At 33.7% G+C, this 72,089-nt stretch overlaps 1 protein-coding gene across 1 annotated transcript; it reads right to left on the reverse strand.

Annotated features, from left to right (window-relative positions):
- Positions 1-598: 598 nt before the first annotated feature.
- LOC133335677 (microtubule-associated protein tau-like) lies at positions 599-37,294 on the reverse strand. The gene is made up of 9 exons (XM_061543988.1): positions 37,254-37,294; positions 30,484-31,291; positions 30,312-30,355; positions 19,506-19,692; positions 14,606-14,808; positions 13,221-13,406; positions 9,122-9,145; positions 8,346-8,504; positions 599-726 (listed from the first exon to the last, which is right to left on the reverse strand). Exons 1-9 carry the CDS (start codon positions 37,269-37,271, stop codon positions 628-630), a joined length of 1,728 nt encoding a protein of 575 aa, XP_061399972.1. The 5' UTR covers positions 37,272-37,294; the 3' UTR covers positions 599-627.
- Positions 37,295-72,089: the final 34,795 nt, after the last annotated feature.

Raw genomic sequence — 72,089 nt, forward strand, 5'->3', positions numbered from 1 at the left:
GCAAATATTTAAAGCTTTGAGTTTTAAAAATTGAATATATAAAATAAAAGTTAAAAATAAAAATTTCATTTTAAAATTTGGCTTTAGCATTTGTTTTTAATAAAATATATATTTATATACGTTTATTTTTTTTTATCAATTTCAATAAAATACAACAATTTAATAACAATTATTTATTATTTTATTGTTGTTGTTAAATAAAGTACAAGATTTATGAGGTTTACGTTTTGTTTTGTAGTAAATAGGATTATTTAAATATAATAAATATACGTAAATATATAATTTAATATTTTATTTTATTAAATAAAGGTTGTTTTGTTATTATTATCCGTTTAGTTTAAAACTAGGTACTTTTCGAAATGTTTAAAAGAGGTGTTCTTTTTTTTCAGTTTTTGTTTGTAAAAGTGTTTTGACGAGATAGGCTGGTTAAATTTGGCCATTTTGGTTTTTAGCAGGCTTTTGTTTAGTAACTTAAAAATTATAATTAAAAAATCAAATTTTTTGATTGTTTTTGAATTGTGTGTAGGGCTGTTCTTTTGGGTTTGGGTGGGTGTGTGGCTTTGAGCTTTAATTTTTAAAATTGTAAGACTTGTTTTTTTTTGTTTCATTTGGCTTTTGCTACGGCATCTATTTAAAAAGCGAACGAAATACTTCGGTACACACACAATCTTTGGTACAGAGACCGAATTCAAGATGTATTGTCGCTATTAAGCGGCCTTGTGAGCTCTATTTCATTGTTATGTATTTGTTTTTTATTGTTGGTAGTTTTTTTTATTCGTGTGTTTTTTTTTTGGAAAAAAAGAATGGGAAGAAAAAAGAAAGAAAAATTAAGAATAACATTGGTATGTCATCATAGTTAATGTTATAATTGTTTCACTTCTAATTAATTTGTTTATTAGAGAGAGACAGGTATATAGAGAGAGAGGACACAATAATATTAGAATTACAAATCGTTTGGAAATTTATTCTGAGAATTTTAATTCGAATTTTGGGGGAGTAGAAATTCATTTTCTTTACTTTGTTTTAGAAGGGATACAAAATAAATGTAATTAAAAGGAAAAATAACATATAGAGAAAAGAAATAAGGAATATAAACAAATTAAAACCATATAATAAAATGTATATGCCAATTAATTATTTATTTATTTGTTGTAAATCATAAAATTTAGATATTAATATGAGCAGACGATTTATAACATTTTTATATCATCTACCAAAATGTGGAGTGTATATTCTCCTGAGACCCCAAAAAGTATATATATTTTTGATCAGAATAAAATTATATATCGATATGACCAAGTCCCTCTATTGAAATCACGATAGAGCTTTAAAAGTTAGTGAAAATAGGATATATCGGTATATATTAAGTAGTAGTAAATCTTTCTATTAAAAATTATCAATGTTGGTCCACTTGTTTTGGCATTTTGGAGTATTATATGGAAGAAGTGCAAAATATGATCAAAAGAGAAAATTTAGTGTATATACCCAAAAATAGACACAATTTTTCACATATAAATTTCGAGTTTACAAAAACCTGTTCTTTTGTAACCAATAATGAAATTCCATGTAGAATAATTTGGTCTTTAACGTAATGCTCCTAAGATGCAGTCTTGTTGAAGATTTTGACACATTTCTGCAAGGTGTTTAATTAACACGTACTGAATTCGAAAAATAATTTGTTGCCAATATTGTTAATTTTATACTTTAAATTTCTAAAAAACGATAGAATTTAAATATATACAAAAATATTCCTCACATTTATATCAGTAATATTGCCAAAGACGCCATATACTTCTACTTTTCACCCCTCTATCATTATTTTTTTGGGATTTACCGATAATTATTGTTTGTGTTGCACAGTCTTGCAAAAATTGGTCCACCTGTTTCAGTACTTTGGGGAGTTTGGCTATGTTTTTCAACCGAATTGTATTCTATTCTATGGGATTCTATTTTATATTGGCTTAAGTTTCCTACCAGTTTCCTAACGATACCGACCCATTTTCGTATTTTGAAAAATTTAGCTGCATGCTTCCACCAATGAGGCTGTAATTTGGTATAAGGGTTTTTGAAGACCAATTTTATCAATATAGGTGCATGGAAATATTCCCTATAAAAGGGTAGCGCCCATTGCTAGTATTTTGAAGGTTTTTCCCCCGCATTTTGAGCTTTGTAATTAGTCTGTAGCTAGTCATAGATATTGCAGAGTATAACACATTTTTATCTTAATTTTGACAAAGGTCCATCCCCATTTTCTGATTTTTAGGATTTTAACAGCATTTCCCCACGGAAGGTCATGATATTTTGACGGTTTAGGTCTGAAGATGCAGTAATTTAGCAATCCGGGTTTTTGGAGAGACGGAAAAATATTTTTAGACAATTTTCCATTTTGGATTGTTAACCAAACGCATTGCAAATTTGACTATCATTTGGTTTCCAGTCTTCTATGCTCTATGTTTCTACGGATATACATTCCGAGCCTGGGCAATATTTCTCGATATTTGCACACCCTTGACCGATTAGAGGTCAACAGCTCCTTTGTGGCATATTTTCCGAATCATGATTTCCCGGAATATAATCTTATCATCATCGAAAATTATAGGCGTCTCCATATAGCCATCAGAGACATATTTATAACCTCTAATGTGGTAATGGTATTACTAAAAATATCAGAATACGTAGAGACATGTACGTATTTAGACTAGATAGAAAAATATAATTAACAGGTCAACCACTCCTCTTGGATATGCTCTCTATACACGCTAGAGAATACAATTTGTGTAATTTTTCATACAAAAGTCTGGGTCCATTTGACCACCTATGGTCAGAACCCTTTCTCTGTGTAGAATTTTGTGATGTTTGGCTCCCAATTATGGCCTCTAGAGCGATCAGAAAAACAGACAAAAAATAATGTTTTGGCTCATTTCATCCCCTTAATATTAACCGATCATTACGAAAAATAATACTGGTCTTCTTTGGCCAGAACCCGTCCTACATCCAAAGTTTCGTGATGATTGGTCCATAACTGTATCGTGTTTACAAATTATAATGGACAGACGAACGGACACACATGTCTAGATCTCATCTCGACTAGATGAGTAGTCGAGATATGACGATTGGTACATTCAAAGGGGGGTTGGGCCAATATTTCGTTACAGACACTGGGGCCAAAAAAGCTATAACACCTTGACAACATAGTTCTTGTATGACAGGGATGTCTCTTTCCCTTCATCGCAAAAAGTTGGATTAATGACTGTCTTTTTTTTTTGCTTAACAGATTCTTATAGTATAAAATATTTTCTCAAAGAACGATATGGTTCCATTGTCCCGCCTCATTTTTTGTACTTTAAAGTGTTTAGTCGCGTTTTCCAATGAAAGTAATTTGGGGTTTCCGCTCTTCAAATGAGCGGAAACGCCTGACTGGCTTAATATTCTAAGGTAATATATATCGGGTTTCCACTTGCCAGAAAATTAGTAATCCAAAGGAAGAAGTAATTCTGAAGATCTTTCTAAAAGAAAATGTTCAGAATAGAAAATAAAAGGGCCAACAGATATTTATCCTGACTTTTGTATGCTATGGTGATTTGCGGAGGTCTACGGAATCAATATCTAGTGTATGGGTTTAGCGATTTTGTGCAGCGGGTAACAAAAATGCTGAGTTTGGCTATAAACGATAGTTGCATTAAAACTAGGTATAGTATAAATATTCTGTCAAGTTTAGACTACACAGGATTCATTATTCCCAACAAATCAAATCGCATCCACTATTCCCTTTATATGATCAAATTGGTGAATCTATTAATGTGTTATGTTTTTTTTCATTTTGTGAGGGAGGTACAAGAAGGGGAGGAGCGACGAGCCAAATCTTCGACTTTATCTAGGTTTGGTTAAAGTATAACGAGTTTTGATCAAACCGAAAACTCCATTCGTTTCATATTGAATTTTGAGATTTGTGGACAAGGTACCAGAAGGATGGACCGAGGGGTCCCATCTTTGAACTTACAAAACTTTTAACGTTTCGATCACATTATTCCTTTAATATTGACTTTTCAAAACTTGAAAATTTGGAATATTTAGATGGAGGTACTAAAGCGAGTAAACCGATAATCTGAAGGTCCTAGAATTTTTTCAAACTAAAGTGACTGTAAATTGATATTTTAGGTTCTTAGAAGGTAAAACCATGTCGTTTGTCCATGTTTTGGTATAGACCCTACACCTAATTTGTTAGTTAGTATTCTTACAGGGAAACACAACTTATCGAAATAATTAATCTAAGTCCACTTTCTTGGGCATTTAAAACTGAAAGCACTACATTTTAACATTTTGGTATGCCCGGGTTGAGATAAGTTTTTGCTTGTATTTATTAACAAAAATATATATTTTATGATTTACAACAAATTAAAGTTATTTCTGTTTTACATTTTCTAATTAATTGATTTTTAGTATATTATTTAACTGTTGTTGTGTTATACAAAATTTAATCTAACACCTAAGTCCAAATATTCAATTTGTTTTCAGTAATTGTTATCAAAATTAAAATAACTTTGTTTTATTTTCTTAATAAAAATCTAGTTTCAATTATTATTATTTTTTTATTAATTTAAAATGTTTTATGTTATGATTTAAGTTTTAAAATGTATGTGTCGTATGTTGTGTCATGTGTAATGAGTGTTTGTGAGATGGTGTAAAAGTTACAATTTTGTGGTTTTCAATTTCCCATTTTTTAGAAATTGGAAATATTTCAAAAAAATACATTTCACAGTGTTAGTAATATGTGATCCAAATTGATTTAAAAAATGAAATTTAATGCTCGAAAAATAAACTATGAAATAGAGTTCAATTGTTTTGTTTATATATAGTACGCTTGTGATTATACAATTTGTATATTTTTTATTTCAACGATTACCAAAGCATTTTACAGTTTGTTACTGGTTTGTTGTTGGATTTTCGATTTTATTTTTGTGATTGAGGTTTTACTTTTGTTTTAACGTTTGTGTGCCACAGAACATTGAATACGATTGATGTTCTAAGTGCAGTGCTTTTAATACGGAATTTTGATTTCAATTAAAACCAAAGGAAAAGTTAAAAAAACTGCAAAAACAAAACTGATAATAAGTAATAAAATGATAAATACATAAACAAATAGATATAGATGTATAAGAAATATTTAATATTGTATTGGGTTTAGTAGAAATTACTTTAAATTTCGTTTATGTAATAAAATCATGCATTAATTTTTTTAGTAAAAGTCTACACCCGATTTTTAGCTAATAATGTAATCCTTGTTTTCTAAAATGTAGAAATTTCTTCGAATTCGAATTTAAAGCAATAACTTGAATTGCATGGGGTTTAGACAAGTTCCAATGGGGTTCTGGAATTGGTGGCATAGGTATCAGATGAAAATGAACGAATCCTTGATAGAATATCAGAAAACTATACCCTAGGAGGCTCAGTTTTTGGTTTGGAATATACAATCAGTATATTCCAAACCAAAAACTGAGGTATATTAAGAAAACAAAATGTATAATCTATATAACTATATTACAAATCTGAGATTTAAAAGATCCGGATAGTCAACTTCAAAATGTTTCCACGATATATAAAAAACATGGCATTTTTAAAATCTTTGCATTACATCTTGAAGCTTTAATCATCAAAATTGTTGGTTCAGTAGACCCGTATTGCCGAATCTTTGAAATTTTTATACACAATGTGTAGTGTATAAAGGAATCGAGTTATATCCATAGTTACTTCCTAAGATATACATAGATTCGCCTTCTGCAAATCTTCTGTCAATATAATTTGTTCATGTTTCGTAGTGTAACGTTAGGCTGAACATATGGGTGGTTTAATCTAGAACATATCCGGCAGTTATGAAATATACACATAAGCCTGTCAAGAAAGAAATATTTTGGAAGAAACTAGCACAATCACTTTTGTGATGGTTCGAAGAGTTTGCTTTTTTACACTGTGGTACAGGGTATTATGTCTTATGCATATGTTTGTAACAGGCAAAAGGAAACGAGATGGACCAATGGTTCCTTTTGAGAATATGCATAGAGCCACTTTCTGAGTCGATTTATGCATGTTCGTCTGTCCGTCCGTCTGTCCATGTTAAATTGTAAACAAAGTGCAGGTCGCATTTATTATCCGAATGAGATGAAATTTGGCACAGATCATTTATTTGGCCCTGGGACGAATCCTATTGAAATTGGGGAAATCGGTTCAGATGTAGATATAGCTCCCATATATATTTTCGTTCGATTTTTAGCAAATGGTGCACCAAAGAGCCAAATTTAAGCGGATTGGCACGACATTTTGCACAACGCACTGAAGTTAGGACAGACTAACGTATGCCATGTTTTATTGAAATCGGTTCAGATTTAGATATAGCTCCCATATATATGTTCGTCCGATTTTAAGCAAATGGTGCACCAAAAAGTCAAATTTAGTCAAATTTGTGCCCAGTTTTATTGAAATCGGTTCAGATTTAGATATAGCTCCCATATATATGTTCGTCCGACTTTTCGCAAATGATGCACTAAAGATTTAAAGGGTGTTCGATTGGCACAACATTACGCGGAACGTATCGAAATGGGTCTGGGATAACCGTTAAAAAGTGGACCGATATTAATAATTTTTAATGGAGACATTTGGTACGTGGTCCGACAAAGCTCATCTTCGGACCTGCAGACAAGAGAAAACTTTATGCAAAATTTTGGTGATATATCTCAATTCGTTTAGACGATAGAGTGATTACAATAGAAAGATGGACCTGCATAGTTTACGGTTCAATAAATAAGGACAATGAAGACGTACAAGGACTCCAGATAGAAGAAGGATATGTTTTACAAAAATATTCCTCATTTATCCTAATATGCAATCCTTCTGACTGTCCATTATAAATTGTAGACACGATATAGGCCACAGTTATGAACCAATTGTCACGAAATTTTTCATGTAGAACGGGTTCTGACCTTTTATTTTTGGACGCTCTGTAGTACACAATTATGACCTGAACATTACGAATTTTTATAGAGCGAAAGGAGACTGACCACGCAACAAGTAGGGCTGTTTTGATGAAGATCTGTTAATCTTCAGCGGGTTAAATTGGATAAAGGCCTTTGTGAGAAAAATGACAAAATTTGCATTCTATGGCGTATATTTTTACTCCTGAAGGACATAGAACCGAGAAGTTGATAGTATAACCAAAATGAGTGGCTGACATTTAAATTGATACCAATTATATTTGTGTATGTCCTCGGAGGTGAGAGTTATACGTCAATTTTTAAGGGGTTCTACATATTCTGATATAGTTGAGTATTATTATTACCACATTAGGTTGCGGAAATGTAGCTCTGGTGGCTAGGATATTCTGTATTAGGTTGAGGTTATGGTCAAGGACTAAGCCTATAATTTTCGATGATGATCGGGTGATAGTTCGAGGATGAAATAGATAACAGTATGTTTTGTAGTCGCTCTAAGCGCCACAATTATATCCGAATATTACAAATTTTCCATGGGAAAGACGACTAATTCGAATGGCTGTCATGATAATGAAGGTCAATAATTAACAGCTCAAATGATGCCGCAGAAGATCTGTTGAGATCTAATCGGTTAAAAGAGTGCAAATATAGAGAAATATTACCCAGGCTCGGCATATAAATCCGCAGACACTGAACGCTTAGTTTTAGTTGTGTAGGGTATCATCTTGTGATAATTGGAGTCCGGTTCAATAATTTAAGGACGAAAAAGAACCCTCAAGGTAACCAGTTAGAAGGATTAAATATTCTACAAAAAAATCCTCATTCAATTTTAGTAGCGATACGATTTGATACTGATTTGATGCGATTTGTGATGAATAGAACTGTAAAAATTTTTCATTTTCGGTTTTTTTCAAAGTTTCTTAAAAATACTTTTAATTTTGGACACATATTTACAATATTAAATATTTCTTATTAAAATGAATTTCTTACTTAATTTGAATTTTTGGGAAAGGGATTAAAATGGCGATACACAAGGAAATGTCAAATAACCAAAAACTGGAGGAAATCAAAACGAAAAAATCAAAACAACAAAAAACTGAAGGAAAACTAAAAATGTAGTTCGAAACGTATGTAAACAATTCAAAACCAACTGGTGAAATAATGAAAAAACAACAAAATTAAATAAACCAAAATTTCAAAGTGGAATTGGATTGATGGAAAAGATACAACAACGAAAAAACGGCGGCGGGGTGGTGAAAATAATAACAACAACAAGAACTAAAAAAGCTTGAAATTACAGTATGGATGAGGAGCATAATTGGTCAAGAAGCATTTATTGAAGCATTTTAACATTTAGTTTACCTGAGACGGTGGTGTGGTCAAGGGTACGCCGTGTTCAATATTTTTCAAATAATCCTTGTCATCGAAAATTTTCTTATCGCCGCCACCTGGCTTGTGCTTGACATTATCCAAAGAACCGATTTTGCTTTGTGCCTTTATTTCGATTTTTTGTGATTGTATCTAAAAATCGGGAACGTAGGAGGAGAAGGCAACACAGGGGACGATTGCATTTCCACCAACGAAAAAAAGGGCAAAAGAGCAATAGGGAAGAAGAAGAAAATAATTTTAAGAATATATTAAACCTTTATTAAAATGGGTGGGATTTTTATTTCTTTTTTTAAATCAAAAAAACGACACTGACAATTGTTATTTCAATAAAACCAATTTTGTGGAGTTGACTAAATATATATACAAGTCATAAAAAACGAATATTAAAAAAATATATGAAACGTATTTTTAAAATTTAGTGTAAAGTATTAAAAAAAGAAATAATACAAAATTCTAGAAAATATCAAAAAGCTCTTTAACAAATTTACAGCCTTTGTGCCTTATGTGTTAAAATGAGAATTTATTTTGAGACGAGTTTTTTTTTGGGCAGGGCTAGGCTAAGCAACTTAAGGGTTCATGGTTGAGGTGTTTTTTGGTAAAGTACAAAAGTTGCATTTGCTTTCAAAAGAGATGGTAAATAAAAAAGTAAAATGAAAAATAATTTCTAAAAAGATCACTAATAAAAAATGACGAAATTTTTCAAATATTTTTTAATGTGTTAATGTGTGAGTGTCTACTAAACTACTTACATCCTTAGGTTGATCATTGGATTCCTGAATTTGTTATTTTTATTTTTTTTTGTAATGGTAGTGTGAGTTATGTTGTTGTTTTTTTATAAACAATCATCAAAATTTGTTATTGTTTAACATTGATTGTGGTAGTTGTTGGTTTTTTATTTTGTTTTTTTTTTTTTTTTTTGGTTAGGTTAGAAAGAAACAAGAAGAGTAAATTAAACATAAAAATCATTCAGAGGCAAAGTGAAGTTTCAATCAACTAAAGATACACATTTTACAAAGTACATCGATATAATTTTATAATTTTGAATTATGTATTGATATATGCTGATACATGTTTTTGAAATGATAATATGTTTATATAGACTTATGGTAATAAATAATGAAAATAATATGACTTATTTTATAGTATTGTACTATTCGAACGCCATGAATTGTTTTGAAATACACATTTTATTGGAATTGGGTCTTTAACGCTTATGGCTGATCTTGAAAAACGTATGAAAATTGTGAAACAGAGGGGTTTTTGTTTAGTGGAGTTATAAATAACCCCTTGGAAGAATATTCCAAGCAAAATGGAGGATAACTTGTAACGAACCGAAACTATAACCTTTTTTGCCTTTTCCAAAAATAAAAATAATTGTTAAACAATTTCTTGAAGAATACGTTATAAATACCCCAATCATATAATTTTTTGTTCACGGGTTGCTGTTCTGTTGAAAAAAAAAAATGGACCAGTGGACCAATGGATTCCATCTTCAAACTTCATCTACATTTTGTTAAAATGTATGATTGCTTGGATCAAATGGGATGCTCCATTCACTTAAAGCGAATTGAATAACCGATTTGATTAAACTTAAATCCGAAACCTCTTTGATAAATGCATATACCTTATATAAAACGAGTTATAAAACATGTGTGTAACTCTGAAGACCTCCACAAACAATAGGCTAGGGGTATATATCTGTAGGCAATATCGACTGACACTTTTTTACTTGTTTAAAATAGAATTGCAGCAAATGTTGACCAATTTGTGGGGTCCAGGAACCCAAATTTTTTTTTTGCAAAATCTAGGGGACGTAGAGTTTAACATCAGCAATATTTTATAAAATTGTGGGTCACGGTTTACAAATGACATGAGGTCAAAATCAAAATATATGTGTGAAATATATATATGTTATATAACATTGACATGTGACAAAATATTAACATGAAATTATACATATCGGTCATTTGCTGCAAGAGAGGCATAACTCAAAACAAAAAAAAAAAAAACGATTTTGCAGAAAATGTGTTTTAAGTTTTCAACATGAGGTCTATTATTGCGAACAATCGTGCATCATTAACTCGAAAATGAAGTTTTTTGAGTTATGCCTGTCTTGCAGCAAATGATCGATTGTATCCGGTGTTTATAACGAATGTGAATATACTTATTATTAGGTTGGGGGACCATAAATAAATTTTTTATATGAACTATAGAACTTATTTTAACATGCATCGGGATGTCCAATTTGGGCCAAATATGCACTGTTTTGTTGTAGCCATTTCAAAGGTAACTTTATAATGCCTCTCTCATAGAAGTCCTGCTATCTATTTGCAAAAAAAACTCTAGTAGTCGATTTAAAGAAATTTTACAATGCAAGAGAAAGATGATAATCGCTTGGTGCCAAGTCTGGACTGTATGGCGGATGCATTAAAACTTCCCAACCAAGCTCCCTGGCTAGTCACTGTAGATGTGTGTGGCCTAGCGTTGTTCTGGTGTAACACGACACTTCTCCTGTTGGTCAATTCTGGCCGTTTCTGGTCAATTGATATCTTCAAACGTTAGAGTTGTTCACAGTAGAGATCAGAATTTAACGTTTGGCCATATGGAAGCAACTCATAATAAATAATCCCATTTCAGTCCACCTATACATTTGGTGGCCTGTTGCTGCCAATTCTGGCCGTTTCTGGTCAATTGCTATCTTCAAACGTTATAGTCCTTGACATTAGAGATCAGAATTTTGCGTTTGGCCATATGGAAACAAGTCATAATAAATAATCCCATTCCAGTCCCACTTATGCATTTGGAGGCCTGACCGTTAGTCCTGGTCCTCTTTGACCACGATCGTTTTCGCACAGGATTATCTTATGTGATCAATTTCTCATCTCCAGTCACCATCCGTTTAAGAAATGGATCTATCTCATTCCGTTTGGCCAAGGCTTCGCAGATGAAAATTCGATTCATCCTATTGTTTTCTGTTAATAAGTGTGGCACCCAAACATCGAGCTTCTTTTTGAATCGGAGCTTCTTTTGAATCCGAAAAATCCGAATCGATTTTAACTCCTGGTCGATGTTACGACTGCTAACATGCCGGTCAACTGCAATAATTTCTCTGATTTTATCGACATTTTCGACGACCGGCCAAATGGATTTTCCCCCAACCTAATAATTTGAAGATAATCTTCAAACACATTGTATTTAGAACTCCAAACTATGATTTTTTTTTAAATTTCGATTTTCAGGTCCTAGTACCAAAGTATATTTTTATAGAGCCAATTAAGTTTATGAGACCGTTCATAAACTTAAGATTTATTGGCTGGTTCAATATGAAAATTATCATTGCAGAATAAAATTGTAGGTCCCTGGAGGCCTAAAGCGGGACCAGTATTATATACATCGTTTAGGAATTACCAAATATTTGGTGTTACCATTATATGATGCTATGCCTAATTGAGGACTGATATAGCTCAATTTGGAACAGAACATTATTGCATTACAATATATTTATGGTTGAAGGCATAAAAATTAAAATTGACTTTTACTAACATAGAATGCTGATGATAAAATGGAAGACATTAGTCCCACCTTCAACCAAATATACTGTAATTTGGCATTTTGGGTTTGCATTGTGTGCCACATATTCTTATCAAAAATTATCAATTTTGGTACACTATTTAGGAAAGCCCCATATAACGATATCCCCTAATTTCGTTTTTTAGTATTTTATACCAAAAACTATAAATATTTACTGAGGCTCCATATTAACGGATCCCTCCCATTATTCGGTATTTTGTGGATTTTGAGCACATTTTTCTAAACTAAATCAACTAAATCGGCTATATTTCAAATTGAATTAGATTAATAATCATAATACATTAAAACGATTTCATGATATTTTAATATTAAATTCTACTAAGAAATGAAATATTTTATTATTACTTATGTTTGATCGATCAGCCATTTTTGGTCGATTTTAATTCAAAATCTGATTTCATATTTGTAATCAGTGATAAACTCAATTTTGTAAAAAATTGACCGCTATTCTTGATCCTCCCTAACAAAGAAGAAAATTTACGAAGACATATTACGACTCGGACCGACGGACATTTGGAAATGTACCCCGAATTGTCTGAAACAGGTTTGGTTCTGAGGATATAGATATCTACGTTTTGAATGAGAGATTCCTGGCGCAACTCTTTTTTGTAGTACAAAATATTTGAAACTTCAGTGAAATTATTTTTAAAGATTATTTTAATGTATAATTACCTAAAATTACAATGTAACGTGGCGCCCGAATAATTTATAATACTTAAAAGTATTTGTTTTGAATTGGCTTTATAATAATTTTGATTGGTAACATCTGATTATTTTTGTTTATGGCCCTAAATGTTATAATATTTAATAAATGTTATAATATGTAATGTTTTTTATGAATAATATATGAAATGATCTCCAATTCAATACGATGTACATTAATAATATAAAAACAAACATTTTGTTGTAATAATTAAAAGATATTATATAATTCTTAATAATTTAAATTAATAAAAATAAACTTTAACAAATGACATGCATTTTTTCTAACAACATGCTTAAAAAACATGCGTGTATATAACATTATATTTTTAAATTATTTTTATTGTTTTAATATTTTTTCATTCCATTTCATTTTATAATTTTTAACATGTCTTTAATTTATTTAAAACATGCTTAATGAGAAATTTTTGTTTTAATATATTTTTTTTATCGATTTTTAATTTTATTTTCTATTTCGAACATAAATGCTTAGATGATAGATAGATGTCTTATGACTGTATTTCTAGCTATCTAACGTGGAAGTTCAGAACTCACCTTTATGTCACCGCCACCGGCTACATGCTTAACATTATCCTTGGAACCAACTTTTGGCTTGGCCTTCTCCTTGAAATCCGGTTTAATTGTTTCGATTTTCTTATCACCGCCACCGGGCTTGTGATTGGCATTTTCTAGTGAACCAATTTTCGATTTGGCATTCCATTGTAATTTTGTTGAAATTATCTGTTGGGATCATGGATGGTGCGAATTTGTGTTGGAGTGTTTATTTTTTTAATAGAAAATAAATATAATAATAAAAATATAGATTTTAATTAAGTCTTTAGTCTTTATGATGACTATAATTAATAAGAGTTGCTGACAAGTATCACGACATAGAGGCACAGAAGAAGAATACCGATGCAAGGGTTTTCTATCAAAATAAAGGTCTTATATACATAGAAGACAACTTGATGAATGGTCTTCTATACATAGAATACCACTCAAGGGTATTCTAATAATATCACTAGAGAGAGTTTTCCATACATATAAGTCCATTTGAAGGGTCTTCTATATATAAAAGGGTATTCAATCTATGAGAGAACCCTTGATTGATATAAATTCGTCTGTCATAGAAAGAATACCAAATGAAGGGAGTTCTATCCTTACAAGGCCCTTTAAATGGCGTTGTATCTATAGAAGATACAACATTTCGGATACTTCAAAATAACACCTCTTATTGGGGAAACCTGTATATCTCAATTTTTTGTTCTCTGTTATCAGTATTTTTTCCTTACAAATAAATTTTTAACTCTCAATTACAATATCGAATAATTTTGTTTTTATGATGATCTTAATGTCATCATCATCCATCTGATCAGTTCCCTCCTTAATAATAAAATTATTTTAAAGAAGAGAACAATGTTTTTTTTTTTTTTAAATTTCTATTAACAAGAGTTCGTGATATATCCAATAATACAAAGAAAATTAAAAAAAGAAGCAACCAAAAAGAGAGGAAGCTACAAAAATTTATTGTCTCAAATTCTAATCAACCGTGAAATTGAAAATCACAAAATCATCAAAAACTACGAATTGGTTTTACGTTATTTTCAAAAAAAAAAAAAAAAAGGCGGTGCTATCTTGACGCTGTTCGCAATTAAGAACAAAAATAAATACAGGGTCAGTAAAAGCTCAATACTCTGCAACAATGTTTCATACAATGTGATACTACAAAAAACTTTTTTCTTTTTCATGGCAAATGTTTTCAATTGACATCAGGCATTTCCAATTACGGTTTAGAGGAACAAAAAATATTGTTTATTATCTTGAGATAATTTTATTTTTATCTCAAAGACAACAATCAAATATTCTTTCCTCTAAATATTGGAAATGAGTGTTTTAATAAGAAATATTAAACGTTTTTGTTTTTAGTTTGGTCATATTACCTTCTTTTCACCACCCCTTGGCGTGTATTTATCATTTTTAGCTTCAATTTTGGGTGCTGCCTTAATTTCAATTTTCTTCGTTTCGATTTTAACATTGCCGCCACCTGGTTTGTAGCTGGCATTTTCTAGAGATCCAATTTTGGAGCGTACGGCCTTCAAGTTAGGTGAAGGAGCGTGTCCAACTTGAATTTTATTCATTGGAACTGCAAAAGAAAAAAAAATGGAAAAAATGGGAATTAATATTTTTAAGCTACATAGAATAAAATGGCATAATAACATTTTAAACGAGTGAGTGGAGCAATATAGTCGGACGTGGTCGACCATATGATACCCTACACAACTTCCACGAAAATCTAACTTTGTGTGGTTCTATATTCTGATCTTGGGCAATATTTGTACTCTTTTGACCTTCAACGTGCGTTGTGTTGTTATGTTCGGCTTTCGATTGTGGCTTATAGGTCGACTCGAAAAAACACAAAATATCAAGTTTTCGGTCCACTTTATCCCAATATTATTATCTGATCAGCACTGAAAATTATAGTCGTTGCCCTTGACCATAACTGGGACCTCATGGAACATTTCAAAGCGATCATAGCTATATTTCCGCCCTCCAATGCGGTAATGGGTTACTAAATAATATCTGAATACGTTAGCACCTGTAAATATTTAAGTGTAACTCCCACATCCGAGTACATACGACAATGTAATTCGTATCAATTTGAAGGCCAACCACTCCTCTTGGATATGTTGTCAACTTCTAGGGTCTATGTAAATATATACGCTATAGAATACAAATTTTGTCATTTTCACACAGAAGTCAGTGTCCATTTGCCCCGCTAAATATTGACCGATCGTTATCAAAACTGGCATTCTTTGGCCCGATTCCTTTCTCCATGTAAAAATTCGCGATGTTCGGGCCATAATTAAGGCCTATGGAGCGATCAGAAAATCAGAAAGAAATTAAGTTTTTGGTCAATTTCACCACCTAAATATTAACCCTTCTTTACCCAAAACAATAGGGGTCTTCATTGGCCAGAACCCATCCTACATGCAAAATTTTGTGAAGATTGCTCCATAACTGTGGTCTGTATAATGTTTACAAATTATAATGGACAGTCGGACGAACGGACACTTTTCTAGATTACCTAGTCGATATATGACTTAAAGGTGGGTCTAGGACCAATATTTCGAGGCCTTACAAACTCTTGGGGCTGCACAAAGCTATAATACAACATAGTTGTGTAGGGTATAAACATTAATGAAAATGTATCAAATTTATATTTCAATCGCTTTCACACCTCAATTCCTTCCTTGTGTGCCAAACTTCACTACTACAAATTATCAAGAAAATATCCCATCAAAAGTACCCTCCGTTATCCGGTATTTTGGGGATTATGAACGCGTTTTTCTACCAAATTGTCTGTAATTTGGTATTTTGGGTAGGAAACACATCTTCCTACCGAAAATTATCAATATTGGTTCTACTTTGGGATAGTCCTCATATTCCCAAATTTCGATATATTGTGAATTATGAATTAATTTTTATCTGAATTGGCTGTAGTTTTTTATGCCTTTCACCACACTGTGGTACAGGGTATTATGTGTTTGTGCATATGTTTGTAACAGGAAAAAGGAAACGAGAATGACTCATTGTTCCTTTTGGGAATATGCATAGAATCACTTTCTGAGTCGATTTATGCATGTCCGTCCGTCCGTCTGTTGATATTAAATTGTAAACAAAGTAAACAAATTGTAAACAAAGTGGATGACATTTGGTGCAGATTATTTATTTGGGACGAACCCTATTGAAATTGGTGAAAATCGGTTCAGATTTAGATATAACTCCCATAAATATTTTCGTCTGATTTAATGTAAATGGTGCACTAATGTCCCTATATATCTTTCGATTTGCAAGAAGTTTGGCATAGCGTACTGAATTGAGTCTAGATATATGTGTGCTAAGTTTCGTGAAAATCGGTTGAAATTTAGATATAGTTCCCATATATATTTTCGTCCGATTTTATGTAAATGGTGCACCAAACTCCCTATATATTTTTCCATTTGCACGATATTTGGAATCGCGTACTGAATTGAGTCTAGAATGACGTGCGTTAAGTTTCCAGAAAATCGGATCAGATTTAGATATAGCTGTCATATATATTTTCGACAGACGTTATGTTAATGCAGCACCAAAGTCACTATATATCTTTCGATTTGCACGGATTTTGGCATAGCGTACTACATTAGGTATAGACTGATGTGCGCTATTTTCATCTGATTTAATGTAAATTGCGCACTAAAGAACCACAATTTTGTACAATGTATATAAGTTAGTATAACCTTAAGTGTCCCAAGTTTTCTTGAAATCGATTCAGATTTACATATATCACCTATATATATATTTTCGTCCGATTTCAAGTAAGTGGTGCACTAGTGGTCCATAGCTAGGCCTATTGACCCAATGTACTGAAATTAATATAAATTAATCTCGGGCTAGTTTCCTGGAAATCGGTTCAAATTAGATATATCATAGCTTCCACATATAATTTCGACATATTCATGGTAATTGTACACCAAATAATCAAAGGGTGTCTGATTTAGATTAAATTTTAAGTAGGACATCACATCGAACAGCGTGTATCAAGTTTGCTTAAATTCGATTTTAAAAAAATTAGCATAGTTTGCAGGAATTGATGTCAGTCGGTTTACATATAGATAAATATTACATATTTAAGTTCGTTCAATTTTATGTCAATGTTCCTTCGAAAGGGCGACGTCTGTTAGGATACATATGTAGAGTATACCAAAAGTGGTGAAGGGTATCATAATGTCGGCTCAGTCCGACTTTACTACTTTCCTTACTGGTTTTTGAATAGAATAGTTCATTAAATTACAGTGAAACTAAAAATTTTAAACTAATATTTCGGATGAATTTTCAAACACTCTACTTCGCCGGTTAATTGAAAATCTGTATAAGAGAAGGACTTTTTTGTTGCAAAAATACAATTAAATATGAAACGAGCACCGTTTAAGAGAAAAAAATTCATTTTTGTAAATTTTAGTTTTTTTTTTAAATTTTTATGTGCAACCCTAAAATTATGTTGCAAATTTTTCCAACCATCCAAGAAAATGTCAACGAAAAAATAAGTTCTTACTCAATTCATTTCATAATATGATTTATAAATTTCACGATTTTTCAGAAATTGATTGAAAACTTCGTTTAAGCGCAATGAGTTTCGATTATCCGAAGTTCTTTTAATTGAAAATTCTGCTTAAGAGAAAATTTTTTTCTGAAATTAGGCGTTTTCGCTTAACTGAATTCAACTGTACAAAGATAAGACAAAAATCTTGAAAATATGTTGAGACAATGTTTCACCCGTTTTGTTTGCGGCGCTCTTCTGTATATTCACCCTCGGTTACTTTGTTGCAGAATGTACTGAAGAAACGATTGAGACCTGGGACGAACCATAGACATTTCTAAATTTCACAATATATTAGGTGGTTATGATTTGTAAGATTTCGAAATATACTTGTCCAACTATCTATTGGAGCGAAGTGAAAATCCCCTGACAGACAATAGTTTATGACGTTTCCAGTCTTAACGGTATCATGCGAGTTTCGTTATTTTAAAGTTCCTATTCGCCCGATATCGCCCGATTTTCGTACTTATAATAGAAATTTTATGAACACTTATTTCATATTCCAAAAGTAATGTAGGGTATCGTATTATCAGTCCCTCAAGACTTTGGCATTTTGGGAAAGAAAGGAATGTTTTTAACCGAATTAACTATAAATTGATTGATTCTAATAAAGTGTCCAATCTTCCCACTAAAAAGCTTATTATCGGTAGCTATGCTATGTTGAAGGTTATGGCCACATTTCCCACCAAAGAAGCTGTTATTTCACATAGAGGGGTTTTGGAGGCTGTCATATATGCAGATAATTATATCACGGTATGCACATAGCCCTAATAAAAAAGTACCGCCCTATTTTCAATTTTTTGAAGGTTTTAGCAGCAGTCATTAGGATCTTTAAGGTAAAACATATTTACGAGTACAATTTCCTACGTAGGTCTACGTTTGAGCATACCACCATATAAATTGTCCGTCCTATTTGCGTACTTTTAAGGTTTTGGAATCGTATCCCCATCGAAGTGGCTGTAATTTAAAAAGCAAACAATACCACAGTTACCCTATGATAGTTCAGGGTATAAAATTCGGCCTATTGTCAACAATATTAGTTTTATTTCAGCATACTAGAATTTTCGGTATTTTAAAATCCAAAACTCTAAAATCTTTTCTTCTTTGCTTAACATTCATTTTTAATTGTTTGATCTTCGTTGGTTACGAAGTTCCAAGTGACGGCAAAGCATTCCATTCCTCTACGATATTGCATGTGAAAAGAATTTTATGTGTACATATTAAGCTACAGAAATAAAACCCAATATGCTAAGGGTCGCAGTGAGGACTGAAGGAAAATTTGATTTATTATACTATGATGTACAGATGTAAATATATCTCCCATATATAATTCGCCCTTTCATGTGAAATTTTCAAAATGGAATTTTGGATATAAAACGTAATATCGTGAGCCAATCAAACTAAACATGTACAAAAGTATTCTTGTTTGGTTCTGATGTGGATATTGCGTTACAATACAAATTTCATGTTGGTCATATTCTCTGAATTAGTGGCTATTTCATATTTCCAAACCAAAAATAATACTCGGCTTAGAGATTCTATTCAATTTTGAAAAAAGGTCAAAATATGGGAAAATTTTGCTGGAATTTAAGTCTACTGAAATTATATTATTAATAATTAAAAACTTAAAAAACTTTTGTATACGAATTTTCCCCCAAAATCCCGATATACTTTTGTTAAAAAAAAAAACTTTTTCATACCTTTTTTAACTGGTTCCGGTTCTGGAGTCTTCAATGCAATGCGATTTCGTGAAGTACTGCGAGATTTTGATGATTTATTGGATGGTGTAGTGCTGGGTGGGCGTGATGTGGCCGACTTTTCGGGCTTAGAAGATACCGAAGTTGGAGTTTTGGCTGGGGAACTGGGAGTTCCAGGGCCGTTGCGTTCCTATAAAAACAATCGATAAGAAATAAATTCGATTAGCCATTAGCAATTTCAAATCAATAAAAAAAGTTAAGTATTACTAAAAGTAAATTTGTATCAGCTGTAATAATTAATTGCATGATGATTCTATGGCACGCTATTTTTCCGTTTTTACTCGTATTTTCCACTAATTATATAATTTCTTTTTTTTCTCTTGTGTTAATAAATCCGAAATCTATGTTGAAGAATTTAATTACTGCGATGCGTTTCGTTTGTCGTTTCCTTTGCAATTGAGTTGTGCCCGAAAAATATATCACTTCGTTCGCCTTCAACATTTTGTTTTTTTGCAAAAGTTCTACTTCAGAAGAATTATATTGCCTGATAAGTTTGTTGGTGGTGCTGTTGTTGTTTATGAATTTGTTCACAAAGGAAAATTATTCTTAATTTTTTGTTGTTTTGTTTTTGTTATTAGTATAATATACAAATTCATGTTTGTTGTTGTAGTAATTTTCATATTGTTTTATCGATGGCATTACGGATGGCATGCATGATGGTCCTCCCAACTATCTGCCTGTTTGTCTGTCTTCGGAGCCTTTGTATTGTTGGTACTGTTCAAGTCAAAATGATAAGTTGTCTCCCTCACCCCATATAATTTCACTTTTCGCCATCGACATAAACATAAATGTAAATATACATATATATGTATGTAGGTATTTACTATCTATATAATACACATGTATATTTATAATTTTGTTTATTTTTTTCTTTCTTTTTTTTTTTTTTTGGAGGTAACAAAAAAAATAACTTCTAAATGATAAATTACCTTTATCTACCCGAAAAAAAGAGTAGAAAAAACATACTCGCGAAGAAACCCATAAAAAAGTTTCGAATGAAAAAGAATTGAATGGAATTTCAACGATTTCTTCTTTCCGATATGACAGCGCAAGGATACGTTTTTGGTCGTTTGTTTATTGTTCGTATAGCTACACACATATATGTATGTGAGTATTTTGAGTGGGTTAAATGTAGCAGGAAACACACACGAAAAAATATATTTGTTAAATCGTAAATGTCGGGTTCGAAGTATACCTATAAGTCTTCGAATATCATTACGTTTAGGGAAGAAATAGTTTTTCATTAAGAAAAATATTTATTCAAAGGACAATTCAAAATTGGACGAAACCTTAACATAAAAGTGTGCTACTACATACAATTCGAATCGATGTATTTCTTCCTCTCCGATTGAAAACCCCGAAAACATTGCATTTGATCGATTTAACAGCATCCTCTGGTGATGAAAGCCAATGATCACACATTTGTTATATCCACCACAATAAAATTTGTCCTCTCGTTTGCAACACTTCCAAATCTCGTGGATGTCCCTATTATTTGGATCTGAATAAAATTCTTTGTCGATTTATCCAAGTTCCTCTGCCTGTTAAAATCCCGATAGAGAACCCTATATTTAACAAAAATCCTCGGATGTATAGTGTTACATCGGGTTATTTCGGTCCAAGTTTTGGTCTAGTCCCCATGTTTTGACGGTTTTAGCCACATTTTTCAACAGTATGAGCTACATTTTGACATTCTGGGTTTGTGAAGGCTGACATACAGTAGCGGGCCATAAAAATGCAACGCTTTGGTCATATGATATGTAATTACATTTGTTTTACAATAACGGCAACTAATATATGTATTTTCTTTTGCTGTTTATTATTTCAATTATAAGTTTTCAAACTAACCATAGTTCTTTCCAAATTCGGTTTACAAAAGTTAAGTGATTTTTTTATAAAGGTAAAAATAAGTTTAAAATTACCACACATTAACATAATTTCACTCCCCGTTGAATTTTTATGGCTAGCCACTGTATATCTATGAAGATAATGCTTTATAAAGGTACATATTTTTACATAGCCCTCATATAAAGCTCCCGCCATATTTCCGACATTTTGAAGGTTTTTGCCGAATTTTCCCACCAAAGTGGCTGTAGTTTGGCCAATTTTTTTAATATACGTCCATGTTTTGGCATAGCCCCCATATAAAGTACCCAACCTATTTGCAGTATTTTGAAGGTTTTAGTCACAATTTCCCACCAAAGTGCCTGTAATTTGAGATCATAGAGGGTATATTTTCAATGTAAGTTCATATATCCCACACATAAAGGTCCCACCCAATTTACGTTCTTTTAAAGGTTTTAGCCGCATTTTTCCACAGAAATAGCTACAATTCGGCACTACGGATTACCTAGTGACAACTTAGCTCGTTCCCATGTTTTTACATATCACCTATACAAACACCCCACATATTTTCAGAACGTTTAAGTTTCTTGTTCAATTTACAAAGGCATAGCCCCATACAAAGTTCCCGACACATTTAGGGAAATTTTAATGCAGAACTTAACGGCGTTTTATTGGTGTGCGGGGAAAAAATAAGTCAATGGATTTCAAGGACTTTACGGAGGATGGACAACCAATTCCGGGTTTTGACCGGTCAAAACAAAGCTGGCCTGAGCCGATGTGTGAGATCTCGTATTGTCGTAATCCGTCTTGTCTGGTACTTTTTTAAATTAGCCGAAGAACTTAGGCAAAGAATATTTGGTTGCTTAAGCGGACCAACACCTGGTTTCTTTCTCGAACTTCTTTAGATTGGATTAGAAACATCTTCGAAAACTCTCAAGAGCTAGTTCTTTTACAAAGTTCCCAACCGATTAAAGGAAATTAATGAAATGCTGCACAATAGGTCCGTTTTGCACATTTTTTAATTTATCCATAGATTTCTGTCCAAAAAATATTGATACACCACTGAGAATTACCGTCCTACGTTCCTCAAGTGTATCAGTAGCCATATGACCAGTTGTTATTAAGAAAAAGATAACAATTTGCTCCAAAGTATTTCTTTCGCAAATAATCCCAACAAAAAACTAAGGTAACTGATGAGGATCACTGGCGAGATCCGAAACTATAGTCTTTCCTGCCTTACCCGTCGGTGGACAATGCCATACATTCCCCACCAGGGATGGTCCGTGTGACGAATTTTTAGATTTTCGACTGTAAAAAAGGTGTAAACGTCGAAAACGTCATATACCTGTATAAAATGTAATAAATGTAGTAAACGTCATTTATTTGAATATTATTACCATATACTGTTATTTTCAAGAATATGTATTATTTTTCCATATACATATCTGACTATTCCTCACTAGAACTGATAAAAAATTCTAATCTTTTTGGAGAAGAAATTTTTGAAATATGATATGAATTTGAGTGAAGCATACCTAATTTCCAAATTGATTAATGGAAATAACTATTTTGTCAAAAACCTAATGATTTTGGGTGGGTTTCCGACGTTTCTGACGTATGTATTATACGTCGGAAATGTATCTCATTTACGTCACTATTTCTGATGGACCATCTCTGTTCCCCACTAATAAATAGTTGTTTTTTATAAAAACAACAAACTGGGATTCAGACTGACTATTTTGCAAACACAAAACGCAAATAACTTCAGTTCATCGACTGCAAGAAAACTTATCTCACCATCAGATTAACGTAAGATAGATTGGAAACATATAAGGAACATGTAAAAAAGTGTCAGTCGGCTTTCGAATGGTTACGGAATAAAACGCAGGTTTTATTATTATAAACTTATATTAGGTATATGTTTATATGAAAGAGTTGAGGTACCAGAAGATTTTAGGAAAGGTACTAGCAGAGGTTACCCTATAAACAGCAACTTAGGATTTAATGTAAGTTTGGAAAAATATTACAATTTATAAATTTCAGATCAAATTAGATATTCCCTTATCTTGATATTACATTAAAACAGGTACGAGAAGGTGTGAACCAACTAGCCCAATCTTCAAGCTTGCTCAATGAAAGGTAAATACATTACCATATGCAAAGTGTGGATATTCTGTTCGCTCCATATGAGCTTACAAGTTTTCAAAATGTTGACCATTTGTGGTGGAGGTACTAGAAGGATTAAACCGAAAAATCCTATCTTCCAACATTATACAGGCACGATTAAAATATTAGGTTGAGAAAAGTTTGAACTATACTCGGATAAAATGAATTTTCAAAAAAACTTCAAATATTATGTGTGGGAGGTACCAGAAGGAGTGAACCAATCAATCCCATTTTCCAACTTATATTATGTTTAAAAGAAATATTACGATGTGCATATTCGTCATCAAACCGGGCATTCCATACCATTGTTATTGGATTTACAAATTTTCAAAATTTTGACAATGGGTCCCATTTTCGTACTTCAAATCGCATAGTCCGTTCGCATGATATCATAAAAACAATTTTTACCAGTTCCGATATTCCCCATTTTCGAACTTAAAGTAAGTTTGGAAGAAATATTACGATGTGGAATCGGTTACTCCCTTCGCCGGACATTTGTAAATCGGATTTGGTCCAAAGATACAGGGGGTCTTAATCTATATTTCGATGAGGCACATTTTTGCCGTAGCAAAGTGTATATTTCCTCATTCCACATATATTTTAGTACAACATTTTGATATAAAGTTCCAAATGTTAACATTGGCCCCATTATACGACACATAGGTATGGGGTATTAAGGTTTTGAGCATGTGTATGTAGCATCCACACTATGGGCCAGGAATCCAATTTTTTTTTGACAAAAAGTCCATTTAAGGTAGATGGGACAAAATGTTATATATTTCAAATCTGGGGACTTTGAACTTTACGCCAGTAAAATTTTAGAAATGACATGAGGTCAAAGTCAAAATTTCATATTTTTGTGAATATAATTTGTATTTGAATAATGTTATATGGCATTGACATGTCAAAATATTAACATGAAATGGCGGTCAATTAAACAGATGGACCAGATGGTTAGAATAGGAACTTATTAGTAAATTGATGATAATCATCAACAATTTCGTATATATAGCTCAAAAAATGATATTCTGACCGAAAGACTATCAATATTGACCTAAGTATCAAGGTATACCCAATATAAGAACACCCTGCATTATTCTGTATTTTGGAGATCTTGAACACGTTTTTGAACCAAATCGACTACATTTCAAATTTAATTAAGGTATGTCATAGTTTTATGTCCATAATACATAAATAAATTAAATATTTAATTTTTTCTTATGTTCCATCCATTTTGCATTCATTTTATTTGATTTTACAAATCTGATTTCGCATTTGTAATGTAATGTCCATTACCCTAAATAAACGTGTTCAAACACTATTTGATTAATTTAATAAAAAAAAACACATTAACCGCCATTTTCGATGCTCCCTATTGATCTTGTACATTTTTTCTAGCAGAACCGTAATCAGCGTCGCAGAAAAATATATGTTGATATTTATTTATTTCATAAATCCACTGCCCTAAATATGGGCAATACATGGGATAACTGGCCCATAGTGCAACGTGTTCCATTCCGACTTTGGTCCTTTTCTTACTGGATATTCAATATAAAACACAATATAGATTGTTCACTACATCATCAAAATTTCTTTGAAATATGTCATAAAATGTAACTCTTATTCCATGATTTTTATTGCTTACTTATTCTTTTGTTTATAGAATAAAAACTCTTCACTATATTCCACAAAAATACAAACTTATTTTTTTATTTTTTTATTTAATAATATTTTTTTATTTATATGAGGTATATTCGCTAAGAACGGGGATATCTGAACTCTTCTGTGGTTGTTTGTACTTTGAGAGGTGTTTGAAAACTTCATGTTTTCTTGAGCTATGGTTTTTGGGATGTTTATTTGAGCGTAACATGTAACGACATTTTTATGGCATTTATCATCGATCATCAATGTGGTGGCACAACTACACGCACACAAATAAATGGCCGATAAAATGTAGAACGACTTATGTAATAAAGTGTAGTAAATTTTAAATGCACCGAGTGTATACATGTAAGAATACATTTAGAAAAGCTAGTTTTATTATATGAGGACCGTAGCAATATTAGGATTGTTTTTGCAGCTATAAAAATAAAATAATCAAATATTCCCCAAAACCCATTAGCCAATGTTTGTGAATATAATTGTATTTGAGAAAGGTACTAATTAGAATTTCCCCAACTTTTGCGACCTATTTCAGATAATTATAAATACCTATCTCTATAATTCGTAATAATCGTTAATTTTAAGGAATTATGAAGTTCGGCATGGTTTTCATGTTTTCCTGATATCTCTAAAACTAAACGTAAAAAGTTGAAAAACACAGAAGTTGTTCTTTATTTAAGAGTAAAAATTGAATATACCACCCCAATACAAATTCATGCACTTATCAATCATCTGTAACAAGCTGAAAATTTACGTCTAGTTATGATTCTTTTGGATGGTCAATTAAATTTGTCTGACTTAAATTACCTTGCGTGGGTAACTTCACATATTTCCAAAGATTACTCACGCATTTCATTTTGGGAAGTTCTTTAAGTTTTTCCTATTTCCAATTAAGTTCTTAATTGATTTTGTATTAACTACCATGACAATGTCTAGCCATATGTGTGTGTGTGTGTGCATTCAGTTTTATTGATTTGGGAAAGCGATTTTCTTATGCTTCAATTGTCATGAGATCTAATTAATTTCGTTAAATGATGAAGAATCTCCGTTAGTATGTCGGTAGTCTAATGGATTTAAGAGTCAATAAATTGAGAATTAAACAGTATTTTATAAAACTGTTTCAGAAATTGTTATTGAAAAATTTCCTACCATTTCTCGATATTTCCCGAAACACACTTCAGAAATGTATTAGTGTATATTTTTATAACCTTCACCAAAAGGTAGAGTATATATTAAAATTCTCATTCCGTTTTCAACACCTTGAAATATTCTTGAACAGAATAGAATACTGTGTCGATTTGGCCATGTCCGTCTGTTGAAATCAGGATAGAGCTTACAATATGTAAGATAAAGCTGTTGCACATACATTGCTAATACTTCTAGGATGTTTGGTGTTGAAAATTGGATATATCGTTTATTTAGGGTAGCCTCCATATAACGGTGCCCCTTATATTCTGTATTTTGACATTTTTCAACATAATTTGGTACTTTGGGTTGCATGTTCCTATTAATAATAATCAAAATGTGTCTAATATTTAGGTTAATACCAAATATTCGGTATTTTAATTATATTTTTGTAATCCTCGGATTTCCTTTGGTGAGAAAATTTAAAAATGATCAATATAGGTACACTTGTTAGGGTGGTCCCACATAACGCAAGATCCCAAATTTAGTTTTTTTTAGAACAAAAGTCCTCCATTTCCCTGGAGAAAGCCCAGCCTCCATTCAAACTAGCGAGTGCTGCGGGTGACAGACACCAAGGAAGATTATTGGTTGGAAAATCGCCTATTTTCGACCAAAAACCAACTTGAAATTTTAAAGGGACATTCTTGAAATAATGCATGATGGAATTACATAGAACATTTCGATCATATTCTGACGAGATTTCAGCTATTTTGGTAGAAAAATTCGGATAAAATAAAATATGAGCATTGGACGGGACCTTTATATGAAAGCTTTGTCAAAACAATGATCAATATAGAAAATATATTTGTATGTCAGCCTTCAAAGTTCTATCTAAAATACTTATTCGACATAGAATTATACCAACCAATTAAATAAATACTCCACCTAATAACTTTTCTGGAAATCTAAAATTTCTGTGGGAACAAGTCTAGATTAGGGCCACCTCGCGTAGAGTTTTGAAATTTTTACCACATGAAGTCTTTGGGTATATTTTTTGTGGAAATCGGTATTTTCAGAGATATGGGCCTCCATGGTGCCGTTGGGACCCTTGTATTTTCTAATGATTTTTTAAATTAATATGGGTTTCAATATAAAGCGTTTGAAGCTCTGATTACAATAATTTAATATTCTTATGAAATAAGTCCATACTTATCTTCAAAATTACGCAGGACCCTTCTTCAATTCTGAAAAACAATATGGGTGTTTGTGGAAAGCCGGCCTTCGCCGGGGTAACTACGGTAACGCCATCGAATCTCTTTTTAATTAGAATACTGTTTGAGAATAGCCGGCCTTCGGTCCTCAATCTGTGATTTTTCATAAATCGACCTAAAAGAGTGGGACCTACAGAAACCATCCTCCAAACGAATAGGGCGTAAGTTCCGACAAGAGGATAGTATTTTTCTTTCCCAGAGCCTTACCCTTTGCATATCAGACATAAGAAAAATATGCAATTATAGATCAAGAGACAAAGAAGGAAAAAATACTCATCATCCGCAAAACCCTCTTGTATCCGAGGTAAACACCTTTGGCCCCATTAAGGTGGTAGTCTACATGACGAACAAAATCGAAATTATCCTAAAATTCAACCCCAAGTATTTCAGCTTTGCAAAAACAGATATCTTATCATAGAAGGTGGAAACCTCCCAAAATTAGTATAAACTACCCCTTCAGTTAGAGGTGCCGGAATATCTAACGAAAAAATGTGGTACAACCCGGGCAGAGGACCCTAATGAACTCCAGCAAATGTCTTGAAAGTCCTAAAGACATGAGCTCTAAAGACCAAACCACTGACATTTATATAAAATACTATGATGCCGAATTGAATCAAAAGCTTTGGCAATATCGAACGACACTGTAATTATTCCGTATTTCCTATCGAAACTACCAAAAGACGTTAAGGCATTGACTGTAGCCTAAAACCAAAAGTCAAAATATCGGTGTTAGACCCCCAACCTTGTGCGAAAAATAATTCTCGAAGGGAGTGACCAATTTCATCCAAACATTTCACGTGTTTATATTGTATAAGTGCAAATATTGGGACTATCGGGTCCCAGAAAAATGGCAAAATTTTTCTGGTCCACTCTTTCTAGTACCTCTCGCACAAAGAGATAAAAATTTGAATATGTACAAAACTTATATAAAGTGAACGGAATATCCTTTGGGATATCATCTGCTCATCGTAAAATTTTACCCAATACAGAATAAAATACAATATAAAGCGAATTGAACTTCCGCTTTGATCAAACTTTGCACATCGTAATATTGTTACTAAACCTAAATGAGGTATAAATATGTGGACATTAAACTTTATACCCTGCACCACACTGTGGTACAGAGTATTATGTCCTTTTGACAGACAAAAGAAATTAATTTACATTCTGAGATATATGAGTGTCCGTCCGTGTGTCCGTAAAGGTCGCATTTATCATCCGAATTGGATAAAATTTGAAATAAACAAGCTGTAGCTTATTTATTTGACCCAAGTGAGACCCTATTGAAATTGTTGATATAGCTATAGATAGAGCTCCCATACATAGTTTATTCCGATTTTACATTGTTGTCCTAATGTTTGTCCGCTTAAGACACAAATTCGTACAGGTTTCCAAATTGAGGGTATAATAACGGGTATAAAGTTTTGTCGAAATCGTTTCAGATTATAATGAAAATATGATACAACACCCACAGTTTGCTAAATGTGTTTTTATACCATCCACCATAAGGTGGAGTGTATATTAAATCGGCCATTCCGTTTGCAACACCTCGAAATATTCAGCGAAGACCCCACAAAGTATACTCTATGTTGATTTACACATGTCCGTCTCTTAAAGTCACAATACCTATTGCAACATTAAAGATAGAGCTTTGAAATTTTGCACATCGGTCCACGTTTTGGTGTAGCCCCCCAAATAGATGTGCTACCAAATATTCGGTATTTTAGACACGTTTTCCAACCGAATTGACTGTAATTTGGGACTTTGGGTTTTCATGGTACAGCACATCTCCGTACCAAAACTTAATATTGACCCATATAACGGTAATCCTCATTCTCGATATTTTGGGGGTTTTAGACAGGTTTTCCGACCGAATTGATTGTAATTTGGTATTTTGGGTTCGCATTGAATAACACATATCCATACCAAATATTATGAATATTAACCCACGTTTCAGGGTACCCCCCATATAACGATATCTATCAGCATTCTACATTCTAGGGATTTCGGACACGTTTTTCCACCGAATTGGCTGTAATTTGGTATGTTGGCTACTAATTGTATAGCACATTTCCGTACTAAAAATTGTTAATATTGACATACGTTTAAGAGTAGCCTCCATAATATGGCACCCCCAATATTGGGAATTTTGATGTTCTCATCTCCGCTCTAAAAATTATTAATATTGCCTAAAGTCGCTATTCTTAGAATTTTGGACGCAGTTTACAACCGAATTGGCTGTAATTTGGTATTTTGTATTTTCATTGCCTGTCAAATTTCACTACAAAAAGTATCAATATTGATCTCCGTTTTATTATAGCCCCATATAACGGTAGTCCCACTTTTAGATATTTTGAGAATTTCATCCATCTTTTTCGGTATGATCAAGGTCCTGTCGCAACAAGAGTTTTCTCCGAATACCTTGAGTCAAGTTTGCTTTAAATCATTCGATATGTATAAGGGGCATGGATTGATGGAAGCCGGTTCACAGATACAGAAACATATTTAATGGATTTCGATTGGTTATATATACCCAAAGTGGTGAAGGATATCATATAGTCCGCCCTATCCGACATTTATACTTTCCTTTCGGGGTTTTTATAGTCAAGTGTTTAAAGAGTACAGCGTGTATTCTCATCAAATATTTGTTTTAAAAATTATTTAATCAACCATAACTTACCTTCTCTTGAGTAGATTCATCGACGCCACTGTCATTGTCACCCTCTGTAAAACGAAATAATAAAATTATTTAAACAATTTCAAATAAAATTACATTTTTTTTAATATGCAAATTTGTAAGAAATGGCTTTAGATTTTCTTTATATACATATATGACTAATTTACAATCTTACTCGATATAGAACCTGTCACTTCACCACTTATGGACTTGGAAATACTGCTATCATTCATTAAGGAATCGGGTGAGACTAATGACAAATCACTGGTCTTAACCATGGAGGCTGGAGAATCATCTTTGTAGGCAGCATCTTCATCGGCTTCATTTAACGCCGGACCCATGGGATCATTTTTGAGTTGAACTGTTTTTTGGGGCGTGACAGCTTGGCCCATTATCACATCATCGTCGTCATTGTTCGATAGAGAGGAAGGTGGTCTTTGTGGTTGTTGCTGCTGTTGTTGTTGTGGTTGTGATTGAGGTGATTGCTGCTGTTGTTGGGGTGCCGGAGGTCTTGTTTGAGGTGGTTGTTGCTGTTGTGATTGTGGTGGACCACCTGGTGCTCCTGGTGGACGATTAAATGGCGGTCGTGTAGCTGCCTGATTACCGGGGTATGGATTTGGTGGTCTTACAGCTGACTGTTGTTGCTGTTGCCCAGGCACCTGGGGTGGCCATGGAAACGCACCTTGTGGTCGTGGCCCACCCTGACCCGTTGGACTCTGTGGACCTCCACTATTTAGTGGTGGCGGCGGTCTTTGTTGTGGGTTCTGTGGTGGGCCACCTGGTCGTTGCGGTGATGGTACACCGGGATTTCCCATTAATAGGTTTCCTCGGCTATCCATTGTACGTAAGGGTGGTGGAGCACCCGGACGCACACCGGCACCTGGGCCTCCTGCCATAGGTGGACCGCCTGGTCGTGGGCCACCCATTGGTCTGGGTGGCATTCCTCCGGGGAAGGGTGGTCGTGGTGGTCCGGCTGGCCTCATCTGTGTATAAAGAGGTGGTCTGGTATTATTTTTATCCATATTTTCCAAGTGGCGACTCTTAGCCGACTGGTGCAAGTGATTGCAGTTTTGTGTGTGCCAGCAGTATGCCTTAGCGTGGCATCTAATAAAGGTGCAGCAGTAACTTAAAAAGGGTGCATGTAAACCGAAACTCTAGGCATTTTATGCAGATTAATTTGCAACTTAATGGACATTTTTATGGTTGTCAAATAAAATTATTAATTTGAATAGGCGAAGAAGAGAAAACGATATTGTTTTCTATTGATAACAAATAATAAAGGAAACAGTCAAACGTGGAGATAATGAACAACATTGACCTTAAAATCAAATAAATATGCTCATATTATTTTTATTTATTTCTTCTCAGCGAGTTACCAATAACTAGGTTCTACTGTATTCTTGAAATCCGTATCATATCCTTTTACGATTAAGGCATATTTGTCATGAAATACAGTTTACCATTGTAACATGACCTGAATTGTCATAAAGATTTGTTTAGTCGTTGTTGTTGTTTTTTGTAATTCTCCTTGTTGTTGTTTTATTGTCCCGCAAAATGAAATATAATTTGCACTGCCAATAAATTATTGATTCAACAAAATTTACTCCCAATGTATGGCTATGGCATATTTATTTATTTTGCTTTTTTGGCTCAACCCCTTTATTCGGTTGTGGTTATTGCCATCTACCATCAAATTTGAACCACAAACTTTACCAATAAAATGTTGTGATATTTGTTGTTTATGACAGAAAATATTAGATTCCAAAAACAATAAAAAATCACAAAAAAGGGTTAGACTCATTCGGTGCTTGGTAAGAACTGTACTGACTTTGCAGAGCGAATATTTATTTGTAACGGGGGCATTGGAATATAAAAAGTGGTGTATATGCTTGTTTCGAAAATAAATACTTTTGCAGAACTATATTAATTTTGGGAATAAAAAGTGTTTTTGATAATAAAAATCTGTGAGGAAAGAGCAAAAGTAGGACAGGCCCGACTAAAAGGTAACATACGCCACTTCGAGTATATTCAAGAAATACGCCTAATTCTTATTGAAACCTACCGATTTATATCAAGCTTTACAAGTTTTTTTCTCTTATGATTTTTTGTTGTATATATCCTTTCGATGGGAGGAAGATGGCATCTTTGGTCGAAAGTTTACACGAAATTTAATATATATTTTAATTTATAAATATATATAAACGCACTTTAATCAATACATCGTATGTCATTGGGCAATCTATGTAAAATGTGATGTATGAATTTGCATGAATTCGAACACAAAATATAAAGAGATTCAGCTATAATCTGGACCAATTTCAATAAAAATCAGTGCACTATATTCTAGGCACAATTTGGCTCGTTTTGAATAACAGATTGCAATCGGGGAAACGTAAAGCATTGGTGCACCATTTAGATAAAATGGGGCTGAAAATATATATGAGAGCTACCTAAATCTAAACTTATTTTAATAAAACTTAGAACAAGTAATTCAATAATTTCGATTTAATAGGGTCTTTGGTGCACCATTTACCTAAAACCGATCGAAAATATATAAGAGCTATATCCTAACCTGAACCGATAACAATAAAACATAACACACGTCATTATAGGCACGCTGTGTGAAATTAGATGTGAATCGGACTTACGGTGGATCTTTGATGCATAACCGTGGAATCTGATAAAACTATATATGGGAGCTTCATCTTAATCTCAACCCATAACAGACATATGATAAATTTCATTGCATTCGGATCATAAATGCGACATATACTTGTTTTACAATAATACATCAACAGACAGACTGGCATGTACAAGGCGACCTAAAAAGTGATTCTGTGCATATTCCTAAAAGTGACTTTGGGTCTTTTTTTGCTAATATATGCACACAGACATAATACTCCTTATCACAAAAAAACTAAAATACCAAGGTATGTGCTATTCTAGTTATATGGGGGCTACCCTAAACCAATATATGAGAAGAAGATTTGCTAATCAATTTGAAAACTCAAAACACCCAATTACTGCCAATTCGGTTGAAAACGTGAATTGATCATTATGATTTTGAACATTTTGTCTGGGAGGTACCAGAAGATGTGGTCCGGCTGGTCCGATCTTCTAACTTGAATTAAGTTCGAAGGAAATATTACGATATGCATATTGGACATCAAATAGGACATTCCACAACATAGTTATTGGATCAACAAATTTTGAAAATTTTGATCCATAGTGAGGGAGTTTCCTGAAGGAGTGAACCGATGGGTCCCATCTTTGGATTCGATTTAGGCTAGGTAAAAATATTACGATAAGCTAAGTTTGGATGCTATTTGTTTGTTTCATATACGATTTACAAAGGTCTAAAAGAGTTTTGATTCTTTGTGAGGGATATACTAAATGGAGTGGACCGATAAGTCCCATATCCCAACAATATACAGGGATGGTTAAAATATTAGATTGTGCAAAGTTTACTTTGAATCGAATGCATGATATTATAAAATGCATTTTCATTTTGTCCATTTTGTGGTGGAAGTGCCAAAAGGAGTGAACCAATTTTAACCATCTTTGAACTTTGGTTGAGTTTGAAAGAAATATTCCGATGTGTAAAGTTTGGACCAAAGCGGACATTCCACTTATATTGAATTTATAAATATAGACAAAATATACCCTTTGTGGGGAGGTGCCCGAGGTACACCGGTTCAGATTTAGATATAGCTCTCATAGATAGTTTCCTCCGAATTTATCATTACCATACTAACAATGTTTATCCCATTGAAACAAAATTTCGCATTGCGTATTTCCACGAAGTTTTGTTGAAATCGGTCCAGGAAGTTTTGTTGAAATCGGTTCAGATTTAGATATAGCTCGCATATATAGTTTCGTCCGATTTTATGTAAATGGTGCACCAAACTGGCAATATTTCTCCGATTGAGACAAAGTTTTGCACGGCGTACTGAATTAGGTCCAGGTTGATGTATGCGTTTTTTAAAATCGATTCAGATTTAGATATAGCTTCAATATATAGTTTCGACCGATTTTATGAAAATCGAGCACCACACTGCCAATACTTGTACGATTGACCAGATGGTGTAATCGGACCAGATGGTGCACCAGAGATCCTGGTCTATTTGCACGATATTTTGTGGCTGAAATTGGTTCAGATGTAAATATAGCTTTAATACATACAAATGATTGACATTAAATTTTTCCTAAATTTCAGAATGGTTGTGTATGGGTTGTCTTGATTTAGTTGAAATATCGATGTATTTCATACAGTTAATTTTGTCCGATTCCATTTCAATGGTCCTTTAAACATGTTATGCCTATTCTATCTACAAGATATTGTGCATATGAGCGTCTATTGAATGTATCCAAAGTGGTATCATATAGTCCAACTTTTGAACTTTCCTTACTGGTTTTTTAATTTTTTTTATCATTGATTAGAAAATCTCCCTACCAAAAATATTGGCCTAAGTTTCCGGGTAAGACTTATCTATTATTCCGTATTTCAGGCAACCGAATTGTCTCTAATTTTATTTTTCGGTCAATAAATGATCAATTTCCGTTTTATGTGTTGGTATATCCTCCAACATAATTTCGGCATTCTAAGGATTTAGCGGCTGTAAATTGAAGACTGTAATACGTTACATACGTATAATAGAGGACCCGCCTCATTTTCGTATTTTTTCAGGTTTTAGCATTATCTTCCCAAAAAAAGCTTTCGAAATAGGTTCTCGTATTGACTTTTTCCAGAAATTATTCACAAATGTCCCGATTTTCCAACCTGAGTGTCTGTAATTTTAAACATTATATTTTCAGCATGAACATACTACTGCCACGTAATGTAATAACATTTCCCCATATAGAGGTCCCGACCGAATTCATGAATTTTTAATACACTTGCTGGAAGGTATAGAAAGTATGACCCGCCTTAACGAGTTTTTCTTTTTTGTATTATTTATTTAATTAAAGTAATCCCACTTAAGATTTTCTTCCAATCCTCGAAACATTGCTGAAAAGCTTTTGGATAAGTTAACAGCTCCTATTTCGATTGACAGTCGAACATACACACCTTGCCCGGTGTGCATGTTGGTTGAAGCATGAGGCCAAAATTCACTCATCGATGTGTGGGCTGGTGCGTTATCATGGTGCAAAACCCATTTTTGGTCTATATTCTATTCGAATTGTTCCGCGCAAACAGTACATAACTTCAGGGTAGTTTTTGATCAAACCTCGTAAATATATTCTTGACCAAATTAAATTCTATGTTGATATAGCAATGTATGTCTATAGCTCTGTTGAAATCAATCAACCAGTATGTAAGACGAACCTCTAAATTGGTCACATATCATATTTTAGTATAGCCACCATATTTTGTAGGATTTTGAAGGGTTTTTAGAAAAGATCCACGTTGTGACATAAACTTAAATAATTTTCGTTTTTGATGTAATAAATACCTAACACGAGTTTCGCTTTTTATAAGATTCTAGGTCTCATTATGTGAATTGTCAAACATATGTGCAACATTCAATTAGTGTGATACAGTTTATATAAAATTTACGAATAACTTAAAAAGTGCATCTACTATATTATTTTATGTAAATACAGTATTTTTCGGTTAATTGCACATACAAATTTGCACAAGTTTTTGTTCAATTATCCGAGGAACCAATTATCCGATACCCGCTTAATTGAACTGTGTATTCAATTACAGAAATCACGCATAATTCGCCGAAATTAATATCTAATATTCTTGTCAAATACAAATTAAACTATTACGCTTTCTCACGGCTTTTCCTTACCAATAAACATATGTTTTTAATTAGTAGAGATGTACCATCGAGTTTTTGATACCCTTCACCATTTTGGTGTATTGTACATATGTATCCTAATAGACGCCATTGGAAATTGGACGAACTTAAATATCGTTATCTATCTATATTTGTGAACCGACGAACATCAATCCATAGATATGTCATTCTACAACCTATGCTAAATTTTGGAAATTGGAAGTTTGGGACACCATTTACCTAAAATCGGACGAAAATATATATGTGAGCTATATATAAATATGAACCGATTTCAAAGAAACTTGTCAGAGAATCATTTATATTAACTTCCATACATGGTACAAATTGTGTGCCAATTGGACAAACTTTAGGTCTTTCGCACACAACTTACATAAAAACGGAAGAAAATATATGTATATGAGAGCTATATCTAGTTCTGAACCGATTTTCACGAGGCGTAGCACAAATCATTCTAGACTTAATTCAGTACGCTATGCAAAATTTCGCGCAAATCGAAACATATATAGGGACTATGGTGCACCATTTACGTAAAATCGGACGAAAAAATATATGGGACCTATATCTAAATCTGAACCGATTTTCACGAAATTTAGCACACAATATTCTAGTCATAATTCAGTATGCTATGCTAAATTTCGTAATCGAAAAATATATAGAGGCTTCGGTGCACCATTTATATAAAATCGGACGAAAATATATATGGGAGATATTTCTAGATTTGAACTGATTTTTCTCAATTTCAGTAGTCCTTGGGCCAAATAAATTTTTTGTACCAAATTTCATCTAAATCGGATTATTGATAAATCGGACGGGCATGGATAAATCGGCTCAGAATTAATTCTATGCATATTCTAAAATGGAACCAGGGGTCTATAAAAATGCCGATTTTTTTTAAATAAAAATGCAATTAACCGGTGAAAAATAAAAGGAAATTTATTTTTGATGACATGAATTTTGAACCAATTAAACGGGAAAGTCAATTAACAGGTTTTAATTATCCGAGGAAATTTACATGTTTTTTCGTATGCAATATTTTCTGCCCTATCATGTGGTTCAATTAAGCGGGGAAACCAATTAACCGTAGGTTCAATTAACCGAAAAATACTGTATATTGCTTTAAATTCAATTCACAACTTACCGCATCCGTATCACCCATTTTTCAATGTTGTTAACTTTAAACTGCAACTTAATAAAATACCGGCAACACAAATTCGTTGTTTATTATTCCGTAACCAAAATGTGTTGGGATTTTCCCAAACAGAATATTTACAACTTTAATTATTTGCCGAAATTTGTTTTTACTACAAAAACCAGAAAATTACTTAGTTTTCGTTTTCAATTGAATAACTTTTTAAAAGTTTCAAATAATGAGATGTTACGAAAAAAACAATTGCAGAGAAATCGATAAATTTCTTGAGTGCCGGTTATTGCATGAATTTTTCTTCACAAAAAAATCTACTGTAAATTTAAATTTAATAACTATTTCTTTAAATTTTAGTGACTACACACATTTTCAAAACACTCAATCATTTATATACGACACAAGTTCCATTATAATAATGTAAAATCACTTTTCACAATTGCGTTTTTCATTAAAGAAAATGTAAATCAAATAGTTTTGTTTTTTATTATTTTTTCTGTGTTTAACTTTGTTGAACGCCCAACCACGTGTGAAATGTTCCGCACGCCAGACTTACTTACAAAGTTGGCCGGCGAACAAACGGCGGCGACGGAAATCCAACTAAAGGAGCCAAACAACGCGAAGTCACTAACTTTTGTGTTTTTGGTGAGGTTTTCAACTGCAGTAATAAAATTCTACACCATTTCAAATGTAAAATTGGGGATTATTATTTAGGTTTTTTTATTTGAGAAAATAAAAAAACCTAAATTGATTTTGGAAATATGAAGATAAAAAACCTTTAATAACTAACCTCAGCCTTCGCCATAACCAACAGCAAGTTGAGGTGTTACTAGGAGAAGATGTCCTATTGACCATATATTTTGATTTAATTTAGATTCGTAGCAGAAGGAGTGTGCTGATGGCGTCTCATCTTCGAACTTTCTAGGTTTGGTAAAAGTGATATAATGTGCACAGTTTGAAAAAATTATATGAAAATGTTGACACTTTGTGGGGGGAGGCCCAAGAAGAAGTAGAAAGATGGGTCCCATTTTCGAAATTGAGAAAAATATTACGATGTGCAAAATTTTCAAATTTTTGACATCATGTAATAGAGGTACCAGAAGGATTGCAATTTTCGACTTTGTGGGGGAGGTGCAAACCGATAGTCCCTAGCACATCATAGGTTTGTTATACATATTAATGTTTGGGTCAAATCGGATGCTTCGTTGGCATGACATTATTAATTTATTTTTCAGCAAAGTGTTGACCTTTTTGTGGGGAAATACCAGAAGCAGTAAACCGATTTTCCTTATCATTGTTTTAAGTTTGAAAGAACAATGTTCAATGTTTGTTGCAAATAGGTTCCATCCTTCGAGAGTTATCGTGTGAAGCAGTCAGAAAGACCAACGGCCTGCCGGACATTTGTAACAGAAGTTCTTTCATCCTCTGAGAAAACAAAATACCAGGTTAAAAACTCAGCTAAGGTCCTCATCATAGAGAAACAACATTTAGTACGAATTTCAAAATCCGTTTCAGAAAATTTGGAGACGATTTACACATTTCCGTCAGTTGTCAGTCTGTCTGGCTGGTACACAACCTATAACCTTTACCAATCCTAGACCAAGTTTGGAGATGGCACCCATTGATCCACTTCTTCTGGTACCTTCTCCACAAAGGGTCAAATATTTCAATATTAATAAATCCAATATTAAGCGATCGAAATGTCCGATTTGAACCCAATTTTGCATAACCTATTCTATTAACCAAACGTAGATTAAGTTTGAAGATGGGACTCATGGGCCAGTCCTTCTGGTACCTCCCCCACAAAGGGTCAATATTTTTAATATTTATCAATCCAATATTTATGAATCTTTACCAAGCCCAGATTAAGTTTGAAGATGGGACCCATTGGTCCACTCCTTCTGGTACCTCCTTCACAAATGGTCATAATTTTCAATATTTATAAATCCAATATCAGGCGATAGGAATGTCCCATTTGAACCAAACTTTGCCCAACCTATATTTACCAGGAATATATCAAATCCGAAGATGTGATCCATTGGTCAACTTTGAAGATGGGACCCATTGACCCTTCCACACAAATGGTCAACATTTTCGGCCATTCCATTCACCTAATATTGGATTTATAAATATCCAATATTAGGTGAATGTAATCGCCGATTTGAAATAAATTTTGCTTAACCTATTATCTTTACCGAAGACCTTCTCCGCAAACCATAGGGTCGGCAACACCGACTGACACTTTTTTACTTGTTGAGAATAAGTTCTGTACCCCTTCCAGATCCTGTAATGCTAAATTATAGCCACTCCATTTTTATACCCTTCAACACACTGTGGTACAGGGTATTATGTCTTTGTGCGTATGTTTGTAACAGGCAAAAGGAAACGTGATAGACACATGGTTCCTTTTGGGAATATACATAGAATCACTTTCTAAGTCGATGTATGCATGTCCGTCCGTCCGTCTGTCCATGTTAAATTGTAAACAAAGTACAGGTCGCATTGGGAAAAATCGGTCGAGATTTTATGTAAATGGTGTACCAAAGCATTTATATATTCTTCGATTTGTACGAAATTTGGCATAGCCTACTGAATTGAGTATAGAATGATGTGTGCAATGTTTCGTGAAAATCGGTTCAGATTTAGATATAGCTCCCATATATATTTTCGTCCGATTTTATGTAAATGGTGCACCAATGTCCCTATATATCATTCGATTTGCACGAAATTCGGCATAGCGTACTGAATTGAGTCTAGAATGATGTGTGCAAGGTTTCGTGAAAATCGGTTCAGATTTCGATATAGCTCCCGTATATATTTTTGTCCGATTTGATGTAAATGTTGCACCAAAGACTCTATATATTCTTCGATTTGCAAGAAATTTGGCTTAGCATACTGAATTGAGTCTCGAATGATGTGTGCAAGGTTTCGTGAAAATCGGTTCAGATTTAGATATAGCTCCTATATATGTTTTCGTCCCATTTTATGTAAATGGTGCACCAATGTCCCTATATATCCTTCGATTTGCACGAAATTTGGATTTATAAGTAAATGAAGAATTAAAAATGTGGCCGAATGCACAAAACATACTGAAATAAGTGTAACCGAACATGTGACAAGTTTGGATGAAAACGGTTTAGATTTCGAGATCTTGCTTCAAATTTATGTACATAATATTGTCCCATTGTAAGAAGCAACTCTATATCTGACCAAATTTTCGTATAGATTGCATGTTTAATTTTATGTTAATGGTCCTTCAAAAATGCAACGTCTGTTAGGATTCCATCTGATGAATATACCTAAAGTGGTGAAGGGTATCATTTAGTCGGCCCCCTCCGACTTTACTACTTTCCTACAAGTTTTTTTTTTGTTCATGAAAAAAACTTAGAATGGAACAGGTACTTTATATGGAGCTTTATACAAAAATGGACGTGTACTGACAATTTTCTGCGAAGAAGATTTCTATCAATTAAGAATCCGTCATATAAAATTACAGATACATTAGTTGGAAAATGAGCTAGGGTCACCAAAATACCTGTAGGTGCTGTAGGTGATGAAGGCTGGCCTTATGATACCCTAACAACTACCACTAATCGCTCAGTTTCTGCGGATCTATATTTCCCCATGAAAAATTTGTGATGTTCGGCTCATAATTGTGGCGTCTAGAAAATAGAGAAAAAAAGTCCTACATGCAAAATTTCGTTACGATTGGTTCATAACTGTGGTATGTATCATGTTAACAAATTATAATAATCGGACGGACACACATGTCTAAAGAGACTCACCTAGCTGGCTGAGTTACAAACTCTTGGGGCCGCACCCCCAATTCTTGAATATATTGCCGATTGAATGAAGTTGAAAATATGTTTTTGTTTTAATTAAAAATAAATTTTTAAAAGTTCCATCACTTATATTAAAATTCGTAGATATGAATAATCGTAGTTCATTCCAGGACATAACATATACTCCTTGATGTTCCAGCAAGCGGAAATTACATGGAAATGGTGTAATTGGAGTTACAACTCTGCGAATCCACGTTCCTTGTTATATATTCCGCATACACTCATACAACCACAAGAAAAATAAAGCGTTTCACTTCCGACCCCATTTCTTTACGATTGTTTTTTTTTTCATTTTATTTTATAAAGAATTGACATGACTGCCATACATTCCTATATCAAACAAAAAGTAAAAGTTTTCTTGCTATCGCTGTTAAGCAGTTGGTGTCGCATGGCTAACGAAAACTCACCCACACCCTTAATCTATAACAACTAATCGGTTTACTTTTGAGGTTGCGTTTATTTGATTCGTTTTCTTGGGAAAAAGGCTTATCGATAGAAAAGGGGAGGGGAGTTTGGTTTCTTTTGGGGGAAAACAAACAAAACAATTATCATGTCATGACCGTTAAATAAATTCAAATTGAAATAAATATTTTGGCAAATTTTCAACAAACACCACACACACATACACACAAATAAATACAATTTTCTGTTTAAGCTCGACGGTAGCCATGAACATTGTGATTATCTGCATACTAGATTGTATCGAAAAGGTAATGCGGAAGTCGTTGTCAAAAAACTGTTTGTGGGTTGGTTTTTTATGACATTAGGATGTATAAATTTAAAATTATTTCTACATTTCCTTTTTGGTTAATAAAAAAACAAAGAAAGTGATCTAATGGCGGAAGTACTTAATGGAGGGTAAATTAATTTCTTCCAAACATAGCTCTAGTCCGAAGATGAGGAATATCTATCCACTCCTTCTGGTACCTTCCCCACAAAATGATTAAATTGTCGCAGAAAATTAATTAACTTTAAACTACCTAATATCTTTACCGAGCCTAGATCAGATCTGAATATGGGACTCGTCGACCCTCTTCTTCTGGTACCTCCTCCACAGAGTGTCAATTGTTTATAAACTTGTAAATTTAATTTGAAGCGAATTGAATAACATTAAATCGTAAACCTCATTGATAAAACATATACCTTATGAAAAGCGAATAATAACAAGTGAAAAAGCGTTAAGTTCGGCCGGGCCGAACTTTGGATACCCTCCATCATAGATATACTGACAGGTACTTGAAATGAAAATATTGGGAAAATACAAAAAGTGGACCTATACCGACATTTCTACAAACCCATTATGTAAACCAAAATACAAATTTCAGAAATTTCTAATGGATAATTATACACCCTATACTTTGACACGGTGAAAATGTGCCTCATAGAAATATTGGTTCTAGACCCCATGTTTCTTTGGAACAAATCCGTTTCAGAAAATTTTGATTTCAATCAAACTTTGCCCGTATCATTATTTCTTCTAAACTTAGATCAAGTTCGAAGATGGGGAGCTTTGCCTAAACGTGGATCGATATATCCCAACTTCGAACTTGACCTGACCTCCTTGAGACAAAAGACAAACCTATGCAAAATTTCAGCACTCTATCTCAATTCCTTCAGAAGATAGCGTGATTACAACAGACGGACGGACGGACAGACGGACAGGGCTAGATCGTCTTAGAATTTTACCCTGATCAAGAATATATACACTTTATAGGGTCGGAAATGAATATTTCGATATGTTACAAACGGAATGACAAAATTAATATACCCTCCATACTATGGTGGAGGGTATAAAAAGCGGGTTGGGGACTACCCCCAAAAGGTGGCGAATATTATTAATTTTTGGTAGGGAGATTTGTTACCATATACGACTGCGAAATACCAAATTGCAGCGAATTCGGCTGAAAAACGCGCTCAAGAACCCCAAAACACCGAAAATTGGGGGTACCCTTATATGGGGGCTATCCGGAAAAATAAGAACTCAACGTACAATAAGAACTCAATGTACCAAATTTCAGCGTATTCGGTTAAAAAACGCGCTCAGGAACCCAAATGGGAGCTATGCCTAAACGTGGACCGATATATTCCATCGTTGATATATTCCACAAACCTATGCAAAATTTCAGCACCCTATCTCAATTCCTACAGAAGATAGCGTGATGACAACAGACGGACGGCTAGGTCGTCTTAGAATTTTACACTCATCAAGAATATATATACTTTATAGGGTTGGAAATGCATTATTCGATGAGTTACAAACAGAATGACAAAATTAATATACCTTCCATACTATGATGGAGGGTATAAAAATTGAGCGTAATTCCGAGACCGCAAGCCATAGGCTGAGGGTACATGTATGTCGGAAAACCCTGGGGCAAAACAACCCTGACATCGGACCCGTTTTGACAATGTTGCCTTTCACAAAAATTAAAAACCCAATTAAAATTTATTTTTGAATGCAACTTTAAAAAAAATCTATCAGGAGGGTTGGCGGTTTATTTGGGATATCATTTCTATTTTGTCTACACTATATCTAAAATAATATTTCCAAGGGAGAATTTTAAATTTCAACAATTCCTAGTAAACGGCTTTCACAAAAGAAGAAGTTTTGTGTGGTGGATTTGTTAAGGAAAACAATGATATGTCCTTTATACAACTTCCAATCTAAAGAAGAGTTCATATCACTGTTTTAATGCTCATCTCCACTTACACCAGTACAATACCTTCCGACGACTTGTAACCACCATTGATATAAACGGAATTGTTTTCAATTGCAATTGAATACAACGGAATTACCATAAACAATAACAATCTTAGCAAAAGTTCTTGGTTGCCACACAAAATTTATGACCATATGCAAATGAGTATTTCGATTGTCCTTTTCTTCTATTGCTATTTTGAGTCAAGTCATGGGGCAAAGTGTTGTAATAATTATTATTGTGAACGCTCAGTGATTACCTCTGGTCATAGGCACAACAAATGATTTTACAACCAAAATATGCATAAATGAATGTGAAATTAGCTCTGACTTGGTGTAGATGAATGTAAAATATTGTTTTGGTATGTGGAATTGATTTAAAAAAGAATATATAAGTGATTATTTTTGAACGAGGACATTTAAAATCGGAATATATGACGTATATTATAAAATAAAATGTACGTTTAAATAAAGCAAACTGGGACAGTAGGTTAGAATTTTTTATATAATTTTAAAGTCTGCATTTCAATTTTTTATTAATAGTATAGAAAGAATTTCGGATATTATTCAAATTATTATTATGTCCTGCTATGCATTTGTCTATAATTTAGTATTTGTCGTTAGAGGGTTGGAAATTTAATTGCAACAATTTTTCTGAAAATGTTTTAGTTCCCTATTCGGATTATGGGAACCCTCTTTACAATCCCACATAAATATTGCATCCATATTATATTTAACTATAATAAATAATAAAAAAGTTCTCAAACATTTATATTTCCTTTATTAGTGCAGCCGATGTTTTTATACCCTCCACAATAAGGTCGAGCAGTCTAAAAATATGCAAATATGCAGTTGTTCATGGTAGACACAAATATTGATCCCCTCCTTCTGGTACCTGCGCCACAAAATGGTCAAAATTGTACTAAAAATTCATTCTATAATATCATGCGAACGGACTATCCGATTTAACCCGATTTGGTACCTCCCCCATAAATGCTCAACATTTTTAAAACTTATAAATTCGATATCATGCGAGTAGAATGTCTGATTTGAACCACGTGGGGGCGAAGCAAAATATGTTTTTACTATTCATTGAATGTTTGGTCCACGTTTTGGTATAGTTTCATTTAAAATTATCATCCAATTTTATATATTTTGTGATGGTTATAGCCATATCGAAATTGAAAGGCCTGTAATTTGGCAATATCCGTTTTGGGTGGCGATAAATATCTCAGAAAATTTTCGATATAGATCCATGCTTTGACATAGCACTTCTCCAACAACAAGGTTTTAATATAATATTAAAGTTTCTACGAGGTTGATAAAATTTTTGCCAAAAAGTCTTGACTTATAGAGACCCCGTCCCATTTTCGGTATTTTGAACATTTTATCCTGTTTAGTGGCCGTTATTCCGGGTTTTGAGGTATGGTAAACATATTTGAGGAATGTTTTCGATAAATGCCACATTTTCGGTATTTTTTAGATTTTAGTCTCATTTTTCAACTGACGTGAATGCCTTACGTATTCCTGGTGAATAAAAAACCTTCTCATGGACCTATTTTTTTGATATATTAGAGTTTTTTATAATCTGTATATCCGAAATTTATTATTTAATTTTCTCAGAACATACAACGTCACATAAATATCGCTAAGGAGCGGTTGAACATTGTTGTCAACGACAATCCAGATTCAGAAGAGCAAAGATTAAAAAAAGAGCGAGAAGTTCGGTCAAATGTAAAGGTTTATTCACTGTTTTCTTTGATTGAATTGGTTTAAATCGAGTATTCTAGGAGTTTGGTGCACTATTTCCATAAAATCAGACGAAAATATATATGGGAGGTATATCAAAATCCGAACCGATTTATACAAAATTTCGCATACGCCAATGTGTACTTAATTCAGTGCGATTCTATGCATATTCTCAAAAGTAACCATGGGCCTATTTCGTTTTCTGTTGCCTGTTACAAACATATGCACAAAGACATAATACCCTGTACCACAGTATAGTGAAGAGTATAATAACGTTTATAGTTTTGAGTAGCACAGTTTAATACCTCTTTGGTTAGCATTCGAAACACAAACCTCCAAATTATAGCTGGAAATAAATTTTATAATATCATGCGAACGGAATATCAACATGAATTGGACTTACCGGATCTGGTCCTTACAACAAAAAATTATCAATATTGCTCCACTTTTTCGAGTACCTTCATATAACGTTATCCCAATACTCGGAATTTTGGAAAGTTTGGGCAGGTTTATCGAGGGAATTGGCTGTAATTTTGTATTTGGGACTCTCATTGGATTCAAAATCTCCCCACCAATAATTATCAATATTAAATAAGTAAATTATCAATATTGGTCCATGTTTCGGAGTAGCCCTCATACTACGTTACACCCATTATTCGGTATTTTGGGATTTTTTTTGTACGTTTTTCAATCGAATTGGTTCTAATTTGATATTCAAGATTCTCATTGGGTGTCGAATCTTCCTTCAAAAAATTATCGATATCTCTCCGCGATTTGGTATAGTCCCCATATAAATGTACTGCCAATTTGTGACAATTTGAGAATTTCGGTATGTACAAGGTCCTAGCCCAAATTTCCAATAGCTTATAATTTGATATTTCATTTTCTTTCGGCAGTAATTAACCATGGCTTAACACCAATATAAAAGTCCCGATCGATTTTAAGTATTTGACTGTGGACATCATAGCGGAGAGTATAAAAAGTTCGGTCCGCCATTTTTTTTTACTTGTTTTTATTCATATTTTGTGATTCCAAACAAACCGTTACTCTTTTAAATAAAATTAGCATGCAAAAAAAGCAACCAAAAGTTGCAGTAATTAAAAAATATAATAAGAGACAAACTGTAAGAAAAAGAACTATGTCCATGAAAACAGAAAAACTTAGGAACAGAAAAGGCTCTAAGTCCCAAAAAAGTGTACCTCCGCAAATACGTATTTTTTCATTTTGCCTTTGCACATATAAAATAGAAATACAATACAGAAACAAATTGCATTTACAGATTTAAAATACTTTTATTCAAAAAAAAGTTTGAATGTTTTTTTGTTTCTCCTGAAAAATTGTTAAAAAGGGACTTATTGCCTTTAAGAGTTAAGCCAGCGATATGTACAAAGTCATAATAGCCTGTAACACAGTGCGGTGAAGTGTATAAACAGATCAAGTACAAAACTCGCATGTGCGAGTTACACGTTAATATTTATAATTACCACACTAGAGGGCGCAAATGCAGCGGTGATGGCTAGGAAATTATCCTGGAGGTTCCAGTTATGGTCAAGAACGACGCATGATGATTAGATGATATTTAGGGGATAAAATGAACCACTTTAGAGGCCGAAATTATAAGCCGAACATCACAAATTAGTCTTTTGTCTGTTAAATTTATAAAAGTTTGAACATATGTGAACGATCTGCGATGTGTTAACATATTTTGTTCAAATATAAAATAATGTTCGTCAAAATTTGGACCATTTCTTGGGGGAGATACCAAAAGAAGTCGACGATATGTGGAAAAAATATTACAATGTGAAAAGTTTGGATAAAATCAGTTACTCAGTTCGAGAATTGTCGTGCGCACCAGCCAGTCAGACAAACAAATGAAAGGACATTTTTAAGGACCCCCATTCTCGGTTTCAAAAAAATTAAATTCGAACTTACACTAATTCAAGAATATCTCTAAAAAATTTCAAGTGAAATCTCAACAACTCTTGATTATATAGATGATTTATGGTGCTAGCATCAAGTGACGGCAAGAGTGATTCTCAAACTTTAATAGCGTTTTTCTGGAAGCAGTGTTTTTACGAATGGCGGGCTTGATAACTAAAAAACTAATTATCCATTCGGTTCCAATTAGACCTCATTAGCCATAATGTTGAGTGTAGAATTTCATAGTGGTCAATAGTTTGGGGCGTATGATTATTGCAATTGAATCAAACTATAATAAACATACGTTACGTGAAAATAACTCTTTTCATCATATATACGCCAAATTAATAACGGAACGAATTAATTTGATGTTATTTTGAAATATCTGGCAAAAATAGTTATCATATTTAAAAAAGTTCAATTACAATAGATTTTTGTCGCATAGTGTTCTTCGCAAATGGTTTCTGTAATGTTATTTCGTCACAAAAAGTTCAAATTTTAAAACAAAATGGATTTTTAAATATTGTATATTTTTAAAATAAATAAGGACATCAATTAAAAAACATTTGTTCAAGTCATGCAACTGGTCAATTCACATGACGATGTGTGTCACACTTGCTTTACACTCAAGACCGCAACAAACAATATACCCATTTTATTAAAATGTATTATAGCAACAAGAAGAACAAAAATATAATAATAACCATGCACATTTATCGATTTTTCTGCATTGCATTTATTCCAGAGGGCAATAACCACAACAAATGGTAGAATAATACACTTGCAAATGATTGCTCTTATGGGCCAACCTTTAGTTCACACACAGTTCACAAATGTTTTATTTTTTCGTTTTTGTATTTTTGTTTTAAATTTAATATGTTTTTTAAATATTTTTATTTAATTTATGAGAAAGCAGTTTTTCGGATCTGATATTTTTTACAACAACTGTCTGATTGAAGAGTTAAAACTAAACTAAACACGGACGCGCCAAATAAAATGGTTCGGCACTTATGTTGTGGTCGTTCAGTCGTCGATGTCTAAGAATTTCTTAGAAATTCTTTGGTTTGTTTGAATTTCCTTGCTGTCGTTGTTGTTATGATTGGAAGTTTGATTTCAGTTTGATTTACTTTAACATTGTTGTAGATGTGTCGTTTCTTACTTTTGTCGTTGTTGTGTTGTATTGGTGAAATTGGTTTCTTTTCTTTACGGTTTGGTTACAGTATTTCAATATTTCTTTGCAAAACAAACTAGACAGGGCTGACGTAAAGTCTCACTAACTCAACTTAGCTCAACAGCGTCGCACCAAAAAGTTAAGGGTTGTATGGCATTGAGCATTGGCAATTGTTGAAAAGGGTTGCCATTTGGTTCGTAGTTGTATAGGTCCGGGAGATAATCATGGATAAGGGGTTTTTTAAACGAGGCATATACGAAAGCCTTTGAAGAGCATATTAGGAACCCAGAAGGACAAAATTGCTCTAGATCGAGTTTTTAGTTATTGTGTGATTAATTTTTTAATAGTAAATAGAAAATGTAAGCAGGAAAACCAATATATTTTTATTTGTGGCTATTGCAGGTCATTTTTGATATAACATGTCTTCAGTCAATATTTTATACCTCCTTATACCTCGGGTACTTGTGCGTTATTTTGTACATATTTTCTTGGACCGTAAACTATATACCAGAAGACGAAATTTTTGTACTCCCAAATACTCTACATAAATGTCTCTCATAGGTTTCTTGATATATATTTGTATGTTTTCGTCGTCTGTTTCCACTTTTACAGGGGCTTGGCACAGAAAACCTTATATCTACACTGGTGGCGAAAACTAAAGTAACTAAAATTGCAGAGTTAATAAATGCCACATAACTTTTCCCCAAATAAAGATATCTAGTTGGTTTTCTAAGTTTTAAATCGGGTATTTTATTCACTTAAAAAAACACAAAGCATTAATGCAAAATCATAATGAAATGAATAATAACTAAAGCAACTCTGCAGTACCTAGAGATGAGCTCTAAAATTTTAGTTATTTTTAGCATTATAATTACTTAGGTTTGGTTTCTAAATCTATTTCGATTCTTATATTTCATTATACCCTTCACCACACTGTGGTACAGGGTATTACGCCTTTGTGCAAATGTTTGTAACAGGCAAAAGGAAACGAGATAGACACATGGTTCCTTTTGAGAATATGCATAGAATCACTTTTTAAGTCGATTTATGCATGTCCGTCCGTCTGTCTGTCCATGTTAAATTGTAAACAAAATACATGTCGCATTTTTGATTCGAATTAGATGAAATTTGGAACAGCTCATGTATTTGGCCCAAGGACGAAACCTATTGAAATTGGGAAAAATCGGTTCAGGCTTAGATATAGCTCCCATATATATTTTCGTCCGATTTAAGGTAAATGGTGCATCAAAGTACCTATATATCTTTCGATTTGCACGGAATTTGACACATTGTACTGAATTGAGTCTAGAATGATGACTGGTGAGTTTCGGGAAAATTGGTTCAGATTTAGATATAGTTCCCATATACATATTCGTCCGATTTTAGGTAAATAGTGCACCAAAGTCCCTATATATCCTACGATTTGCACGAATTAAGTCCAGAACGATGTGTGTTAAATTTCGTGAAAAACGATTTCATGTAAATGGTGCACCAAAGTCACTATATAACTTTCGATTTGGAAGAAGATTGGCATAGCATAGAAGAAGGCATAGAAAATCGGTTCAGATTTAGATAAAGCTCCCATATATTTTAGTCCGATTTTATGTAAATGGTACACCAAAGTCCCTATATATCCTTGGATTTGGACGAAATTTGGCATAGAGTAGTGAATTAACTCTAGAAACCCTATATGTCCTTCGATCTTTGGGTCGATCTTTAGGTATATCACCCATATAATGGTCCAACCTCTTTAAGGGAACCCCGATTTTAATTTTCTCGATTTTAATTTTTCAAGATGTTCAATGGGCTGGTAAATCAATACCAATGCTTGTTAAGGTTTGTACCTTTGCACATATATATTTGAAGATTTAAAAGAGAAGAAAAATAATTTACAAACAAATTTTGTAATTGTTTTGTTGTTGCTTTTTGTAATTAAAGAGAAGTCCTTATTTTTGATGGTGGGCATGATAACTCCTCACTGGAACATCCGAAGCCGAAAATTCCAACGGTGTTAGAAAGAGTACATGTCTGGCTCTCGTATGAACTAGGATTATTGACTTCGCTTTAAAATTAACAAAATGGTGGACCTTTGAAAAAATATTTTTGAAAATCGCCAATTTTTCGCCCAAAACCAAGTTAAAAAATAAGGAAGATCTTCACCGATTGGCTTTATCTTAGTTCATACGATAGCTATACCCTCACAGAGAAATGTGTAAAAATTTGGAATCGATTGGGTTATTAGTTTTTGAGTTATCGGGCCCGCCATTCACGAAAGAAAAAAACGCATTTAAAGTTTGAGAAGTCCTTTAGCCGTCACTTGATGCTGATACAATAAATCGGCTATATCTTCAAGAGTTCTTGAGATTTTCACTTGAAATTTTGTAGGGACATTCTTGAATTAGTGTAGATTCGAATTAAATAAAAAAATTTTGACCCTGAGAATGGGGGCGTCCCTTTAAATCGATTTTGATGGTCCAAGACACATTTTAGAATATAAACTTCCAATTATGTTGAAGTGACTATATATTTTAGTATCACCTTATGATAGAGGGAATAAAATGTTTGGGCCCAACATTTTGATCATGTACTTCCTGGAGGCAGAACCGAGAATCTATGTTATAAAATTACAGCTACTTAGAATGGATAATTCATCTGCTGTCTTAAAATACATTTTTCAAAACATAGATTTGACAATTATTTACGTGAAGGTATCTTACCTTGGCCCATTCAATTAGAAAATGCGCCTAGAACCTAAAATTCCAGAAGTTGGGAAGAAAGGAAGGAATAAAATCAATGTATATCTCAAATATTACGAGCACCACGGCCAGAAACGTTGAGATCGATATATAGCTTTACCCTGACTGACGAATATTTCGAAGTGTTGCAAACGGAATTACAAAATTAATATTCCTTTCATTATGTGGTGGAGGGTCTACAAATTTTTTAAAAACACGACAACTCTCAAACTATTTGCCGCTAAAGAATCGAATCAAAAATCAACTAACAAATTGTCTTCGTCTTGAATACGAATTTTTTACGTATTTCCTTTTAAAGCAATGCCAGCCTGTCAGCAATCCCGCCAGTTTAGCTACTACCAAAACATAGTATGTTGTGGCCTTGCGCAGTTCAATGTGAATTTGATATAGTTTCGGGGTTTTTTACTAAAAAAAAAAAAAACACGAAAAATGACGAAATGAACGTAAAGTGAATAACTTGGCATTGTTATTGTTTTTTCGTCGTCTATCACCGTGATTGTTTAGATTACTGAAAATGGGCCATGCACCCTTTTTTAAATTTCTCATATTTGTATTTCCTTTTTGATGGAATGGGAGGTTTGCGTTTTTATTAACCATTTGTAGGAATATATAAAATTCTCGGCATGTCATATTGCTATGGTAGTTAGTCGACTGTTTGGGTATTTTGTTCCCTTTTTTGCTTGATTTATTATATTGGACAAAATATAGGTTAAACTGTCTTCCAGTTCTGATTACAAAAGTTCAGCGTTCTATTGAGGAATGCATGCCAGGCAAACGTTATAGAAAATATTGGTATTTTTATGGCTAGAATATCAAATAATATGGTATGGTATGTCGATGAGATTTTATTGCAAAAATCTGAAGGGAAAATATTTTTGGTCCCACTCCATAAAGAAACACCCGACAACGGCATGAGGTTGATTGACGCAGCAGCAAGAAACATGGTAGTTAGCAGCACCAGAATCAAGCATCTCGATATGCACAAGACCACACCGATTTCTCCTGATCAAGCAATGAGAAATCAAATTGATCATGTTGTAATAGAGGGAAGGTATTCATTCAATATTTTAGACGGACCATTACTTTGTGGCAGGCAAGATTCGCACCCGTCTTAATGTAACAGCAAAGGTGCGATCCAATGTAACACAGAAACTCGACGTCGAAAAGCTGCAAACACAACAGGTAGCACAAGCCTACTCCGCTCAACTTAACCACTTGTTTGACGAAATCACTCCTTGTCCCGATAATAATATAGAAGCACAATGTCAAAGAATTGTCCACTCCCTACAAACTGCAGCAAAACCAACACTTGGGTACCAAAGACCACGGCGAAAACCGCAACGTATAGGGCAAGACAGGAGACAGTAGCAACACGTAATGCAATGGAGAATTATCGGAAGAAGAGAAGAAGAGAAACAAAATTTCAGAAAGATCAAGAAAACGCGAATCAGGAGTCGGAATGAAGTCCGGAAATTTTACCAACAAGTAAAACACCAAACCGAAGGCTTTGGTGCAGGCACATCTCCTGTAGAGATGAAGATGAAAACTTGGTGACAGATACAGATTGCGTGTTGAGGATCTGGGAGGAGCATTTTGAATAGTTTCTGGTATCAAATAGTGGTGGTGAAGAAGATGCCCCAGAACCAATAAGAGATGACGGTATAAAGTGTAAAAGTGCAATTAATCGGCTGAAGAACAATAAGGCAGCAGCTGTCGATGGATTACCAGGCGATACTATTCAAGACCGGTCGTCAGATGCTGTTCAGGAGCAATCACCAGCTGATTAGTACAATTTGGCTAGAGAAATGCATGCCCAATGATAGGAACTTCAGCATCCTGTGTCCCGTGCACAAAAAGGGATACAAGACCATATGTACCAACTATAGATGAATAAGTCTCCATCCAATCGCATATAAATGGTCAATGACATTATTGGACCATACAATGTGGCTTCAGACCTGGCAAATCCACCATCGACCAGATTTTCATTCTGCGCCAAATCCTGAAAAAAACCCACGAAAAACACATCGACACATTACATGTATTCGTCGACTATAAAGCCGCATTCGACTGCCCTGTCCGTTCAGAGATGTATAAATCATTCCTGCAAAATTAATTTGGCTATGCAGGAAACTTTAACAGGCACAAGATCAGCAGTTAAAATCGGAAAGGACCTCTCGGAGCCCTTTAATACCGAACGAGGATAGTTTGTCGTATGACCTTTTTAACATCCTAACATGTTACTGGCCTACGCCAATGACATCGACATAATGGATCGAACATTGAGAGCGGTAACAGCCACATTTGAACAAATTGAAAAAGAGTCTGCCAAAGTGGGTCTGACAGTAAACGGCGAGAAGACCAAGCTGATGATATCAACGCGCAAGACGTCCAGTAGACTCATACCAACTGTGGAATTTGAGAACTACAGCTTCGAGGAAGTCAAAGATTTTATATACCTTGGTAACGCCATAAATAAAACGAATGACATCAGTTTTGAAATTCGGAGAAGGATAGTGATGACCGACCGATGCTACTATGGTCCGAGCAAACAACTCAAAAACAAGGCCACCAGTCACACTCTACAAGACGCTGATACTACAAGTGCTGTTATATGAATTTGAAGCATGGGTACTTACGCATGCAGATGAGGCAGCTCTTGGAATGTTTGAGAGGAAAATTCTCCGAAAGATCTATGGGCCGATCTACGTTGACGGAGAATATGGCCGTCAAATGAACCATGAGTTTTACCATCCATTCTCTGACGTCGACATAGTCAGACGTATCGAGATGTAGCGACTACGTTGTGATGATGATTCCCCCACTCAAAAGACACATAAAAGCGAGCCAAGCGATGGTTCACGAAGAAGGGGAAGGCCACGAATCCGATGGAAAGATCAAGTAGAATAGAATGAGGGAACAACCGTTCTGTCACAAGCCAGCTACGTATTCTGATATTGTTTAGTATTACCATTACCACACTAGAGGGGGGAAATATAGAGCTGATGGATAGGAAATTTTGCATTAGGTTACGGTCAAAGACGACGCATATAATTTTCGATGATGATCAGTTGATATTTAGTGGATGAAATGGACCGAAAACTTTTTGTCTGGTTTTCAAGCAGCTCTAGACGCCGAAAATTACAAATTTTGGGAAGGGAATCTGGCCCACTAATTAGAAGGGCAAAAATTTAATGTTAATGCATAAATATTTGCGAATTTCGGAAAATACGCCAGGGTAAAAAAGGGGATTTTTATATCTAATCGGTCAACAGGCACCCTCTTGACCGCGAAATATTGAATATAAATTCCGTGGTAGTTGTGTACGGTATCATATGATCGACACCGTCCAACTATTATTAATGTTTCAAAGTTAATAAGGACTCTGCCTCTTACAGAGGATATAAGTGCAATGGAGATCGCATAATGTAATTATAGACTACAAAAATAGTTACCAAATTATTACAATTTTCATATGTCCTATAGAAGAAATTGTTTAAAATATTCCACAGAGAAACATGTGTTTTACCTTCTACGAGAATATACCTCTTACAGCCCTTACCTCTTACAGCCTATACCTAATGCCCTATATGTTGTTTGTAAGAACCATATATTGTTTTTTTTTCGTTTTAAATTATTCATTTTTCCAAATTGGCTGGTTGGCATTACTTCTCCATCCTTTCGCTATTTGATATATTTATTTAGTATATTTATATTAGTATTGATAAAATTGTTTGTTCACATTAAATCAGATCATGTCTATTGCCGTTTATCATGTCTCATTTCATTTTAGTTTTCCATTCCCCTGCTGTCCTTTAATATTGGTTGGTTATTGGTTTCAATATTCTTTTTATGGCATTACTTCGATTTATTTTATTTTTCTTTACCTTTCGATTTAACCAGTATATGGAAGGGGGTTCCAAAAGTCATTGCCTTTGATTTGTTTTCCTTAGGTGCGTGAGGGCGTTCGGGCATACTGACAGTGTCTGTGACTAATGTTAGGTATTTCCCTGGATTCTTCGACTAATTGTTAACATTAAATGGTAGACAACATGCAATATTTATTGGCCATAACTGACTAACTGACTGACTGCCTTTGAAAAAAAATATGATTGTCTAGAAGAGAAGCCACCAAGGCACGTGTATGCGTGAAGACGCACTTCACTAAGTCTTTATGGAATTTAAATAAATATCTTTGGCAAATATTCACCTTCATCTTTTTAAATTTATTTGTTTTATTGCTTTGTCATTGACATTTTTAATGCGAATATCTAGTTTATGGATTTTCTAAGGTTAAGGATATTTTTGCCTAGTCCTAGATATGATTTTTATAATTGTATATCAATACTATTGTTTTTTTTTTAGTTTCTAAAGCCATTTCTTACCGTATTCCATACAAATATATCTTACCTGTAAAGAAACAATTAAAATAAGTTTAATATTAGAATAGTGTGTGTTGATTCCTTATTTAGTTTTAATTAGCAAATATAACAAATGATGAACTAAAAACAAGTAAAAAATATCGGATGATAACACATACAAACATATCTTCGACGAGATTATAAATATAATCTTAAATACTAAACATTTTGATAACTAATTCAAGATTAAATATAAAATTATTTGTGATGACTCTATCCAAACTCATATGAGCGACATTGGATTTCAGGAAATTTCGTTTTGTAGTTTTTAATTTATTGTTGAAAATTAGGACGAAAAAGGATTTGACTGAAGCAATGTCAAACAAAGATATAAACTTTTTCTTCATGAAATTTAGAGTTACCAGCAAAAAACTCATCACACCATGACTCCAAAACTTGAATTTTGGCTGTTTTACAAAATATTTTGCAGAAGCCACTATATGCTAGCAAGTTTCAAAACATATTTTTGTCCGGATCCACGAAGGGATAATTTTTTAAAAATATTTTTCATGCTTCACCAAGGGTTTGAATCTTTTGAAAATTATTTTAGAAAAATACACCAATAGATTGGAAGTTTTAGAAAAGTTATTGAGTTTGTAGAGCTAAGAGAGTATTTTTCAAAAATGTTCATACTTCAAAATTGTCCTAGAATTACTGATGTAAGTTATCGCTGATTTATTAAAAATATTCGTAATTAATAATAGCCATACGCACCAAGGGTCGGAGAAATGAAATATTTTAAAGATTTATCACTAAAAATGGAGTTTTTTTTAATTTGTTTTTTTTTCATGGTCTCCATCAAGGTATTGATTTTTTAATAACATTTTTAAGGCTTTTTTGCATTTATTCCAACAATAAATAGCCCCATGGTGTGGATTTATAATGAAAATCGTTTACATGGACCAAAACATGGCGTTGTTTTTTCAGTAAATATTTTTAAATTCCACCACAGCCTTTGATTTTTTTCAGAATCCATCAAAGGCTTGTAGTGCTTAAAAAATGTTTTTCAGGTTCCATCAAAGACTTGGATTTTTTAAAAAATGTTTTCAAGTTCCAAGAACTACGAGAGTTATTCTTGATTTATTAAAAATAATCTTAATTAATAGAAGTCATACGCTCCACGATTTGGAAAAAAAATATAACATAATTTTTTTAATCTTTATAACTAGCGTAATTTTATTAAAACTATTGGATATAAAGCATATTTTTTAGTATTTAAGTAAAAACATTTTTTTCATAATCCAAAATTGTAATAGTCACAACTATATGCTTAGAAGTGAATGGAGTTGAGGAGAGAAAAGTTATTGTGTTGAAAGATCCGGGTCTGTTTTTTTTTAATTATCCTAACACTAACATATGCCCGCTGCTTCGCTAGTAAAATTTTAGTAGCATTTAGTACTTTTGTTCTCTTATAGTACGTATTTCAAAAATTCTGACCACAACAGCCCTTTGTACTCTTGCAATACTTATTTCCAAAAAATCCAAATTTCAAATATAAGTTCATTTAAATCCAAATTTAGTACCAGTAGTAACTAGTCGTAGTAGTAACTACCTACCTTAGCAATCATATGTAGGAATTTCTAAAACTTCCCACATACCCCAACCCTAATTCCAAAATTCAGGATTCCAGCTCTGTCGGTTCACTTAACTCCAAATTGTATCAAATTTAGTACACATTGCCATTACTATCTACATCATACAATCCAATGGAAATCTTATTTCACAATTTCAGGATTCCAGCTCTATCGGTTCACTCTAAATTAAGTACAATTTAGTACTAATAAGTACAAGCTTCCATTACTGCCTACATCATTCAATCCAATAGAAATCTTATTTCCCAATTTCAGGATTTCGGACCTATCGGTTTACCATAAATATAAATAGTACCAAATTTAGTACCATTTATAACTCATAAATACGAGTTTCCATACATACCTCAATTCCATACTCCAACAGTAATATTGATTCCAAATATTGAGTATTCCAGCTCTATCGGTTCACCTAAATCCAAATTGTATCAAATTCACAAAACTATCATATACCTAAATTCAACACTCCAACAATAATCTTAATTTCAAATGTTTACTATTCCAACTCTAAATCCAAACTGTATCAAATTTAGTACCATTTAGTACCCAAAGGTACAAATTTCCACAACTACATTCGTACCCCCAATCGTACACTCCAACAATAATTTTAAAATTTCAGTGTTCCAGCTCTATCGGTTCACCTAAATCCAAATTGTACCAAACTTAGCACACATAAGTACGAATATCGCATACTACCAATATACCTCAACCAAGTACAATTGGTTGAACCGATAGACGGTAATATTTTAAAATTTCAGGATTCCAGCTCCATCCGTTCCATCAAATTCAAATTGTACCAAATTTATACAGTTTAGTACTTTTCGTATTCCAAAACCACCTCCTAATATCGACTTTACTTCTCATCTTGATTTGCATTCCAAATTTCAAGTTTTTGCTTAATCATTTTAAATTATTCTCTATATTCATTTTTACAAGAATCAAAAACATTTTCATGGTAGAATTCGTACAATTTGAATACGAAGCGACATAAGTAATTTTGCCATCTTCTCTATATTAAAGAGCTCATAACTTTACCAAAAGTTTGATTTTTTTTTCTTATGATATGTGTCGTCCATAATAAGGACTTGACATATGAAATCAAAATAATATATATCTACTAGCTGCATATTAAATATAAGCTTTAAAACATTTTGTTGCCTGTTGGCAACATTGGGCCACAAAGGGTTAATATACCAAAAAGTCAATTCAGTTATTTTGTGTTGTCTTTTAAATTTTAGTAAGTTGCGCCATCTATTTGAAACTACACAAAAATATACTCGTAATGATGTAGCTTCCGTTTCTTCCTATAAAAGCTTTTTACGGTGTATATTTTGGTTACATCAATTACAAAATTAAACTTCGTAGAAAATATTACAAAGCTTTACCCCTGTGAAAGCTATAGTAAAATTTGTCGAATTCGCTATACATTTCATTGACAGAAAGCTTTTATTTCCGTTCATTTTACAGAACTCATTTCAACATGCTGCTGTAACACATTACATTATGTTAATAAAACGGACCTGACCAATAATGATGACACTGTTATATTGTCTCTTACAATATTGCTAACTGACCACCCCCCTTCATAATGCTAAACCTATATACAATACATACACATACAACCTAACCGTTATTTCGCATTTTGTTTTTGTTTATCCGTTAGCATTTTAATATGCACGATGTTTTTGTTTTCGTTTATTTTTCTGTTCCATGAAATTATATGTCATTCATTTTACAGGGGTACATATTTACTTGCTGCTACTGCTGCTCTTCATGTGTGTGTATGTATACACACATAGATACACACAGCCTAGGTAGAGGGTGCGGGTGCTTTTCAACTTGGACATGAAAGTGATTAGAGGAATAAAAAACAAGAACGCATTTTGCTTTGGCTGGGACGAATCTAAGTTACCCTCCACCACCATGGGGATAATTAACTTATTAATGGTTGGAAAAAATAAATGGAATTAGGTGGAATGTATATGGTTATATGTATAATAGTTGACCTATAAAAATGGAAAAAGTGAACAACATAATTATGATCGATTCCCAACATTAACTTCAGAACGAGTTTCCAAAATGTTGCACATAACAGTATTATCAGACTTTTCGGTATTTTGAATATTTCAGCCAAATGTTCCTTCTGTAAAATTTTGTCTTCATTCCCAATGGGTCCACGCCGAAAAGGAAAAGGTCGTGATTTATCATACATATATGCGTCGATTATTTTGAATTCATATGTTAGTAATCCGCAGCCTTGTGGCGCATGTGGGGGTCCACGGTGTTAATTTTAAATTTTCGCTTGCTACTTGCACCATTTTTTCGCCATTCCGCGACCACTCAGATCTACGTAGTGAGGTACGACATCGATAATTTGTGTGTGGACCCAATGGGAATGAAAATAAAGGAGTTAGAACATCTGAACGGAAATTCTAGAAAGAAATTTTTTACCGGGCCACTTATTAAGATGGGAAAGAACCTTTTGCTTCAGACAATTCGGGATCGATTTACAAGTGTCCGTCTGTCTGCTAGCTGGTGTGCACGATAATCCTCAAAGGGAGTATCCGATTTCATGCAAACTTTGCGCATCGTAATATTTCTACCAAACTTAGTTCAAGTTCGAAGATGGGGAATATCGGTCCACTCGTTCTGATACCTGCCCCACAAAATGGTCAAAATTGTGCTAAGCAAACATAGATCAAGTCCGACGACTTTGGTTCACCCCTTGAATAACATAATAATAAAATAATATATAAAAGAGCTTCGAGTAAAGTGAGTGAGTGACTGACAGATCATCGCCCAGGCGAAACGACTTAAATTCGAAGCTTGCAATTTTGTGTGTGGGTTGTTGTTGGTGTATAGGCGTGAGATAAGGCTGGGTTTTTGGAAATTCGAACTAGAAGGGTACGGAAAGTACTACCATTTGTATCAGGCAAACGGGAAGAGCTAGAATTGTGAAATTTGGAGTGTGGGTCACTGATGGATAGTTAGAAAGAAGTACAAAAGGTTTTTGCAAATTCGAACTATAGGTGTACGAAAAGTACTAAACCTTACTAAATTTAGTTCTATTTGTATATATAGCTAGAATCTTGAAATTTTATATGAAATACAAGTTGTGAAGTGATTTTAGAAATAAGTGCTTATGTGTATGCAAAGTACTAAATGGTACTAAATTTCGGTACAAATTGAATTTAGGTGAATAGATAGAGCTTGTGTCTTAAAATTGGGAATTAAAATGACTTTTGGAATGTAGGATTGATGTGGTTTAGGAAATCCGTACCTATGGATGCCAAAAGTAATAAGTGGTACTAAATTTAGTACATGTTGGATTTTGAGTGAACGGACAGAGCTGAAAACCTGAAATTTGTAATTATGAATACTTTTGGAGTGCAGGATTGAGATATGGAAATAGTTTAAAATATTCGTAATTATGTGAACTAAATGGTACTAAACTTGGTACAATTTAGATTTGAATGAACAGAGATGAAAAACTTAAATTTGGTACAATTTGGACTTCCATGGAGTTAAGACTACTTAGTTATGAGTATGAAAAGTACTAGATGGTACTAAAATTGGTACAACTTGGATTTAGGTAAATGAATAGGGCTGGATCCTGTGATTTGGAGTATAGATCAATGTTGAAGTGTTGGATTGATCTATGGAGACCGCTTTGGAAATTCGAATTTATATATACGAATAGTACTAAATGTACTAAATTTGGAACAATCTAGAAATTTAAAATGTGGAATAATGACTACTGTTGGAATGTAGAACTGAGATATGGGGATAGTTTTTAAAATTCTTACTTATGAAGTAAACAGTACTAAATTTGGTACAATTTGATTTTGTGTGAACGGATAGAACTGGACTACGGATTTTGGAATACAAAATTCTGTAGGAGTGCATGATTGGGATAGTTTTGGAATGTAGTACTAATGGGGACTAAGGGCTACTAAATACAATACAATTTGGATTTTGTGTGAACGTATTAAGCAGCAAAGGTGCGATGTAATGTAACACGGAAACTCGATGTCAAAAAGCTGCAAACACAACAGGGTGCAGAGGCCTACTCCGCTCAACTTACCCAATGGAGAATTATCGGGAGAAAAGGAGAGAGGAGAAACGTATTTTCAGAAAAATAATAAAGAACAAGAAAAACGTTAGCGTGAGCAAATCGAGATGTACATGAGTCAGAATGAAGTCCGGAAATTTTACCAACCAGTAAAACACCAAATCGAAGGCTGTAGAGATGAAGATGGAAACCTGGTGACAGATACAGACAGCGTGTTGAGGATCTGCCAATGGCCAATGACATTATTGGACCATATCAATGCGGCTACAGGCCTGGCAAATCCACCATTAACAAGATTTTCACTCTGTGCCAGATCCTGGAAAAACCCACGAAAAATACGTCGACACGTTCCACCTATTCGTCGACTATAAAGCCGCTTTCGACAGCCCTATCCGTTCAGAGGTGTTTAAAGCCATGTCTGCGTTTGGCATTCCTGCAAAATTCATACGGCTATGCAGGAGAACTTTAACTGGTACAATGTCAGCAGTTAAAGTAGGAAAGGACCTCTCGAGATGCGCACAAGACCGACGAGCCTGGAAATCTTTTTTAAGTTCGGTATATGAAACAACCTTTTTGTCATAAGCCAGCTAAGTAAGTAAGATGTAGGAATAGAGGTAGAATTCAAAATTATAGTACAAAAATTATGCGGCATTCACGATTTTCATATAAAATATTATTTATTTGTTTCATATTCCCTTTCCGCATACAAAGTAGCGAACACTTCGCTGGTACCTTATATAAGGCGAATAATAAATATATCCTGTGCGTAATTCTGAAGACCTCAGCAAGGTAGGTTGAAGGTACAACCTTTCTGAAACACCTACTGACATTTTTTTACTTGTTTAGAATTTTATCAGGCACCACGTTTCGGCAAAACCCCCATCTAATCCCCTTTTTGGCGAAGATATGATGATACACCTCCTCACTCCTACCATCTTTTGATACAACTCCCTACTCCCACCTATCCTTATAAACAACTGTTCAAAAATGTTTGACGTCGATCCTCGTTTTGCAGTTGCGTAAACATAATAGGTTGTCCAAATTTTAGTTCAAATTGGACATTACACCCCTACCTACTTATGATACCTATCCTTATAAACGCCGTTCAAAAATGATTGACGTCGCCCATCGTTTTGCGATTGCATAAACATAATAGGTTGTGCAAATTTTGGTTAAAATTGGACATTCCATTTGGCTGATATTGAATTTATAAATATTGACAATTTTGCCCATTTTGTGTGGGAGGTACCAGAAGGTGTGGATCGATAATCCTCATATTCGAAGTTAAACTGAATTATTACGATGTGCAAAGTTGAACAGACAGATGGATGGACATTTCTAAATCCCAAATTATCTAAAATGGATTTGGTCCAAGAAAACATGCGGTCTAAAACCAAACATTCGATGAGGCACATTTTTGGCGTAGCAAAGTATATACACCCTCATTAGCCATAAGACTGAGTTTATAACAATAGGGGTCATTCTTGACTAGAACGGGTCTTACATACAAATTACAATATAGTTGGCTCTGAATACGCCACAAACGATTCAATAAACCAAGCATACCGTTCTGTGCACGATGGATTGTCGGTATAATATGTGACACAAGAAGTAGGCAAAAGAAAAACAAAACAGTACAGCAAAAAAAAAAAAAAAACAAGCATAATGACAACAAAATTTTTGTTGGCTTCCCAACAAAAGGTATCTGACAAATATATTGTACATAGGTATGTATAACGTGTGTATGTTTCAATTTATAGGGATGTAGGATATGTTTGGTTCAATTGAGTTTTAAAATCTAATCTCCCGAGTATTCATCGATTACTTGGTTTGTGGTACAAGAAAAACAAATATCTATGCCGCTTTCGTTGTCTCTTTTCTCCATTGTTTTTATTCTAGTCATTCTTTGTGTGTATATTCGTGTTTTTTTTTTTCATTTTGTCTAGGGGGAAATAGCATCATAATGACTTGGCACTGTAATGACATCAACCGCTGGCCACCCCTAAATCAACCTACCTTGATTTTTTATTGTGTGTCCACCACGGCATTTATTGTGTGCTTTGTGGTGGACTTAAAATTATTTTTGATATTCTGTTTGTTGTTGTCGGCTTTAGGCAAGAACCCCGAAGGTGGATGGGCTGTGATGGTGGTGTGTTTTTCGCATATTTCATGTGTAATATGTTTTTTACGCTTAAGGGGGGAGGATTTGCAGGGCAGTTTGTTTTTTTTTTAATTTTTCATATCGAATTGTCTGTTTATGTACTACTTGTTCATCAGATAAAAGAATCGCACATATATGTCACACACTTTAAAGCCGAGGACGGGGTTTTGTTGTCCCAGAATTTATTGTTTTTTGAGTATCCGATATATGTGCGCACGTCTGTGTGTCAGTGCATAACAATATGTTTTGGAATCACTTATCTTATATTTACACTAATTGAAAATGCAAAAATAGTTTGGTGTCTCACAGTTGGTTGTGTTTTTTTGTTTTGTCATCTATAATTTGCATAGGAATCTATTACAAAATCAATGGCGTAGATGAAAGATTCGAATATATGTATACAACTTAGAGACGCTATCAATGTTCTCAACGATATTTTTAATTTGAGCAGCTTACATCAAAGTATATAAAACACCACTATCTGAGAATATCTTATTCGAATATCGTAGAAAAAGACCAACTACGCCAATGCTTTAAATGTATAACAAAGAGTATCTTCTGTGTGTGGGTAAAAGTGCGGTGCACAAAAACTGTCAATCACTTGTATTACAAATTCCTAGTAAATATATCCACAGTGAGGTGCTAATTTAGCTTGAAAATTTTAGATATAAATGTAAGCACAATTATAATTGAGATATGCTTAGACTACATTCATGTGTAGTAAATCGAAATCTATCTTGAAAATTTTACATTTTCTACAAAGATCCGAAGTGCCAAATAACAGATACTTTTATTATGAAATGAATCTATGATATTTAAAAGGCAGAGGCCTGTGGTAAATCATTGACTTATACTAAGCACGTTAGGCAAGAGAGAATTTTTACTTTGACAATCTGAAATCCCAGTTTACAGCCACAAGTGGTCCTGGTACACTACCAGTATAGTTCCTGTAAGTGGAACGCTACGAAGGAACATTACAATTTCTGATTTCCAGCAAGTGAAACACTTCGATTTTTAGTGCTCCCACTATGGTACCCAACATTTTAAATGTGTCGTACACAACAATTATATTTGTACTTCAGAACAGTAGCCACAAACTAGGTTTGGTGTTTTTGTACAGTACGTTATCGTAGTGTACCTATCCATCATTGGAGCAATAGCTAATACTGCGGTACTATAATGTTTATTTCGAACACTGAAAATAATGTCCAAAATATGGACCGATATATGACATTTTATTGATCTACTTAATAGGGCTAAAAAACGTGACTGTAGTCCTCAAAATACCGCAAATTTATGGTTACTGTTATGTAGGAACATTTGATACCGAATGAAAAATCACAAAATTTCAGTCAATTCTGTTGAAAAATATGACAAAAGTACTGAATATTTGGGGCTATAACGTGAACGGAGTAATAACAATGTATGTACAAAACTCTACTCTACTAATGACCAATCAATGACAAGATACATTTATATCTTATTTTTAATGAAAATGCTGTAAAATTTCAAAAACAAGTAAAAAGTGTCTGCCGGTGTTGCCGACAATCTATGGTTTGCGGAGGTCTTCGGAATTACACACAGATTTTATTATGAGCTTTATATAAGATATATGTCTGTTTTTATGAAAGAGGGATTCGGATTTAATGATAAAGTCGCTTCAAATTAAGTGTGTAAACAATACTTTGAGCCGATTTTCACGAAACTTGTCAGACATCATTCTAAGCTCAATTCAGTACGTAATGCTAAATTTCGTGCAAATAGGAAGATATATAGGGACGTTGGTGCATCATTTACATAAAATCGGACGAAAATATATATGGGTGCTATATCTAAATTTTGACCGATTTTCACGAAACTTGAAAGACATCACATTAGGCTCAATTCATTTCGTGTAAATTGAAAGATATATAGGGAATTTTGTTGCACCATTTGCATAAAATCGGACGAAACAATATATGGGAGCTATATCTAAATCTAGACCGATTTTCACGAAACTTGGCAGACATCACATTTCGCTCAATGCAGTACGCCGAATTTCGTGCAATTCGAAAGATATATAGGGACTTTGGTGCACCATTTACCTTAAATCGGACGAAAATATATATGGGAACTACAGCTTAATCTGAACCGATTTTTCCCAATTTCAGTAGGGTTCGTCCTTGGGCCAAACAAATAAGCTGTGACAAATTTCATCCAATTCGGATCATAAATGCGACCTGCACTTTGTTTACAATTTAACATGTTCCGACAGACGGACGGACGGACATACATAAATCGACTCAGAAAGTGATACTATGCATATTCTCAAAAGGAACCATGTGTCTATCTCGTTGTCTTTTGCCCGTTACAAACATATGCACAGTGTGGTGAAGGGAATACAAATTTCATAAAGATTGGTCCATAACTGTGGCCTGTATCGTGTTTACACATTATAAGGGACAGACGGTCGGACGGACGGACACACATGTCTATATCGACTCAGCTAGTCGAGATATCGATCGTATATCATGAAGTACACTTTTGTAATCAAGAACCGCTATTGAGTTTATAGTACACGACTTTAATGCTTTATCGACGGCCTGACTATCGAATAGGTTCATATATACAGTCACCGGTCCTATATTATCAGCAGTAAGTATTTTAACTATGTCAGACTCTTTCGAGTTCACTAGGATTCTGCCTGAAAAACGCTGCGTGGATCGTTAAGTTTATATGAGTTATATATGGCTAGTTCCTTGCAATGGACGCCTGCACCAATGCCTTCCTCCTTCGACCCGTCTGTATAAATCGACAGACAGGCCAGAGGAAAGAAGTCACTTGCCCAGCATTCCTTGCTAGGAAACCTTATTTTAATGTTCCATTTTCAAAAAATATTTGTTAAAGGCTCATCTTAAATTTTCTACCCTTTATTGTGGATATTCCAAATCTCCATTATATATGTGTAGGATGAGTATCTTAAAAATAACACATAGAAAATAATTTCCATCAATGTCTAACATGCTCATCCTGGGTTTCATCGGATATTATCCTCACACATTTGGTATTTTGTAGTTGTTTTCGTGTTACTATAAAACGATTAAATTCATGCTTATAACAGAATTTAAAACAACCCTTAAGGTGTTTGGGCCACAAAATATTCTCTTAGCACGATAATGATGTGGGATGTATTGTATTGTTTGTGAGGAAAAACTTGATCTAGGCTAGATAAAAATAATAGAATGTGCAAAGTGTGGATTGGATTTATAAATATTGAACATTTTGACTATTTGTGGGAGAGGTACCAGAAGGAGTGAACAAATGGATTCCATCTTCGGACCTGATGAAGTCTACATCAGGTAGCTAATGGGTTGTGCAAAGTTTGGTTCAAATCGGAAATTCTATTAGATTAAATTTGGATTTATAAAGATTGAAAATTTTGAACATTTATGGGGAGGTACCAGAAGGAGTGGACCAATGGGCCCCATCCGTGGACCGGACCTTTGGTAAAGATAACAGACTGTTTACCTAATATAGAATTTATAAATATTGAAAATGTTTACCCTTTGTGGGGAGGTACCAGAAGGAGTGGATCAATGAGTCCCATCTATGGACTTGATCTAGGCTTGTACAAAATTGTGTTCAAATCGGACAGTTTGTCCGCATGATATAATAAAATGAATTTTAGCACAATTTGGAACCTTATTTAGAGGAGTTACCAGAAAAAATGGACCGTCATTCCCAATTTTCGAACTTGAACTAAGTATGGAGGAAGTATTACGGAGTTTAAAATTAGGATGAAATCTATTACTCCCTTCGTGAGTTATCGTGCTCATCAGCCGGCCAGCCAAACAGACGGAGGGACATTTGTAAATCGACGTAAAATTGCCTGAAACGGTTTTGGTCCAAAGAAACATGGGGTCTAAAACTAATATCTATGAAACAAATGTTTGCCTTTAGCCATAAGGCTGGAGGTAGAAAAATGGCTGCCACAGTCACATATCGTGCTTTAAGAGAAGATTATGGTTTACATAATCGTGGAACTTCGGGTATGTTAATGAACAAAATCGTCATATTTGGGATTCTGAGATTCATCAAATAATTGAAAAGAAACCATTACATTCAGAGAAAGTCACTGTAGGATACGCGACCATAAGGACCATGCAATTTCACACAATTAGAAGTTTTTTATGTTCAGCTTATAATTGTGGAGCCTAGAGCGACTAGGAAACGAGAATAAAATAAAGTTTTCGGACCATTTCATTCCCCAAAGATCATTATCGAAAATTATATGAGTCGTCCTTGACCATAACCGGAACCTCAAGCAAAATTTCCTATCCATCAATGCTACATTTTCGCCCTCTATCAGAATACTAATACACACGTTAATATTTAAGTAAAACACCCACATCGGAATGCACACAAAAATATAGGTTCTCTTGGGTATACTATCAACTTCTCGAATCCCTGCCCTTCAAGAACAAATACATTCGCCTTGGAACAATTTTGGGGCGTTACAAACTCTTGGGGTCACACAAAACTGTAATACCCTTTCAACATAGTTGTGCAGGGTTTTAATATATAGTCCCATATATCAATACCCCCGACTTTCAACCGTATTGGGTAGATGTAGAAGTTTCATGATAGATTGATATGTTTTCTCATATAAAAAAGGATTGTCGGAAATACCCTACGTATGCAACGCGGCTCCTCAGACATAATAGGCAATGAATATGAATACATCTGTATTTATATCAAATTTATTAGGAAAATAAATGCGAAAATATATAAAGATTTTTATAGACGTCTTACCATTATTAGAAAATTGTGTGTTTACATACCTGGAAAGAAAAAAATAATATTCCGTTATTTTGTATATAGTGTAAATTGTTCTATATATAAAAAGTCTAAAGCGAAAGGTCGCCATCTATTATTTTTATTTAATTTTCTATTTATAATGTTTGGGATCTTATCAGAACACGTTTGATAAAAACTGACAGCATTTAGCGTCAAATCGTAAGACGCACAAATATTATTTGGTAACTTTGGTTCCAATTTTGTTCTCATACTAATCTTCCAATCAAATATTATAAAATCAGTATTCCGGGATCTTGGTGGGTAAACAACTTCAGAACGGTTCAGTAAATGTTTTTACAAAGGTCTGGCGTCATTTTTTTTATGTTCAATGTCCTAGTCCCATTTTCCTACGTGAGTGTTTGCACATTGGTATTTCGTTTTCTTGTGTCAATTTAACCATGTAGGTCTGTCTTTTGAAATCGCACATACAACATATACAACTCCTAGGATGTTTGGTATTGAAAATGGAATACAACAATAAAAGGAAACATCAGTAATTTACGTATTTTTGGGGGTTTCGGCAAGTTATATAAAATATACCGCAATTTTATATTTTGGATTCCCCATGGCTAGAAAACATAATTGCCAAAACCCAATATTTGTTCAGGTTTCAAGGTACCCCATATATTTAGTTAGATTGCGATTTGTTAAACCTAATTGACTCTAATTTGATATTTTGGGCCCTCAAATGTTTATACGTATAGCCCTAATATTAGGTTATCCACAATTGTCTTTATTTTAACCCATTTTTTTAGTTCCAATCGATTTTAGGTGTATTGAATATCCATCGAAGATTTGTTGGCAAATATATGAATCGAACTTGGAGTTCCTGTCTCGTCCAACAAGATTTTTTTTTCATATGATTTTTTTTTGTGTGTTGAGCAGTTGAAAGTAAAATCAACAAAAGGAAGGAAGCAGTGAAAATCATCAGAAAATGTGCGGGATAATCGTTCAATAAAAATGTTCAAACTATTTCAAATTTCCCTTACATTCAGATGTCTTTTTTAGTAGCCCTCCATTCTTTTCCTAACATTCCATAAAATACAAATGCCTTTTGCTTACTTTTCCATACATATGCAGAGCAAATAGCTTTAATTGATTTAAAACAATGACAATACCTAATAGACCATTCATCTTCATGGGAGGAAAAAACGATTTGCATAATTCCAAAGATAGGCAATCATCTGGTTTAAAAAATCTCCAATTAACTCGATTAAATCTGATGACATTTAAGATTTGGAATCTAAAGAAAGAAAAATCCATGGGAGCTGAAATTCCCAAGACAACTGAACTATGTCCAACTGGTACGAATAAAAAAGCGATTATCAATTACATTTGCATTCTGAAGGAAATAAAATTAGCCATTAGTAGTTGCAACACAAACATGTTCTACATTACGATCATACAGATGACAATGGCCGTTGTAATTAAACCAAGCAACCATCCAACCAACCAGCATGTCAACCTATCAACCAACTATTTGTATGTTGGACCATGTCAAAGAGGGATGTGTGATCAATGCGGTTAGTTGATAATTGACAGATGTCATAATCATAATGAATGTTTTTTGCATTTGTTTTTTTTTTTTTGTAATTTCAATTTTCCAATCACTGACAGCGTCTCCAATTGCATTAATGTGTTTAGACATATTTTTAGGTTTGTTTTGGGCGCCATAAGATAAGGCATCGAATTTGACGCCAAGCAACCACCCATTTGAGTCATATTTTGTAGAGCCAACGATATACAGATCAATGATTCTTATTCAATCAAAGTGATGAAATCATTGTGTTTGACAGTTTGGATGGTTTGTTTTGTTATTGTTGTCGTCGTCGTTGTTGTTTTTTTTCCAATTGAGATGTAGCCACAAATGTCATCAAGGTGTAAATTGATATTCGATTACTTGTGGTAGATGTTTGTTTGTCAAAGTGCCTGATTTTTTAAGCCATAATTTTCATGCCAGCCGCCATCAGACCATGCGATACTCTGTCACGTCTCAAAATTCAGATCAACGATAAGAATATGTAATGGTAATTGACAGTGATCTTTGTTTGTTAGAACAATTATTTGCAATTGTAAAAATATTAGATATTTATATTTCAAGAATTGGGGGAACATTTTGAAGGAGAAATGTATTTAAGAGGATTAAATTGGGTATGGGAAAATCCAGATTAAACATGTGAAACAATTTTGGGACAACACAAACCAGTAAGGAAAATAGTAAAGTCGGACGGGGCCGACTATATGATACCCTTCACCACTATGGGTATATTAAACAGAACAATTAACATGAAATTGGATGAACTAAAATATGTGATATTTATCTAAATGTGAATCAACTTAGATCAATCTATAAGCAGGTCATTTGTTTGTTACAATGGGACAAATGTTGGGCCGTTGGGGTATGTCTGTACTTCTAGAAAACTCAACAACGTTATTCTATGCTCAATTTTATACGTTGCGCAAAATTTCATGTCATCTTCATGTCAATTTCATGTGACAAACACCATTTGCACCGTTTTCAACGAATTTCAACGAAACTTGTCACAGGTTGGGTTATACTAATTTCAGTACGTTTTGTTTCTATCAACCATATACTAGTTCCTTGGTTCGTCAATTACTTAAAATCAATCGATCTATGCAATATTAGAACTTTGGTACATTATTTACATTAAATCTGACGGAAATATATATATCTTAATCTGAACCGATTTTCACGAAACTCAGCACATATCATTCCAGGCTCAATCCTGTATGCTATACCAAATTTCGTGCAATCGTAAGATTTATAGGGACTTTGGTGAATCTTTAACATAAAATGGAACAAAACTATATATGGAAGCTATATCTAAATCTGGACCGATTTTTACGAAACTTGGCATAAAGCACTGTAGCCTCAATTAAGTACGTTATGCCAAATTTCGAAATATATATAGGGACTTTGGTGCACCATTTACATAATATCGGACAAAACTATATATGGAAGCTATATATAAATCTGGACCGATTTTCACGAAGCTCACTTCAGTACGTTATGCCAAATTTCATGCAAATAGAAAGATATTTAGGAACTTTGGTGCATTATTTACATAAAATCGGACGCAAATATATATGGGAGCTATATCTAAATCTGAACCGATTTTCTCGAAACTTAGCACACCTCATTCTTGACCTAATTAAGTAGTTTATGTCAAATTTCGTGCAAATCGAACGAAAATATATATGGGAGCTATATATAAATCTTACCCGATTTTCAGGAAACTTAACACACATCATTCTAGACCTAATTCATTACTTTGTGCCAAATTTCGTGCAAATCGAAAGATATTTAGGGACTTTGGTACACCATTTTCCTTAAATCGGACGAAAATATATATGGGAGCTATATCTAAATGGGAACCGATTTTCACGAAACTTAACACACACCATTCTAGACCCAATTCATTATGCTATACCAAATTTGGTGCAAATCGAAAGATATTTAGGGACTTTGGTGCACCATTTACCTTAAATCGGACGATTATAACAGTGATTTTCCTTCAAAGATTTTATCCATCATTCTTTTAACCTGATAGCCCTTGAACATAACGGAATGTATATTTGGACGAAGTTCATTCAGAA

Source organism: Musca vetustissima, unplaced genomic scaffold (genome assembly GCF_032173495.1).
Source record: "Musca vetustissima isolate MV318-11 ecotype Yass unplaced genomic scaffold, APGP_CSIRO_Mvet_v1 utg21463, whole genome shotgun sequence".
NCBI lineage: Eukaryota > Metazoa > Arthropoda > Insecta > Diptera > Muscidae > Musca > Musca vetustissima.

Excerpts from the sequence above, each read along its gene's own strand:
- LOC133335677 (XM_061543988.1), bottom strand. Across the intron at positions 14,809-19,505 it reads ACCGGAACCAGTTAAAAAAG|TTCCAATGAATAAAATTCAA; the intron begins GTATGAAAAAGT and ends TTTCTTTTGCAG. Across the intron at positions 9,146-13,220 it reads CCGGTGGCGGTGACATAAAG|GAATCCAATGATCAACCTAA; the intron begins GTGAGTTCTGAA and ends TAACAAATTCAG.